Source organism: Gordionus sp. m RMFG-2023, chromosome 2 (genome assembly GCF_954871325.1).
Source record: "Gordionus sp. m RMFG-2023 chromosome 2, tfGorSpeb1-WG-v2, whole genome shotgun sequence".
NCBI lineage: Eukaryota > Metazoa > Nematomorpha > Gordioida > Chordodea > Parachordodidae > Gordionus > Gordionus sp. m RMFG-2023.
This window is the reverse complement of record NC_088776.1, coordinates 52,843,433-52,906,322: the sequence shown is the minus strand read 5'-3', so window position 1 is coordinate 52,906,322 and position 62,890 is coordinate 52,843,433. Positions and strand designations below refer to the sequence as shown.

At 28.2% G+C, this 62,890-nt stretch overlaps 3 protein-coding genes across 6 annotated transcripts; 1 reads left to right on the top strand and 2 right to left on the bottom strand.

Annotated features, from left to right (window-relative positions):
* Window positions 1-672: 672 nt before the first annotated feature.
* Window positions 673-10,610, bottom strand: LOC135923245 (uncharacterized). 3 transcript variants are annotated; one of them, XM_065457894.1, is made up of 13 exons: window positions 10,558-10,610; window positions 10,306-10,520; window positions 10,158-10,266; window positions 9,877-10,074; window positions 9,313-9,428; window positions 6,197-6,641; window positions 5,448-5,587; window positions 4,597-4,705; window positions 4,068-4,174; window positions 3,315-3,527; window positions 1,554-2,265; window positions 1,190-1,442; window positions 673-933 (listed from the first exon to the last, which is right to left on the bottom strand). In XM_065457894.1, exons 2-13 carry the CDS (start codon window positions 10,399-10,401, stop codon window positions 729-731), a joined length of 2,703 nt encoding a protein of 900 aa, XP_065313966.1. In that variant the 5' UTR covers window positions 10,402-10,520; window positions 10,558-10,610; the 3' UTR covers window positions 673-728. The 3 variants fall into 3 exon arrangements, with proteins under 3 accessions (XP_065313966.1, XP_065313964.1, XP_065313965.1); XM_065457892.1 differs by lacking the exons at window positions 9,877-10,074; window positions 10,558-10,610 and adding an exon at window positions 10,076-10,104 and having other exon boundaries at window positions 10,158-10,253; window positions 10,306-10,419; XM_065457893.1 differs by lacking the exons at window positions 10,158-10,266; window positions 10,306-10,520; window positions 10,558-10,610 and having other exon boundaries at window positions 9,327-9,428; window positions 9,877-10,013.
* Window positions 10,611-21,084: 10,474 nt separating this feature from the next.
* LOC135923932 (phosphatidylinositol-3-phosphatase SAC1-like) lies at window positions 21,085-54,608 on the top strand. 2 transcript variants are annotated; one of them, XM_065458955.1, is made up of 18 exons: window positions 21,085-21,162; window positions 21,206-21,303; window positions 28,112-28,189; window positions 28,508-28,590; window positions 30,406-30,561; window positions 33,901-33,960; window positions 35,775-35,914; window positions 36,168-36,315; window positions 36,889-36,975; window positions 37,233-37,301; window positions 38,302-38,381; window positions 49,651-49,749; window positions 50,514-50,652; window positions 50,979-51,048; window positions 52,450-52,522; window positions 52,919-53,012; window positions 53,399-53,564; window positions 54,092-54,608. In XM_065458955.1, the coding sequence occupies exons 1-18, from the start codon at window positions 21,128-21,130 to the stop codon at window positions 54,226-54,228; spliced, it is 1,812 nt and encodes a 603-aa protein (XP_065315027.1). In that variant the 5' UTR covers window positions 21,085-21,127; the 3' UTR covers window positions 54,229-54,608. The 2 variants fall into 2 exon arrangements, with proteins under 2 accessions (XP_065315027.1, XP_065315026.1); XM_065458954.1 differs by having other exon boundaries at window positions 28,508-28,635; window positions 54,092-54,606.
* Window positions 54,609-55,827: 1,219 nt separating this feature from the next.
* Window positions 55,828-61,939, bottom strand: LOC135923931 (uncharacterized). The gene is made up of 5 exons (XM_065458953.1): window positions 60,846-61,939; window positions 57,909-58,323; window positions 57,233-57,382; window positions 57,007-57,124; window positions 55,828-56,909 (listed from the first exon to the last, which is right to left on the bottom strand). Exons 1-5 carry the CDS (start codon window positions 61,675-61,677, stop codon window positions 55,947-55,949), a joined length of 2,478 nt encoding a protein of 825 aa, XP_065315025.1. The 5' UTR covers window positions 61,678-61,939; the 3' UTR covers window positions 55,828-55,946.
* Window positions 61,940-62,890: the final 951 nt, after the last annotated feature.

The window sequence follows — 62,890 nt, the reverse complement described above, 5'->3', positions numbered from 1 at the left end:
CGATTAATTTAGTGGCTAAAGTATTTAGTAGAATTTTTCGACTATATTATTTAGTAGACAGTTAGTCGAATAACAACACTAGTAAGGAGCATGAGATATCTATTCCGTCAAATGTCATTTAAAATAATTATTCATACTTGCATCCGTTCCTATTTATATTATTTTAATGAGATAAATGTTTTACGGAACTGAGATACGAGGCTACTATAAATCAAGCCTAACGACTGATCCCGTTCTTAATAAGATTATGGGTAAAATACCGATTATAGGGAATTAAATATACAAAAAACAGACTATTCTATATTTTTTTTAATTTATTGATCTAACTATCACCAAATCAAAAATAAATAAAAATTCAGTATTTAAAAAAATCGATACATACATTAGAGATCTGCAAATCATGGTCCGGCCTGAAAATTTTTCTAAGTTAATTTCGGTTCGGGCATAATATTTTTTAAAGATTTCGAGCAGGGCCGGATTTAAATATTAGGCCCGATGCAGATCACTAACATTCACACATTACCAATATCTTTAAGTGTTGAGATGGTATTATGTTTAAAAAATATCAATTATGTTTTTTTAAAATACAAATTGTATAAAATTAATAGCTTATATTGAAAAATAATAAGTATTTTTGTCAAAAGAATTTATTTAAACTTTTCAGATGGGTTAATCAAATTTAAACGGCAAACATTGATAAATTTTATACATTTCAAAAACTCAACTATTCATTCGACGCGAATTTTAGTATTTGATACAAAAATATAAAATATGATGCTTCCAACAAAGTTCATAATTAGGTTCGCAGTTTGGAAGATCAATCTTGGAGCGAAAACACTCCATACGAAAATGTGATGACGTTGAATCGTGGCGGAAAGACAGGTGATGAATACAGAATTTTGCACATAACTGGTATGGAGGATAAGAGAAGTTCTATAAAGAAATAATTAAGTATAACTAGGGTTTTTTTATTGTGAATATTCATTTTTTTTTAAATAATTGCAAAAATAGCAAATAGGAGAAATATGTCAATCAATTAGAATTTTTTTTTAAATATATATATCAAGCATTATTTGAATGATTAATTGACAAATTTCTTTTATCGATTGAGTAGTTTCCTCTAATCGTTTGTAAATTACTTATTGTTTTTAAAAATTTTAATTTGAAATTCACTAAAAAAAAAATTTACACTAATTTTGATTTATTTCCGTCATGTCCAAATATTTTGATCAGCAAGGATAAAAACCAGAATATGGGCCCGTAATACACAGAGAATATTAAGGTTAGAGCATCACAAAGAATGGAGAGATGACGTTTTAAGAAAGGACCGAACAAATATCCACTTTTGGCGATAGGACTCAGATCTAACGAACTTAATTTATTAGAATTTCCCCAGTAATTGAATGAAGTTCGGCCGCATACAATAAAATAGAAAAACGCACCTGTCAAATAAATCGGACATTTTTTTACAATATTTATAACTCAATCGGTGTTAATTTAATTATCTATTTTACAGAAATATATCAAAAAATTGGCATACATTTAAGACTCACCATAGACGCCTCGATTAAAGTGGACATCAATCGTAGAAGGAAAAAAAGGTTCTAAAAGAGCCTCGTGAAGGGAAAACATAGCGATGAGAGGAATTTGTGACGGCTTGGTGACAAAAATGGCTAGAGCGACACTCAACTGCCGCACACAGCACCCCAATTCGTAAATCAAAGGCCCTGTCCAAAGTTGTTTCTTACCACAATTGCAGGACTCTTTTCGCGATTGATTCCTCATCCCTATCGATATATTTAGGACAAAATTTGTGAATAAGAGCAAAATGACAATGGCCCCTGCCCGGTATTTATCTATGAGAGGATAATCATTAACGTTATCTATAAATCTATTCTCCTCGCCGTCAGTCATGTCAAACGCGATCTTGAAAACTATCAAACCTGTGAAAGCAAGACAAAATATCAAATAACAGATTGATTTTTCCCATTTCCGGTTATAGTAACCATATACGCTTTGATCCGAGCAACTGGCTGGGGCAATTAAATACGCGCTTAAGATTACGCTTGAAATAACCAAAATACGTCTCATAGCGAGTGATGGGATGAAAGAATATACATTGATCTGGTTAAATAGGGTATCTGATAATGATTCGATATGATACCACTTGTCCCCGGCTCTATTCCATCTCCTTTGAAGTAGAGTAAGAGATAAGAGTCCTATACTAGTGTACAAGTTATTTCTTCTTGAGTTTGCTAAGTATGACTAATTTATGTATTTTTCCCCAAAAAAGGGAATTAAGTTATTAAATAGTTAATTGACTTAACATATATATATAATATACTCAAATTAAGATATAAAGAAATCTTAATTTAAATCTACTCATTGAATTTTGATGCAATTTCATTCATATTTTTTAATTTGTAAAATTAGCGCTTTATATTGCCACGATTTCTATAATTTATAAATAAATTCGGCTATTTTTATGATACCAAACAAGTAGTGTGTTGTTAAAATCCTTAATTTAAGATTTTAACAAATAAAAGCACCTAAGCCTTAAGATTTCGCTAAAAGATGGCAGAAAGGTAGGAAAAAATGTTACGAAAAATAGGTGCCATATTGATTTGATTTGATTTTTATTAGGGACCTAGAAGAAGAGTATTTTTGCGTTTCTGTTCCGTTCATGTTCCAGCAAAAATATACTCCGTTTCATTACATGTTTCAAATATTGTTGTTCTACGGATTATTTTGAGCCGATTTTTTATAACGGCTAACTCAAGATTTTTCCCGTCGGTGGCACAAACATCTATTCGCTAAATCATAAGGCTTATGGGCAATATTTTTCTGGCGAAAACATTGAGTCATTTTTAAAAAATCAGCGGATCGTTTAACAACACTATTCAAGGCTTTCCTAAAAAAACTTATTTCTTTTTACTATATTTATATAGTAGTGAACCAAATTTTTACAATATATAGTATTAATTAAGACGTTTTCTATAAAAAAAAATTGTCATTATTAGTGTGTTAGGGTTTGTAAATTTAGTGTCAAAAAAAAGCTTCTCAAATCTAATTTGGTGACTATATTATCCATAATATTATTTTCATAATAAAACACATATAAAATAAGTGTATGCGTAATGCATGGTTTTTAAATGGAAGATCAAAGATAATAAATGGTGTCGAAAAATCGTTATAACCATAACCAATCCACTCCTTATTTCATGTCTTAAATTAACTAATTACACTAATTGTATAACTAACTCTTATACCCCACACTTTTCTATCATTCAACATAAAAAAAATGTAAAAAAAACTTGAGATATTAACAAAACGTGGCAAGTTACACTTAATAAATAAAAGATTTGGTGTTCCTCTTCGATAAAACTGCTGGCAAAATCGGATAACGGCACCAGGTAACATATCCAGATGACTAACAACTCAAAATTGAAAGCGCGAACAATAGGGAATGCGTGTATTAAAGACAACGCGCCGATATTGCAAGTTGATTTTTGTGTTTTGAGGTGCCTCTATAAGAAATATTTTTAAAATCGTTATTTACAAAAAAACGTAAGTATCCATCCTTATATCCCCGCGAGCCTTATTAAGAAACAAAAGTAATATTTCATCGTGGCGTGAAAAAGAAGAAAGTGAAAAATTCAATAAAATAAAAAGATAGAAAGAAAGGAAAAGAAATTGTTTCAAAATTAGGCTGGATTAGTAGTGGGACACAACTTAACAGCTGATCGATTTTAAAGATATATAAGATCATCTTTCTGTATTAATATTAATTTTATTCCTGATAATAATCCAAGAATTATTGATTTTAAATAAAAGAAAAATTGATAGCATTAAAAAATTTTAAAATCGCACGACTGTTAAATTGTGTCCGATACGATCCCACTATGAATGCTGCCTTGATATTACAATACAATATCAAAATAGGCCGATAACAAAAGAAACAACTGCAAATTCAGCTATTTCGCTTTAGGTTTGATGGTGGAATTCGATTTTTAAAAATAACTTGAAAAATGTTTTTTTTAAATATAGGAATAGGTCTAGGGCCGTACTTTGGTCCCCTTCATGTTTGAGCGAGGTTTAAAAATTTTTGTCCCGGTTTCAAGTAAAACGAAGATGAATAGAGATGAAAACGCAACCAATTTGTGATCATAACTTTCTAAACTCAAAATTTAAATTGGTAAATATATCAAGTGTATTTAAACATTTTAAACAGAATTTCTGTGTTGTTAAACGACTCATTAGATTTTAAAAAACGGCTAACTCAATATTTTATTAGGAAAAATATTATGCAAGCCTTAAGATTTTGCTCATAGGTGGCACAACTATTAACGAAATCTTGAGGCCTAAGGAATATTTTTCTGGCTAAAATCTTGAGTTAGCCGTTTTTAAAAATAGGCTCAAACTGAGCCTTTTAACAATCCTAGTGGTCTCTGGTGTCCTTAAAACTCATAATATCTTTGAGACATAAATTTTCCTTCTTTCTTTATTTATTTTATATAAATAATGTAATTCCCTTTTCATTTTCTTTTCTTTTTTTAAAAAAAATAGGAAAGAGATTAATTTCACAATGATAGAAACCCATCGATAAGGCGTAGAAAAAGGCCAAAATTGCCATCACATAACGCGCAAACTGGAAATAGCCACTTATATTTTCCGGGAAAAATGTGATATTGGTTGCAAAAACGATCTAAAAATGTTTATTTTGTTAATTATATTTTCATATAAAAAAAATTCAAACAAATAAGTGACATAAATGATAATTAAAAATTTGAGTCACGTGATTTTTTTTTGTTCCATTTGAAAATCGCGTAAAACATTTTCAATTTTATTTTTGCAACTTTAAAAATAATAGATTTTATATTCTAAAAAAAGTTAAATTAAAATTTTTTGTCAGTTTCTTTTTAAAAAAAAAAATATGAATGGATTTTATAATTATAAGATGCCTCTTACTCCAACTCAATTTGCCCCAAAAAGTGCCTATTTGATTAATAACGACAATATTATGGGAAGGTTTTAATTTAGGCGTGGTGGCGCCAATTATATAGATATACTACTAGATTGACGATTCATTCTTTAAATACATTTTAAAAGTGTCTATACATAGGAGTCAGCTGTATTGCCGCTTCATGGTTTGCACGTCAATTAAATGACATTAATATCAATTCTTATAATGATAAATAAAGAAAATCAATCGAAGGACAAACCACAAAATACCGCTATAGATTCCTATGTATGGACATTTTTAATTAATTGTGGTACGCTTTTGCCCCTGACTAAGGATGTTCCCACTTTTATACTTGATATTTATCTGTTTTAAACAAGTTAAAATCTGCTAGATAAGGATGGTAAAAGACCAAGAGAATGACAGGGATTACTGATTATGTTATTAAAAAAACCACTAATTTGATCAAAATAGACGTTATATTTACTCGTAACATTATCAAGAGACCACAGGTCATGTAAACTAAATCGTAATGAATCGAACGCATTCTTTCGCCCACTAAATTTTCCATATCGGTTAGCCGAGCCTTAACTTGTTCTAACGTTAACGCAGTTAATTCCTTTTCGTCTGAATATCGTTTGTTTTATGATTATAATTTCATATAAACGTGATAAACTCTTGAAAAAAAAATTATTTCGAGCCTTCCATTTTTATCTAGAGTGTGTATTTAAATAATTAATTTTTTATAAATCAATAAAATTTTTAAAGGTTAAATTGTACGTGTCTAACTATTATAATAGGAGATTATCTTAGAATTAGTGGTTATTAATAAAAAAAATTCATACCATTTAATATTATATTTATGGTTTAATATTTGATTTTTTTTACTTTTATAAAAAATTTCGCATTCTGAGTTTACTTGATTAATTTTATAATAGATTCACTTCAGAAAAAAATAAGAAATAGGACGATGATATTAAAATAATTATCATTTTGCGAAATGGTGGCCATTTTGCCTAGTTTGAGCCAGGCCTTATGGAAACTGTATATCCATAGTACCACTCCCACCATTATTGTTGAAGCTTTAAAATCACATAAATTATACTAAAAACTAAAAGCATACCAAATATATATATAATAAAAAGTTAATCAAGAAACAAAGCATAAAATATTCATATTCAACGATTTTCTCTTAAGCCACCTTAATTACAAAAACTTATATTATAATATTCTAACCGTATACGAATTCCGTCAACGAGCCCAATTGCAACAAATTCTTGATGGCGAACATCTTCAAGACATTGTTTTTAACTCCAGCGACTCCTCCACTATTTTCGTCATTATGGAACAAAAACTTTTCGATGACCTCGAGCTTAATGACTCCAAGACTCTTCGATGGAATTCCACACCCAAATAAGGCTGCTAACGTGGGAACTAAGTCGATTTGCCGCATGGACCGTTGTTTATAAGCGTGCGATGAATCATTCTTACTATCGTGTTTATTTTGTGAAGATGGAGAGCTATTTTTGTACAAGGAATTCCGATTTGATAGAAGTTCGTGGTTGTAAAAAGGTGAGAAAATGAGGGGTGTCCATATTTCTTCCTGACTAGCACCACCGTGATTACCCGAATCAGTCATCCCATGATCTCCGCACACTACCAAAAGGGTTTTAGACGTATTCTTCGATATTTTAGTTTGTGTAAAGAAGAATAAAAAAATTTAAAAACTCTGCCCGACCGATCCTATAATTTTTTTCTATCAAAGATTCGAACCTAATAAGAAATTTTATCATAGAAATCAAAATCAGGCAGAGGCTACATTTATAGTGGGATCCGATCCGACAAGATTTAACAGCTAATCGATTTTAAAAATCTTTTATGGGGGCCTAATATCATATTTTCTAGAGGGTCTGGGCCGGGCCTGGGTTTAAAAATTTTTTAAATTATTATATACTTATATCATATTTTGTATATTTCGCCACGAACGCACTAGCTATGAATGCTGGGTTACAAGATTTTAAAATGGCTCAGCTATTAAATCGTGTGGGAAGGGATCCTCAATATGACAGCTTGAGTCCAAGAAAATGTCTATCCGAGTCCGAACGTGCGGTGTTCGAACTATCGGATTTCGGATGGATCAAACTCGGCTGGTTGGGATTCAGGTGGGTCCCCAGGGCTCTAAAAAATTTACAATCTTTTCGTTAATCATATATTGAAAACATGTATATTAGTTTTTATTTGTAATTTATTAAACTGAAACTCAATCGATTCCCTAAAAATTGAGAAAATATAAAACACAAATAATTAAATAATAATAAAAAAATTTGAGTATAATTATTTTTATCCAGGCTTTTAAAAATCAAAAAAAAGTCCCAAAGTAAAAATTCTAAATTAAATTTAATAGATAAAGGTTTGTAGTTTAAAATATAATAGTAAATATTGCTTATTTTATTAAGGTTATAGCACTAAAAGAATATTTATTACATATAGTTACATATTATTACTCTTTAATGATGTTCAGAATTTTCACTTATCTATTTTGCTCTAATATTAATTTGTGTTGTTAAACGGCCCGATTTTTAAATAATGGTCCAATTAAGATTCTAGACAAAATAATATTATGTGAGCTTGGATATTTTTCTCATAGAAGGCAGTTGGACCTTTATTTGCCAAATCTCGATTCTAATATAATAATATTCTAAAATCCTAATAAATCCGTTTTTATTACTTTAGTATAAATAAATATAAATTTATAGCAAGTCAGTGACGAAGCGTCTATAAAAGCAAGGGAAGTAAATTTTTTTTAAAATTTTTTAAATAAAATTAATAAAATCTTTATTCAAGAAGATCATATTAAAGCATTTCCTATCATAAATATATAGAATATATATTTTGTTATACATTTTTATATTTTAAATTTGAAAAATAAATATTTTAAATAAAAAGTTATTAATTGTATGATCAGATATATGTAATAAGAAATAATTATAAGTAATTATATAAGTGACTATTGAGAAAGATTTAAAGGTATCTAAATTAAAGGTCTGCATTGGGCGAGTTTCGACCGCCCGCCCACTGGTAAATTTTTTTAATAACAGGCAGACGGGCGGATTAATAAAAATTTAAGCTATGGGCGGGTGGGTGGGTTAAGAAATTTAAACAATGGGCGGGCAGGTTAAAAAAATTTAAAATCATCTAAGTAAATATTATTAAAAAAATTGTTCCTATGAACTTTTTTGGATATTAAAAATTAAAATGCCTTTTTTGGTATCATAAAAACCTTTTTTCTTAAAATAAATAAACTTTATGTATATTTAAAACTTTGGTGGAAACGACAAGATAGAGATTTGCTAACGCTATCAAGATTAGCAAGAAAAATATTAGCAATTCCTGCAACTAGTACTTCTTCTAAACGAGGATTTAGCATTGCTGGTTTTTAGAACAAAGAAAAACGTGTTTATACAGAAAATGTCGAATCATTATTATTTTTTCATTATTAATTACATATAATATCAATTTAATATTTATATTATTTTCATAAATATTTTATTTGATCAAATAAATTACCCATAATTTAAATTGAATATTTTTTATGCTTAATATAGTAATTTCCTAAAAAAATTTACAGATGTCTAATGCTGAATTTTTTTTTATTAGATGCTTAAAAAATTGAAAGAATGGCCAAAATTAAATTTTACAATAGCGGGCTTGGGTTAAAAATTTTTTATAAATAATAGGTGGGTGGGTAAAAAATTTTAGACTAATGGGCTGCAGGTAAGGAATTTTAGATTAATGGGTGGGCAGGTGGGCAGGTGGGCGGGTAAGGAATTTTAGATTAATGGGTGGGTAAGGAATTTTAGACTAATGGGCAGGCAGGCGGGATTGTTTTTGAAAACTATGGGCAAGCAGGTTAAATTTTTTAAAACATTGAGTGGGTGGGCTTATAGTCCAAAAACCTGCCCAATGCTGACCTCTAATCTAAATTATAAATCTGCATGGCATCTTTATAATCCATAAAGATTTTTAACCCAATTTGCCCTTTCCTTTATTTAAATTTTATCCTATCCATCTCATTTATATTTACCTCTTTACAAAAAATAGCAAAATAATTTTCTATAATAAAAATCAGACTTGCAAGCCCAGCCCTAAGCCCGGCCTGGATACATGGGCTGGGCGTATATTCATTATTTTATATATACCCAGTTTAAATATACCCAGGCCAGGCCAGGCCTGATATTTTTTTTAATAAAAATACCTTCCGATATTTTTTTAAAAGTCCAATATATGTGCCTATCCAAGCCCAATATTTAATATTAGTACAGCCTTAAATTTTAATACTATATTGTCATTACTAGGACTTCCTTACCCAGGAAAAGATACACTTTTTTAAGCATTTCATCCATTTCCATTAATTTAAGTTCTGTAGTAGGGTGATGTGGACCATAAAGGTGGCCAGCATGGTCTAGACCTAATAAATATTTGTAAACATATGTTGTATTAAATTTAATCTATCAATTTTAAATTATTAAATTATCTACTGAAAACAATTTAAAAATATAAAAAAATCTGATTTTGATTAGAAATGCATTCCAGAATTGTGTAGAATACCTGGCCTGTTAATTTTAGATAACTATAACTTCAATATGAATGTTTATACAATTTTTAATTTTAAGAATCTATAAAAATATTAATATTAATTATAAATATTTCAAAAGATGATAGCAAAGTTGTATGACATTTATAGTATGTGATGTGGGTACACTATACAGGCTGGAATTTTTCCATTAAATCACATTTATCAAATTTAGAAACCATCTTTGGTAAATGATTTAAAATTAAGATTTAGAATCCATTGATATCAAATACCAATACGTAATATATAATGTATTTAATTTTTAAAATAACAAAATATTAACCTAAAAAATGAGTAATTAAAACATCCCAATTTCTTTTGTGTATATGTGATTGATTTAGGATTTTGAACAAAAAATATTCTGGATCCTTATCAATTTTAATGTAATCACTTACATCAAATGAGGGTAGAGGATGTGAGATATTATAATCAAATATATATGGGTATAATTTTATCCAAGTATCATCCCCAAATAATATTACTTTGATTTTCTGTTTATTGCCTTTTTTATCTATTGTTTTTTAAATGAATATAATGTGGTTTTAACAATTAATATCAACATACTTGACAAAGAGTCTTTAATCTCCTTTAAGATATTATCTTCTGGATATGTTCTAGCTTTAAAATTATACAAGATATCTATAAAATCAGGGATTCGACCTGTTGTTAAAGCCTTTAGAAAATATAATTTTTAACTATTTTAAATAATAACTTTTATTCTGGGCATAGTAACTGTAGGTGTTTGAGATTCTGCATGATAATACATAATATCAGGGTCAAGATTAACTTGCTTATATAAAAAAGGCATTGTAATGTTATTTAAAAAATTTATTCTAAATGCATCAATAACAATCCAAATTAGCTGATCAAAGTAAGTCAAATTCAATATTGATTCATCATTAAACTGAATATTTTTTTTAATCTGATCTTAAATAAAATAGTATATTAAGTTTTTATTAAATACCTGGATGTTTGAAAGTTTTAATATTAGGAAAGAATCCAATAAAAAATATGAAAAATCCAATAATGTATATCAGCCATAATAGAAAAAAATTTAAATGCTCAAATTTTTTATTCATTCCATTATTGAATCAAGATACTAGGTCTTGACAAAAAAAAATAAAAGGTTATTTAGAATTGCTATGAAGGACATCATATTAGATGAGATATAATTTTATTTCTTATAAGTTTTTATGAATATTTAGTATTATTTCCTAAAATTGTACTGAATCCTAAAATAGTAATATTGACCCTAGATATTTGTAAAATCAAAGGATCGACATTATGTCAAATGCCACTGTCTAAAAGATGTTGAAATTTTGAAATGTACGAATGCCAACCCTTATATTTTTAGATGACAATTTTCAGTATTGTAAAAATGTTTAAATGCAAGTATCCAGTTACAAAAATTTGGTATCAGTTTAGATACACTTTTATAGAAATATCTTTATCGCTACCTAGATACTATTTTCCAGGAATTTTTATCTATTATTAGATACATCTGATATAATTTTATTGTTTTCTTATTAATAATATTATTCAGTTAATAATATGTTTGAGTTTATTTCATTACAAAAACTGCAACAATAATTTAAATTTTTGGATATAGGCTTGGGCAAAATTTTTGAAAATTATGATGGGCTTGGGTTTGAATATTTTATTAAATGTGGACTGGGTCTGCAAATTATTTTTACTGCTAACCTGAGCTGGAGGCTGATGAATAAATCAAGGCCAGTGAAGGTCTCTAAGAATTATTTTATTTTCCATCTGACTTTATTTGAACCTAAAGAAATAATCAAACCACAGATATGGCTTATTTAAATCATTTGCAAAAAATTTCTGATAATTGCTGGTATCAAGAAATTGCCGTACACAAGGAAATAAAGAAAGGCATTGTGAAGTGTGTATATGGAGATAATATTAATCCATTTTTATTTTAGCATAAATAACAAAAAATAATAATTCCTGTTACAGGGGCGGACTGGCCATAAGACCAGGCGGGCATTTTGCCCGCGAGGCCTCGATAAAATGTCGATTTTTGAGGCCGATCAGAGGGAAATAAAAAAAGAATCGATTAGAAAAAAAAAGATATTATTATGTTTACATTATTTTCTCTTATCATTTATTTATTTTTAATGATATCTATATTATTTGAATATCACTTTCCTTGAGAATTATGTCGTTTACTATATTTTAATGCATAATATATCAATAACGTTGTTTGACTTTGCTATAGGCGACTCTACATACCAAAGAGATTATTTTAATTCATACCAAATTAATTAACAATATAACACTTCCAGTATTGAGTCTCAGAAGTTGAGCTGATAGCCAAGTTATTGATTGATTTATATATATTGATAGCAGTTCAGCGCTAATGATCCTTGGTTGCATAATGGCACCATGATGATTAAAGACTATATCCGCTAGTACAACAATTACAGATCATCGGAAACGGACTATTTGAATAACCTGAGCAGAATAACTTTTAAAGCGATGAAAGATGCTCTAATAGTAGAGATATAGTCAGGAGATATCATTTGATATGTGCTGCAAACGTGTGAGATTTGTTGGGCTTCATAGACTAGAGGCTGCTGGAAGCTTTTATAATTGGTGCTAGAGTCATACATTAAATCTCTATATATGTGATTCATGTTATAATATTGAAGGCATAAATTTATTAGGATTATTAAACAGACTAGCAACTATCTTTGGTAAATACTATATAAGGATAGTTGCTTGGGTTATACAAAATAATTCATCTACCTACAATAAGCTGATAATGCTGCAAAAAATAAGTGAGACAAAGTAGTTGTTTCATAAAGTACTTAGATGGATATATGGTAAAGAGAGCTAGCTCCAAATAATGATAAGTGCACTTCAACCTACTATTTGATAATAAATAGCAGTTGATAGCAGGCTACTTTTTTTGACAATTAGCTGATAGCGGTAGTGCGCTACATTTTTTGAAAAATAGCGGTCTGCAAATAACCGCTACTTAATCAGTTTTAAAAATATAATGAAGGTAAGTATAAACATGGAAAATATATAATATCATAATTTAAGTTTTAATTTTTATACATTATATTATTTAATTTTATATAATTTATTATTTAATTACTGAAAATTGAAATATATTTATCAATTTGTAATCATGATACTATTTCATTTGTATTATAAACCTAAATCACGTGTTCATAATTAAAATGTCATCACCTATGGATATCCAAATCGTTGAAAGTGATCCAGACATTATCATATTAATGAGCTCCCATAGAGTATCTGAGTACAAAATGCTCTGTAATTGCTATAAGATACGAATTGCCGATGCGCTAGATTTGAGAATATTTTAAAATAGATGACGAAGGCCAAGATTGAACGTCCTCAAGAATCGATTGACCTTTATAGGGTACGAAGTATTTTGTCCTCATATTTGATCAATAGTTATAACCTCAAGAAACATCTGTCGGTAAACTGTCATTTTTGCATTCTAATAGTAGCTTATTTTGAATGTGCACTATTTACATGCCAATGGCATTTTGATGAAATAGGTAGTATAGGTATTTCTGAAAAGCAGCGTCTACATGAGCGGGAGGGGTAGGAACAGTTTGCATCCTATATTTTGAGGGGGTAGAAGATAGGCTGCTTTAATGGGGGTATGATAAATTTTTTGGGGGGTTATCTATTAAATTTTGAGATCAAATAGGACAAAATTTATTGCTGTAAAAATTAATACTTTTATTATAGAATTATTATAATACAATTCATCGACCAAATCTATATATTGCAAACAATCATACACATTGTTTTCCAAATAAAACTTTCTGCTATCCTTTGTAAATGTAATTTAAAAGGTTTAGATATTTCAGCACGCTCATAATGCCATAATAATTAATTCATTGTAAATAATGGAGGTTTTAATTGAATTTATTATGTAAAAAATAAATTCTTTATATTCACAAAATATCGATAGTTGGTAGTAGAGATAGCTTAATTTGAGTTGTCCTTTATTAATTCTCTGCAAAGTGTATCAATAAATTAATAAGGTGAAAATAATAGAGAGACACCGCCGCCGAAGGCGGCGGGAATTTTTAGGGGGTAACAGGTTTTTGAAGGGGCTTTGCATCCAGTGAAAATCCTGTCATGTAGACGCTGCATCTAAATAATTTTGGTATAGGCGACTCTAAATCCAAAAAGATTAATTTAATTCAAACCAAATTAATTAACAATATAAATTCCAATATTTCTCAGAAATTGGCTGATAAAGTTTTTGTTGATTTTATAATTGATACAGTTCAGCCAATCCACCATGATGATTAAAACTATATCCCCTAGTACAACAATTTTAGTCACCAAACAACACTAATGAATAAAATAGCAGATAACTTTAAAGTGATGAAAGATGCTCTAATAGTAGAGTTATCAGAGATATCATATATATGTACCACGGCAGATAGTTGGACACATAACAGAAGGTAAAAACTTATAAAATGCAACAACTTACCATAAATATTTATTTTTATTACATAAATTTTTTATAATCAAAACTAACTATATTTTAATACTTATAAATGTTGCTTTTTATACATTTACTATACAATAACATAAGCAAAAAATAAAACAAATTTGTTTCTAAATTTTTTTTATAAAAAGTAGCTTAAAGGTATCTAAACCTACTAATAAAAAATAGTAGCTAATAGCAGGCTACTTTTTTTGACAAATAGCGATAGCGGTAGTGCGCTACATTTTTTGAAAAATAGCGGTCTGCAAAAACCTCATCAGAAATGCAGTCTTTGATCGATAATTTATGTAAATTTAAGACTCTTAGTACAGCTATAATATTTTTGGAAGGTTTTGATGTCATTATATCTTCAAACTAAAAATTTAATTATTTTATCACATGGAAAATGATAGAAGATGCTAAGTCTTTTGTATCATCGATAACTATTTCATCGATTCAAAATAAAGCAATTAAAATGGCTTCTAATTTAAATGAGACATTTTCATATTTATAGCTCCCATAGAGTATCTGAGTACAAAATGCTCTGTAAAAAGATCGAATAGGATGAGCAAAGAGAATATATAGTGACGAAGGCCAAGATGAACGTCCTCAAGAATCGATTGACCTTTATAGGGTCGAAGTATTTTGTCCTATATTTGATCAAATTATAAATAGCTTGTCGGAACTGTATTTTGCAAATAGTAGCTTATTTTGAATGTGCAATATTTACATCCAAGGCATTTTGATGAAATAAATAGTAAAGGTATTTCTGAAAAGCAGCGTCTACATGAGCGGGAGGGGTAGGAACAGTTTGCATCCTATATTTTGAGGGGGGTAGAAGATAGGCTGCTTTAATGGGGTAGGATAAATTTTTTGGGGGGTTATCTATTAAATTTTGAGATGAAATAGGACAAAATTTATTGCTGTAAAAATTAATACTTTTATTATAGAATTAATATAATACAATTCATCGACCAAATCTATATATTGCAAACAATCATACACATTGTTTTCCAAATAAAACTTTCTGCTATCCTTTTAAAAATTATTTAAAAGGTTTAGATATTTCAGCACGCTCATAATGCCATAATAATTAATTCATTGTAAATAATGGAGGTTTTAATGAAATTAATATCTAAAAATAAATTCTGTATATTCACAAAATATCGATAGTTGGTAGTAGAGATAGATTAATTTAAGTTATCCTAGATAAATTCTCTGAAAAGAGTATCAATAAATTAAAAAGGTGAAAACAATAATAGACAGACACCGCCGACGAAGGCGGCGGAATTTTTTAAGGGGTAGGCAAAGGTTTTTGAAGGGGGTTTGCATCCAGTGAAAATCCTGTCATGTAGACGCTGCGAAAAGCCTTGGAAAAACTGGCACAATTGGCAATATATGTGTTAAATCACGTGACAAATTGTGTTCATTTGGCAGTGTATTCAAAAATTTAAATTAAATGAAACAGATGATGATATCGTATGTACAAATGAGGAGTCATATGAAGAAGATGGAATATTAAAAAATGTTAAAAATTCAGAGTGTGATAATAGATGTAACAAGTATTTAATATGCGTGTATGTAATTCTTAAAAGATATAAGTGCATACACTAATTTATTTTGGAATATGAATACATTTTAACTTTGTCATTTTCGCATGGTAATTGCGAGAAAACATTTAGTAAATTAAAAATTATAAAATGTTGAGAGCTAATATAGGCCAAGAAAAATTAGAACCATTTTTAATGTTGTCAGCTGAACGAGAGCTATTAGCGCAGATTGAACTAGAAGATATAGGTTGTTTATTTGCGCAAAGGTTCAAAGTTAATGAGAAATTTACTAAAAAAATTATATATTATCTTAATTATTGTATTTAAATATTTATATCTATTTACAATATAGTTGGTGCCTGATTTTATAAGTTCAGAAATTTTATTCTCTATGCAAAATTGTATAATTGCAATAATTTTATATGTGCAATTAATTGATTTTATATATTGAACCATATATAACACGTAATATATGATTTCATTTTATGGTGTAATATCGTTGTAAATCTAATATAAAATATATATGTACAATGAATATTTTTTAGATGTGCAATGAATAATTTTAGATGTGGATTTTTTTTAAATATATGATTATCATGTCATACTATTATATTTTTATTAAAAATGTAAATCGCTTGAACTTATTTTCAAAAATAAAAGGTAATAAAAATTATGTAATCCGAAGAAACCATAAGGGATATGGGGGCGAAGCCCCAATTAAAACGAGGCCGTATAAAAACATGCCCACGAGACCATAGCGTCACCAGTATGCCACTGGTCTGTTATGACCTTGCCTTTTACATATATTTTAGGGATTTTTCAAGAACTCGTTATCTAAAATATAAGTTATTAGCTGAGAGAGAGTCAAGAATGACTGGGAATCAGATTTTATTCTTTATTCAATGATGGATGAATAATAAATTTTATCTTTATTTGATGATGAATGAATCGGAAATTTTCCTATCTTATGAGATGTGATTCAGAAATTTATATTTATTTATATGAGGAGTTATTCTAAAATTTTCTATTATTTTTTATAAAATATGTTATGCCATGCCTCCCCCCATCAGCGGGAGACTCCCGCAATTTTTTAGTTTACAAGCAGACATCTCTCTCCCGCAAAACTACCGCAATCGGAAAAATCAACCTCAATTTTTTAATTTCTCCCGTAATTTTTTTTTATAGTATTTTAATGTTTTTAATATATATATAATAATTTTGAGAGACATTAATTGATTATTTTTGATTTTCTAAATAAATTTTAATATTTATTCGAAAAACATGTTTAGTTTGTAAATTTATTTCTATCCTGTTTTATTTTTATACAAGAATAAATCTTTCATTCATATAAGTCAGTACAGGGGAGGGGAGTATATCAACATCGATTGTAATACAAAATAATTCTCAAAAATAGTAAATAATACAGATGCAACTACATTTGCGGAAATCGAATAGATGTACCCTATAGTTCAACATTCACAGAGCTATATCATCACAATGAGGGTCGAATCTTTTCCTCATGATATTTAACGACGCCAATATAAGTGCATTACTTGTGGCAGAACAAAAATGAGCAAGGCTATCACAAGTGTTACCTGAATCTTAGAGGTCAATTATAGACGATTTGAAAGGCATCCATATGCAATTCTAACAGATGTATTTAATAAGGGAAATATTAAAACATTTCTATCGATCCTTCGCTATTTCAACAAGAATAAGAACATTTCAATAAAACTGTTAAAAAATTTTCCTCGGATAGTAAAAAAATCAACAAAATAGCTACCACATAATGGTAAATATAGCTAATTCAGGGTTAGCAATTATTTGCATATCAGCTTTCTACGTAATGCCTCTGTAAATTTTGACAAAATCTAAAGTTACCTTATTGAGGCAGCACTAATAAATTAATATCAATTGGCTGTATATGCCATATACTACATAATTCTTATAAGAAGGCAATGAATGTACTATCTTTGGATGTCGAAATAATTGTGATGAAATGTTTTAACGAATTTACTTCATCAACTAATAGAGTTATTGAATTAAAAGATTTTGTGAAGAGGTCTGACTTGGAATGGTGTGAGTTGTTGCGATATATGCCTATCAGGTGGTTGTCATTAATACCAGCCATCGATAGAATTTTTAAATTTTACAAACCCTTAAAAAAATACTTCTTAATTAGAGATTTTAAAAGCTGTACTAAAATTTTGAAAAATCAGAAGCATATTTGGGATTCGTTTCACATGTAGGAAATCTACTTCATGCAGTTAATATTCAGTTGCACAAAATATTCTAAAAAAGATTCACAAAATCACGCTACAGCTCTGTTCATCTCTACAGTTAAAAATTGATAATAAATTTTATGGCGCTATTGTTAAAAATATTATATTAAAATGTTCAAATTATACTCTAATTAATACATTTTTAAATGAAGCAGATATTTTTATTAAGACAATTTTAGAATATTTACAGTCAAAATTTGATTTTAATAACTCTATTTACAAATGTATAAATATTATGACCTTGAAACAGAAACCATCAATTCATGGTTTTTATAATTTAATAAATATATTAAAAATACCGAAAGACATTGATGTCTTGTCTGAGGAGATTGTAATTCTCTCTATTTTTTATTATTCGCCCAAATACTTAAAGTTAGATGGTCTAAAAGCAGATGAGAAATAGGTAGAATTTTTTCGTAATAACGATAAATCCGTATGCTTGGAAAAAATATGCGAGTATGTCTTCTCCTTACCTCGTTCTAATGCCTCATCCGAGCGCATTTTTAGACTGACGAGGACTACCTGGAAAAAGGAGAGAAATCGGATTGCTTTAACAACATTAGAGGCCGAGCTAATGATTAAACAAATATATAATATGTCATGCCAGGAATTTTATAAATATCTCAATAACGACGGTAAACATTTAGTTCTATTATTTAAATCTCAAATAAAATATAATTAAGATTTAGCAATGGCTCTATAAAATTTATTGTTAATTATTAATTGTAAAGATGAGCACATCTTCAGCATAATTTTGTGAATCTTTATTAAGATTCTTCTGATTGCAAATTAACAGCATGTAGTAGATTTCCTACATGTGAAATCATTCCTAAATATACCTCCGCCATTCATTATTGAAAAAAATTTTCAAAATGTTAGGACAGCATTTATAATCTTTATTTAAGAAATATTTTTTTAAAGGTTTATAAAATTTTAAAATTCTATCGATGGCGGGTAATAGGAACATATCGCAACCAACATTGTGCTGACTCAATTCTGTAAATACACTCTGGTTTTACCAAATTCACTGAGGCATTATCAGATCAGAAAACTGACATGCAATTTATTGATAATCTCGAATCTGCTATATTTACCATTATATGGTTAGCTATGTCTTTAGATTTTTCACTATTTGAGGGAAAAAAATTTAATAGTTTTATTGAAACGACCTTAATTTTATTGAAATAGCGGAGGATCTAGGGAGATATTTTAATATTTCTCTTATTAGATGCATCTGTTAGAATTGCATATGTATGACCATCTTTCAAGTCGTCATTGACTTCCTGGATTTAGGTCTTAAAACATTGATGATAGCCTTGCTCATTTTTGTTCTACAAGTATAGTTGTCATTTATATTAAAGTTCGTTAAATATTATGGGAAAAAGATTCTACCAACATTGTGGTGATAAGTATCTCTGTGATTGTACTACAAGATAAGTGATTACAATTGCCGCAACTGTAGTTGCATCTGTAATATTTCTTATTTTTAGAGTACCTTATTATGTATTTAAACGTGATACATGATAATTAAGCGCATATCCCTATAATGTTATACACACACCCGGTAGATTTCCAATTGCGGTCGTTTTGCGGGAAATTCGCATAAAATATATTTTTAATTGTAAAATTAAAATCGTTTTATTTTTATAAAATTTTATCTTGTTTACATTCTTTTTTATTTATAAAAGATCATTGTTTTTTTTTTAATTAATAAATTTTAATTAATCAAGATGTTATTTTATTTTGAAAAATAGTTACCGACTTTGTATTTATATAAACTAATTATAAAAAATAATAGGCGGATAATTAAGTCAATTCAAAATCCCGGGCCCGTAAAAAAAATTATTTTAGCAATTTTTATATTTCTCCCGCAATTTTCATATTTCTCTCGCATAATACCAAATTTTACCCGCAATTTGAAATTTTGACCTGACAACCCTGAAGTACATGTTATTAATTTTAAGTTATGTGCCTCATAAAAAATCTTTTCAACTAAATTTTTTTTCATTTGTATTTGTATTTATAATATAAAAATTATATTTTTGCAAGATGAGTTTTGTGTAAAAATATATAAATTTATAAATCACAGCTCATAAGATAGGAAAATATCTGATTCATTTATCATCAAATAAAGGTAAAGTTTATTATTCATCTATCATTGAATAATTAAGAAAATAGTTTTTATTATAAATCTATTATAATTAATTATAGTTTCATATTAATTATTAATCTGATCAAGATCTCAACTTATGATTTTCAATATTATCTTAAATTAATTTTTATAAAATTATTTGCGAAAAAAGAATATTTTGCAATTTTTAAAAATCTCTAATGACTAACCCTATAGTTTATAAAATTTTCCTTAGTTGCAAGATAATAGTAATATATATTCAAATATTTTCTTTTACTCTTTTATTTGCTAAATTTTAAACTAATTGAAAATTAATCTTCTTCTAGGTGTTGTTAAAATTTGATATGAACATCGATTGTTTTTATCAATTTCTCGGAATTTTTATATTTAAAGAAATTTTTATTTTTAGGAAGAAGAAATTATTTATTTTAGGAATATAAAATTTTATTATAACAATCATCTTTTGATCATAAATGATTATTATTAGAATTTGGATGATGAAAATAAAATTTTAATTTTTTTAAATGAATTATATATAATTTGATTAAGATACTAGCTAAAATAATAATGTAAGCTTCGAGATTTGGTAATCTGAGGTCCAAATCTTTTTGCCATCTTTGAGAAAATCTTCAGTCTTATTTAATATTAATTTTGCTGAAATCCTGAATCATGTTTTTTAACACTAGGTGATTGAATAAAATTCTATCAATATTATATAGGGAATTAGTTACTCTCCTCAATTATTCATATAATATGAATAAATAAATTTTTATAAAAAATTAATTAATGGAAATCAAAAATATTTTTTTTATATCAAGTGTTATTTTTAAAAAAAGTCTATATCAAAAGGTAAAAATAATAATTAAAAATCAACAATATATAGCTAGGGGATCACTAAATTAAAATATAAATATTTAAATAACATTTATTTATGGATAATTTCTAGGGATACTAATATCTGAATGATAATTCACTTCTGTAAGACATCTGATGTATGATTGGCATACGTGTACATGTTTATCATATTATTTTATATAAAATTCTTAATCTATTGACTAATTACAGAAAACATGCCTTCTCATAATGTTTATCAGGAATACATATTGTACCATTAAATTTTTATTTATAAAATAATCTTAATTTATTAGATACATTACTAATAAAGAATTTTTTATTGATCCCTTGGAAAATGATTCAGAATTACTCATAATTGACAGAATATCAAATGAAATAAATGTGAAACCAGGTTAATTATTTATCTCTTATTAATCAGCTTATTTTTAATAATGATAATATTTTTTTGATAGATAAATTCTTTAAATATTAAGATTTGAAGTTTTGCACTAAAAAATATATAATTAAAATGATATTATAATTTTTAAATTTTAAAAATTGTTAAGACCTGCCATATTTTAGAAATCAATTTGTGTGATTTTTAAAGATTATAATTATTATTATAAAGGGGGATGCCCATTATCACATTTTATTAAAACCATTGATGTGATGCTACTCAAAAAAAATATTTGACAAGATTAAATTGAGTTATTAATCGCAAAGGATATTTGCCCCGTACACGCCAAAAATTCATTAATTTAAATCGTAGCCATTTTAACCATTTAACAAGTAAAATAATGTTTTAATTTAATCTTATATATTTTTAAACAATTATTTTTAGACAATGACACCAAGTCTTAATGCGAAATTCAATTCTATACACGATTTAAACATTGCTATATCTATATATGAAAGAGGAATTTTTTTTAACATAGTTATACACAAATCAGATTTATTAAAAGATACATATAGCAGTGATTTTATTGCTAAATATAATATAGCCGAGTTTATTATTTATGTAAATATGGACTGAAAAAAAAATCCCAGTCTAGAGGTATAAGAACTTCATCTAGTCTTCGCAAAGAATGTATTTTTATGTTCTCAGTCTTTCTTCAGTGTGATATACTTAATGAATATTCTTTAGATATAGTCACATTTGTAAAAGATCATAAAAACCATGATCTAGGTTAGAAATATATATTTAAATTTTAACTAACATATAATTTTAAGATGCTTCCCAAACAAAGAAGGTTGTCTCCAGTTAAAAAACAAATTGTTGAGCAGGCTTTCACTTTTAAAGCCAATAAGGTCAAAATCCAAGAATATATAATTAATTCTGATCAATGAATATCACCTCAGGATAATATTTAAGATAATGTAGCATGCTAGCATCTTGAAAGTATATGCCCATTAATTCATTATCTTTTTCAAGTATTTCAACCACAGCACCATTATCTTCCCTGAGTTGATTTACTACATCAGGTAATATATTATTTGAAGGCTAATCTAAAGAATATTCATTAAGTATATCACACTGAAGAAAGACTGAGAACATAAAAGTACATTCTTTGCGAAGACTAGATGAAGTTCTTATACCTCTAGACTGGGATTTTTTTTCAGTCCATATTTACATAAATAATAAACTAGGCTATATTTATATTTAGCAATAAAATCACTGCTATATGTGTCTTTTAATAAATCTGATTTATGTATAACTATGTTAAAAAATTTTCTTTTTCATATATAGATATAGCAACGTTTAAATCGTGTATAGAATTGAATTTCGCATTAAGACTTAGTGTCATTGTCTAAAAATATATAAGATTAAATTAAAACATTATTTTACTTGTTAAATGGTCAAAATGGCTATGATTTAAATTAATGAATTTTTGGCGCGTACAGGGCAAATATCCTTTCCGCATGTTTAGGCAGAGGATAATAATTTTATCATTAATAAAATACTATTTACCCCGTCGGGGGCAAATATCTTCTGCCGTTATTAATACTCTTTAAGATATTTGTATTGATTGATTTTATAAACTTGTTTTTTTTATACCCAGTATTGTAAAATTAATATATATAAATAGAAAATTTTGTTCAAGATTTGTTTTTAACCTTTCTTTTGAGTGAAATAATAAAAATTATAATGATTTTGTTTCATAAAATTAAATGCAATTTGAAAATTTAAATTAACCATAATATTTAATAATTGTTGGCTAACAGGTGTTAAACAGAAAAACCTAGATTTACTTAATATCAAATAACTAGTGTAAATATGATCCTATTCAACAGTACCAATGTGATTAACTCCCTAAAACAATTTGACTCCCTCTTAATTCTTCAAGGTCTTAAGGGGGAAGAGTCAATACAAGCTGCTTTGATATCACCCATGAACAGAGATATTAAGCAAACTTTTTGAACCAGTAGCCCCACTGAATCTTGTTAAATTTTTGTTGAGAGAATTAAAAGAGATCTGGATTAAAATATTTACTTCAAAGATGCTATCCCTAGCTGAACGATTCACTTTTGATAATATAAAAAGATTAAAAGAGAAGCCATATGCAGAATTTGTAAGAAGATTACGAACAGCAGCCCTTAATTGCAGATAGCTTATGACTGATTCTGCCAATATTAGTTCAACTTATTTTGATGTACACAAGACCTTTGAGTAAATGCCTAAAAAAAATTTAAAGTTTATTTTAAAATAAAAGATAAAATAGGTAGGAATATATATTGCTTATTGAAATTCCTTCGTTCAGTATTAAATGGATGATATCTGGAATTCATATGCTCTACAATTAGAAAGTGTATTCACCCTTAGGAAATCATGTTAGAAAAGACAAGGAAAGTGCTTGTAGTCATAGCATTATTTAAAGAAGCCACATACATGGTATTTTCTTTAATCTCTCCATCTAACATCATGAGGATTTGAATTTTTGCTTAATCATACTTTGCCAAGGATTTGAACCCAGGACCTTTGAGGTTTATCAATACCTTAACATATCACTCAATCTAGAGCTTTGGGTTATCATGTCTTTGAATCTCCTTCCTCTCTTATGAGTTCCCTTGAGTGTCCTTGCTCCTTAAATCTGTTTTTAGATTCCATTTTTCCCACTGTTTACATTGACAACTCACTTGCTTGGTTATTACTGAATCCAACTTGCCCTTATCTTTTTCACATCTTTGCTGGAGGATTTCAATTCGTCATGATCATTGTCTTCTTTCTGGTTGCTCCATTTCCACTTTGTTCTTAAAGATGGTCAAATATCCTTTAGCTTGTTTTAATTTGATGTCTCCTCTTGTTTAATTTACTTAGCTTTTGTACTGGTCCATTTTTCCTTCCACATAGTCGCCATACGTTTATCATCCAAAGAGGAGAGGGTTTAGGGCGAATCTATTCCCATCTTGAGAAGAGGAGGCTCCTTCTAATCCTTGAGCCGAGATGTTACTTTAGGAAGTTGTGTGATTTTTTCAACGTAATTTGCAATTTCTTCCTCTAAACGATTTAATCTTTTATTCAAGTGTGCCAGACTATTTAATCTTTTCAGCACTTAGGACCCTATTTGATTTTCTATATATGTTAGAATTCATGTCGTCGATGTCAGTCGAATACTGCAACAGTTGTCACAATTGTTTGAGCGTCGACGAGCTGTTCCTGCATCACCTCCTTCGGTATTTCTTTCACCCCCTCAGGTAGCACAGCTAGGCTTACAATGTTCGCTTCATATTGCTATTCTCTACTAGCATCGCGGGGAATGATTCTGGATCATTTTCCTATCTTTGCCCTTGGTTGACCATAAATTTGTCGTGAAGATCATCCACTACCTTATTTACATATGCCGGCCCATTATTATTTTTTAAAAATAATTTGCCACTGCGACATTAAAAACAATGAGAGATTACCATCATTTTTTTTTATCTCATATACTTATGTTATTTAATTTAACGTTGCATATATGGTACACCAAAAATTATGTTTTATAAATCTGAGACCAGATATTTGTTGGACCAAAATAGAATAGAATAGGTTATGGCATCTACAAGGAATATACTTATATTGATTGCATGAAAAAATTAATAAATTCTCTAGCAATGGGGGAGCCTGGAATATGTAACATTCTAAACGTCAAATTTGGAAATCTAACACACTCAAAAAATATTTTTTTCCCCTCTAAGTTATAATAGTAGAATCTATGAGCCATAAAAAGTATTTTAGGGGTGTAACGATACCACTTTTTAGAGGCCTATCCCTTATTATATTGGCCGATTACAAATGCGATCCAATATCATATTTGATTTTATATTCTGTAAACATGCTGCTAATCCTTTTAATTAATACATCTATTGCATATGAGTCATTTAAATATATTATAATGATCAGTAGTTATAGTTTATATTCACAAATCTAAAAGTATATTAAATATTTTTATTGATAAATCACTTATTTATATAATAACATAATAAAAATTTTTAAGAATTAAGACGCCATTTATCGGATCGGGAAATTTAATAATATTGGCAGATAACCGATATTTTTAAAAAGATAAAATATATCAGTACATCTCTAATTATCTTAAATTATTTCAACTCAAAAAAAAATCCTAGTTCAACATATTTTATATATGCACGTTGACCATTAACGGGTTAATTATATATATATTTAACCCATAAATAAAATATCAAACTGAATTTATAAATGAAAAATTTATAAATAAAGTTTGTAAATTTGAAAAGAAAAAAAATTCGTCCCACGAACGTTTATAAAATGTGATAATATTTTGTCCAGCGTAATTCCGCTTCTATCAAAATTTTTTATCTTCAAAAATCCCCACAAACTGACAATTAGATATACTGACAGGTCTAGTAAAGAAAAATAACTGACTCAATCTTTTGATGTCACTCAAAAAAATATAATAGGGTAGGGTTAGTTTTATATTTAAAAATTAGGGATGTACGATATTTTTTATCGGATCTGGCCGATATTTTACCCATTTTAAAATATCGGTTATCGGCCAAAATTTTTCGGTCCGATAAAAAATGGCGTTGTTTACAAAAATAAAATGTTATAAAATTAAAAAAATAGGTTATATCTAAAATCATTTATTTTTATAAATAAAATCGAAATCCATTTTTATGTTTATTTTTTTAACAATAATAATTAATTAATAAACATTCTGCCATATTGTTATTTAGATTTTTCCTCACAGGAAGAATCAACTTATTCTCAAAATATTTCACATTCAGCTTTATTTGACATAACAAATATTTCTTTACCTAATGAAATAATTGGTTCTACAACAAACTCTGATACCTATCATAAACCACAAAAGAAATATGGCAATTGGAGTCAAGAAAAAATAGTCATGGCCAAAAAAATGGCTTAGTAAACCTAAATTTGAACAGGCAAGCGCAAAGACAATGGCCCAAGATCTTAATTTATCCATTGCTTCGGTATACCGTTTCAAAAGGATAACATTCCCCGAATACTACGATGACCCCTTGTCCGATTACATAATCCATCAAAGAGGAAGGAACAAAAAGGATGATTCAGAATTAAAATCTAAAATTATATAGCAACTAGAACATAATAATGGATTGACGATAAAAAATATAGTGAAAAATTTACCACATCATCTCAAAATGAGTGATTCGGGAATATCTAGATGCATTAAATCAATGGGGTGGAGCAAGAAAAGGGTTGGAAAAGAACTCGATAGACAGAATTCCCCAGATGTTATAAATATTCGTAAAGAATATTGCCTAAAACTGATGAACGTGCCTTTCAAAATATATTCTATTTAGATGAAACAGGCTTCAATTCCCACGTCATTTCCCACTATGGATGGGCACCTCTGGGTAAGAGGCCATCCGTCAAACTCCCTCCTTCAAAGGGGAATTAACGTATCGGTTTTGTGTACCATAGGAATTAATGGTCTCAAAAAATACATGATTATAGACGAGGCATTTACATAAATAAAATTCAAAACTTACCTGGATGAATTATCATCCATTTTACAGTTGAATTCGCTAATAATAATGGATAATGCGCCCATTCACCGAGCTCATATAATAACAGAAAATTATCAAAGTATAGTAAATCTTCCACCCTATTCATTCAATTAAGCCCCATTGAGAATTTTTTTGGCGTTTTGAAAAATCAGTATCGCTTTATATATCCCAAACCCAATAACAAAATTCATATAATTGAGGCAATTACTAGCCTATTGCTTAATTTCATTATTTCAATTTCATAGCCTTCTACTCACATACGATACGATGTATCGAAGAGGGAATCCGATCTATTCCTTTGAACAATCAATTTAATAAATTATTACACTAGATTATTTATAATATAGATATAATTATACGTTATATTATGTGCAATACAAATAGAAAAATAAATATTTTTTGATCTTTTATTATGTAAATAAAATATACATTAAATAAAGATTTCACAAGTCATTTTCGAAACTTTAATATAAGAAAGGTAAATTTGATAGAAAATAAAATAAACAATGAATAAATAAGTTAAAAATTAACATAATCTGATCTTAAGTTTTACCCAAAAGAAATTGTATATTTTTTAACTCATTCAGAAAGTCTTTCAGTTTATAGATAAAAATTAATTTTAAAGAAAAGAAACATTTTAATTTTTTTTTATAAATTTTAAATGTGTTTAATGATTTTTGCAAAGATTATAATTTTATATGAATGGGTTTTAATTTAATCGTCAATATGTTTCATTAAATCATCACAGCACTGTATATACTTTTAGAATTGCAATTGAATTGAATATAAACTACAACTGATCATTATAATATATTTAAATGACATATGTTATGGTATGCTAAAATTATAGATGTTATACTAATAAAAAGTATATTAAAAATTAAAACCATTGGTATCTACAGAATATAAAATTAGATATGATATCGGATCGATAATCTGCCGATATCAATTTAATACCAATTTAATATCGGATCGGCCTCCAAAAAGTGGTATCGGTACACCCCTACTAAAAATATTTGGGCGTATTTTATATGCTGGCCATTTATTTTAATCAAATTTTTTTAAAGTAGTGTGGGTATTTTTTTGAACATTTACCAAATAAAAGGAGTATTTTGGCAGACAAAATAGGTTATAATTGCAAAGTATCTCATAAGAAAACGATGAATTAGAAAAATAATAATCTTTAAAAAAATTATTAATTTTTTTTACAGGTACGAAGCATCTTCCTCCTTCCTGCGAAAGATCCCTAAAAATCTTCGGAATTCTCGGAACGATTCAATTATTAGCAGGTCAGGCACATCTTTTTGATTCATTTTATTTTGATTATATTGTATATTCCTTTTTTTTGTTCCCTCAATTTTTTTCATAAATTAAAGTTTTATCGATTTATGCTAAATTATTTATTTAAAAAAAATATATAGGTTAAATAATAGCTGTACATCATATTTTTTTTTAGTTTTAGAGAAGATTAAAATTTCTTATGTTGTTACATTATACAATTTATTGTTAGATGATAATCTTTCCTCGTTTTTTTCTTTTTCGCTTTCTTTCCACCAATATTTTTAATCATATTTTATAAATTTATTTTTATTATATTACTAAATCAGGCAATTATCTTATAGTCATAACGTCTCGCGTATATATGGGCCAATTAAACGGGCACATGGTGTGGAAGGCGAATACCTTCGAGGTTATACCCTACTGCAAAAGCTATTTTCATTTAACGGAACAAAAAGTTTAAATTTTCATTTTTTTTAAAAAAAAGAAGATATTTGATCTATTTTTTTCCGGCGAAGATATTCATTACCCCCCTAACACACTCAAGGCTTATTATTATTTTTACTTTTCATTTCATTAGCTTCTATTCGATTTATATTTAAATCTTACCTTGCATTTATAATAAACGCGTTTTCTTTAAGCTTTGCTTTTAACGCAACGTTATTACAGCTGATACCATTTTACTAATTTTAAGCTTAACCTAAAATATAGACAATTATTTTACATAATATTTAAGCAAAATCATATAATTTTTTCTTAATATCTAATTGCTATTATTTTTATAATCGTATCGCATATTTTTTATCAACCCAACACAAAATAAATTTTATCATAGCCTTATCATCATAACACTCCATATTTATAAATTTTTACCTATTTATTGTCTTTATTTTGTAATAACGATGCTAAATAATGCAACGCTTGAACAACGCTTGAATAAAACGCGTTTACTATAAATGCGGCCTTAAACTAAAATTTTTTATAAAGGATGGTTTCATAAAAGTTTTATATAGCTAACAGAAAAAAACAGTTTTGAACATGTACCAGGATGTAGAAATCGTTTTGATTTATATTAAGAAATTAAAATCAGCTGATTTGATCAATTAAAAGCCCATTAAATAAGAAATGAGAAATTCTGTATAAACGCTCTGGAATTAAACTAGATTTTTATTTTATCTTAAGGAATAATTGATTTTAAATATTCTTCAAGCCCATTTCCTTTAACCCAAACCGAACATGTTCTTAAAAAAAGAACTATAGCTTGAACACCAAGTCTCTCCTTTGATTTTTAAGGCTGCGGTATGTGCACGTGAATTAAACAAATTCCGGTTCATTTCGGCAAAAAAAATGGTCAAAACAGATATGGGCTAGGGTTAGACTCGAAGGAAAGGGAACCGCATCTAAATTTATTTTAGCAAAAATATAAAAGAATTTTGATGCTCCCATCCTTTGTTGTGTAAACCAAATTCTGCTTTTAAAAAGCGCTACGATTTAACTAGTGTTGTTAAACGGCTACATTTTTTTTAAACGTCTAACACACGAATATTTTCTAACGGCGTTACCTTTTTTGAAGAAAAGAAACATCATTCGTTACCTTCTTCTAGATGTAACGGTAAAGCGTAATAAATATTACGCAAGCCTCAATATTTTATTAATAGATGCCTAAACCTTTCTGCCAAATATTTTTGGGTTAATATTTTAAATCGAGCCGTTTAACAGCACTAGATTTAACTTAAGTATATTATAAGTGCCTAAGTGATCAAAGGCATCGTGGCTTCATTCAAACCATAGAGATTAGAGTAGGGTTGTTAAAAAGAGCGATTCGAATCATTTTAGCCATATTATGTAAGCCTGGAAATTTTGCTCATAGGTGGCAGAAAGACTTTGACTTCTATTTGCCAAATGTCGAGGCATATTTATAACATTATTTGACTAAAATCTTAATTTGTTCTATTTTTAAAAAAAAAATCGACACGAACCATTTTTAGAAGGGAAAATGAAATTATAGTTATTAATTAATATTGTAATTATTGAGAGAATGTTATTATTGATGAAAAAGTAAAAGTGTTTTCTTTTTATTTGGACATTTGAAAAAAAAATTATTATTTAGGTTCGTTAAAAGAGTATAAGATACATTTAAAAAGATAGATGTGAATACTATAAAACATTACAATATAAAAAAGATCCATAATAGCATATTTTTTTCTATTTGGATTTCGAAATATAGGTACAAGACAACAAAATATACGTATCCATGTTGAATCATGTGTTGGCTCTTGGCTACTATTACTACTCCACTTCCCACGACCTTTCTCATAACGCCCAATTTTTGCATCAGCATTCATCCGTGCCTGATTTTCAAAATAAATGCCTTTTTGACAGGGTATATGCCTTAAAAAAGCAATATAATACTTTTTAAATTTATTGGAGTTTCCTAACCTAAATTTTAACGCCAAGAGGGGGTGAGGTGAATAAAAAAATATTTAAAAGGTCATTTGCGAAAGCATATAAATTCCTTCCATTAAAATAGAGTAGATATTATTTTAGGGAAGAAAAATTATATATTATTTTTTTCAAACTCCCTTATGAAAAACCAATTTTTGACTATTATATAAACTTTAAAAAAAAATATAATATTTATTTTAAACCTTGTTCTTTATATTTATATTAAAGATCTGCAGAGGTACCATGTGCTCGGCTCGGATTTTTTTTCGACCCGGCATGGGTTATATATATTTAGGCCCAGCCCGGATTTTTTTAAAAATTTTTATAACTAATGGCTATTTAAAAAAATTTGGTTTTAAAATATGAGGCCTGACCCGGGCATTTAAATTTTTTAAGCCCGATCCGGGCATATTTAAAAAAATTAAAATATGGCCCGGTTTGTGTACCCGGGCCGAGCTTAATTCGGGCCTGCAGGTCTCTGATTTATATATAAAATATAGAATGGACTTGGTCTGGCTCCATCATCAACATTATTTAAAATTTGATAATTAATAAAAAAAAATTATTACACGATCCCCAAAATCGAGAATTTTTATCTAAGGCCTCTTCTGGAATTGAGATTTACCACTTGATATTCATTTTAAAATTTTAAGAAAAAAATATTATTTAAATCGAAATATTTTATTTATAGGTAAATTAAGTAGGTGATTCATTCTTACAAGAATATTAAATATTTCAACTTGATATCTGCAAAGTCCGGCTCGGCCCGAACGGTCTTCGAGCTTGGTCGGTTAATATTTTAAAACAACTTGGATCAGGCTGGGTTTTAACCTTTTAAATATAATATTCAATTTTGTGAAAAAAGACGATCGCCAGGCCGGACACATTTAAAAAATAAAAAATTGAACCAGGTCGAGCTTGAAAAATAGTGCCCAATGCAGATATTTCAACTAATCTGGAAAAGAATAATATTGCGAATCGATAAATTTTTTTTGGAAATATATTAAAATTGGGAGTGAAAAGATGGTATAAAATCTTTAGCGATTGAATATGTCAGTAAAAAAAAATGCTAACGTGCCAACTTGCGGATTAAAATTTATTTAATTTTTAAAAATAATTTCTTATCAATTTTGATGATGATCACCAGGTTAAACCGATACCGTTTTTTCTATATAAATGTAAATGGCAAGGTTTTAAATAAGCATATGTATTTTCTCTTTTTTTAAAAAAAACAACAATATATTCTAAAATCAGATAAAAAATTATAAGTGGAAATCTTATTTGTAAATAATTAGCAGATGAAATATACATTAGATGATGAAATTATATTGGGACTAATTAGTTACATACGAATAAATTATAAAGAGATATCTTGTTTTTGTCAAGAAGGGACAAAGTTTTACTATACTGTGTCTTAATTACTTTGTCATAACAAAAAATTAATCAAAAATTTTAATTAAAAGCGTATATTTCTCGTTCAATTTAAAATTAATGATTTTTTAAAATTTAATATTTGAAATGTAAAATAATAATTAAAAAATCGTCTGCTTTATTTTTAAAATTCAAATGCCTCGTTTATATATATTTTAATATGTATTTATTTGGCAATGTAATATCTAAATGATCTCTTCATTCAGGAGAATCTAAAGGAAAAACATTTTAGTAATAATAATAAGATATGAAACACGTAGTCATCATTTGGATAATTTTTGTTTGGAGCAAATCAGTGATTTTTTTCTCATAAAGTAAAAGTTTGGAATGAGTAATTAATCGGAACCTCTCTACATTAGAACACTCATTTGAAACGATGAATTACTATTCCAAATGTGTGTTGTATAATTAGTAATTATAAAGATATGTGATAGCCATTTATGTGCCTTAATTATAACATAATTATTTTCGAATATTTTGCCTGTCTACCAAAAATTGGCATACAGAAGAAACGGCTAAAAGTTGACCTAGAAATTTTATAAATATTGTTTTAAAATGATTACTTCCTAGAACACACGTTTAATAATGTGCCAGCGGATTATTTAAAAAAATTTATTTTTCGGTCCGGCACGGGTTTTATATACGTCGACCCACCCGATTTTTTTTAAAAATAAATTTCACGGCCGGAGTTTTAAAAAATACTAATTCGGTATTTTACGGTTCGTTTTTCATATGATATGAAAATATTTAATATCTAATAAGTTTTAAAATTTTCTTCTTTATTCTAAAATAAGAAATAAAGATTTTTGCTTGAAAATGCATTTTATTGTGTACTATATATATGATGGTTGATTGGCCGAATATAAAAATTTTAATAATTAGTCTAAATTAATAACTATTTTATTTACCTCGTATACAGTAAAGTAAATAAGGACAAATTAAAATGATATGGGTTTTATATTGTAAATTATAATTTATATAACATTTAATAATCCCTATAAAAAAATTATCTGTAATCTCACCCCTCATTTATAAATGCGCGAGTTCGCGCGAAGTATACAAAATAAGCTATATTTTTATATACCTCACCACGAATTCGCGCCAACTGCAGCTAGATTTGTTTATTACATTATAATTGTTTAAATAACTAGTAACCATTTCTTTTTTATAGTTTATGTAAATTTTAATTAATAATAAGTACTGTAAATTAGTTCCTCAAATTAATAATTATTTTATTCAGCAAGTATAGTAGAGTTTATTAGGACAAATTAAAATTGTGTGATTTGACTAAAAAATAATAACTTTTCTTTTATAAACTTATTTAAAAATCTAACGAGAGGTATAAATGGTCATGAAATGAAAATATAAGAAGTGAATGAATGTGATATATCATGATATGTTGCAATTTTTAAATATACTATCCGAGTTTTATAATTTTTAATCCTTTCCGGGTTAATAATTTTTAAACCGTTCGGGTTTATATATAATTTTTTTTATACTAGGCTTTGGTCTAGACTTGCAGGGTCTCTGCTTTATAACATAAATTTAAAATAGACATTAAAAATTTAGGGTAAAATAATAGTTGAGGATTGTTAAAACATTATCTCATCCATGCTCACAGAAGTAATTTGTCGAAATAGAGACATTAGTAGGAATTTAAGTTGGGTGATAAACAGATTATAGTTCGAGTAGCATAGTTGACAAATTAATGTCGACCTAGCAAACTAATGAACTGTTCTGACCAATTAATTTGAAAACTGGTAGTATATTCTCTGATTTTATACCTTTTTTTTAAAAAAATGAAGAAAAATCTGATTTATTATTTAATATTAAAATTTGCATATAGTCGGAATTAAGATTCGTGTGGAACCTTTACCTGATGCTGGATTTCGCCAATAAACCTCAGGTATTATATTTATAAAATGACAAATTTTTGTTAGATGATTTGATATATCACCTATTATTTTTTGTTCGTCATTACATAATCAATTTTATCAATTTTTTTTTTATTAGCATTCATTTTTCAATATTTAATTATTCTCATTTATAGGGGGCATTCCATCACAAATCAACACTATTCTATAATTGCTCCACGCAAAAAAATTATTTACCCAATTTTGCTTAAAATTTGAAATATCGAGGAGCCTCAGCTCTCGAAATTTTAGGGCCAACATAATTATATATTTTTAATTTTCTGGTTCAGATTATTAATCATTTACTTAATATTTAAATGTCAGCTATTGGTAGCGCTCAAAATTTTAGACCCAGCCATGCTCAGAAATGATCTCTTTTTTATTATTTTCTGGTCTAGCCTCGCTAGTAAATAATATATTTTTTTATTTTCTAGTCCAACTTTGCCCTATATGTTTTTAGTTTTTCTATACTCGGCTCAGGTAATTTATTGAATTCAGCCAGCGATGTGATCAATTTTTATAAAAACATTCACGAATAAAAATTTTTTTTTAACTGGCTAAGAATTTAAATTTATTTTCAGACAGGATACAGGTCTAAATTTTTGTTTTCTTATCATTTGTGTCTTTTTTCCTTTCCATTTATTTTTATCCTTTTAACACGAGCAATGTCAATTCACCTAGCCAAACTATCAATAATTCAACACTACGGGTCTTTGCTGTCTTGCGATTTCATCCTACGGTAGAACTTTACGATCCTTTATCCTCCAAAGATCACTCTTCCTAGTCAGGTGATAATTAACTTGACATCAATGTGGCCCACCTTTATATGTTATCAAGTGTTTCATCCTTTTTTAGAAAAAGGTGTTGATCACTTCCATGTCATACGCCTGGGCTAGTTACATTAGTTTTTCTTTTTCCTTAGTGACCCCGTAGCCATCTCTATCATGATTTCGTTCAAACTGCCCATGATATCAGCCCCCAGTAACAACTTATCCATCTTCGGAATCTTTTGCACAACAGCCTTCAGGTCTATTATGAAAATTTCCATCTCCTGGCATCCAATCTGCGGAGCGCTGCTGCGTATGATGTAAAGCGGACCTCCCTCAGCGGAGTGCTTGGCCCAGATTAGACGATCCAAGTAACTCTTGACTTTGAACAGTTTGTCTTTCAGCCTTTTCATTCAAGATAATACCTACTCCATTCCTTTTTACCACTGTTCCATTGTATTACAGCTTATACTCTTCATTAAGCTCCTTCGCCTTAGTTCCAGACCATTTCGTTTCCTTTGAACATACCACATCAAACCATCTCTTCTTTATTGTGACTAAACTCGATACGCTTACCCTTCAACATTCCAACTAACCCCACAATTTTTTATATTTTCCCACTGTATACTTCCCTCCTTTTGTGAGTCAGGTGGTAGCCCTAAAAATGTATCGGATGAATGCACTGCGAGTCGCCGGGGCGCCCTAGCTTTCTTATTTGAAAATATGTCATTTTGGCAATGAGGATTTTTACTGTCGCTACCAGCCTGACGCAAACCTTTTTCAACCGCGCTTAGGAACTACCATTTTTATAAAAATATATAAATCATTTTGATATATTAGATCAGCCAATTTAGGAATATCGACCGATATTGATAATTTTTTTTAAAAATGGTATATCTGGCTAATCCGATCTAATATTTTTTTTAAAATCGTACATCCTTACCCTGCATTCACAGTTAATCTGTGAAAGCAGGGTCAAGTTCCTTTCTAAATCAAATATTTTATAAGATGTGTTTGTTATATACTCGTCACTCTCCTAGTTAAACAGATACAAATTGCCCGTAATACGAGGCTTCGTTTCGTTAACAGAGACCACTGTCGCTTTTTCGGTGCATTCCGTTAAATGCAACATTACCTTCGGGTTGATATCTAGGAGGAGCGCTCATCGAGCTGGAGTCAGGTATTTCTGTTTTAACCAACAACAACAAAAAATTAAAGGGAAAGAAATATTCATTTCTATTGAATATTGGTATTTTGGGTCGGGCCATACTTAAATAATTTGGAAATTATATCAGTTGTAAATACTTGGCCTCGGCATCAGTATCGTTTGAAGTTGAATCCACACACCTCTTTTAAAAAAAGGCTCACTTTATTCCTTCGATATTTAAGAATTTGACCATTCATTTTTTTTTGGCAAACATAATTTAAACTAGGTTTTATACGAGAGGTCTCGATGAGGAAGGGCACCCAGCCAATTTTATCGAAACTGAACAAATCGTGACTGCCAAATTGCCACCTATTAGCGACGGAAATGAAGACCCTGTTTCGCATTTGATCGAAAATATAGCTTCTTACATACAGGTTCGAATGAATACAAATCACGTGATTATTAGTATCGTTATGCATGTTACGCGCATGATAATGGAGGTTGTGTTGGATGGAAGTTGAAAACTCTTGTCTTAAACTAAAAATATGAAATGTTAAGATATTATTTTGAGACTCGTCCACTAACCAAATAAGTTTGATGCCCTTATTCCCATAAATGAAATCTAACTCAATAGTCTATATAAAACATTTTCACGTGATTATTATTCCTAAGACATGATTACATTTTTGGTACAAATAAAATAGGGCCCAAATAATATCAATAAAAAAATTCAAGAATATTTTTGATTTTTGCCTTAATCACCCTGCATTCACAGTTACCGCAAATTCGCGGCTAAGAGTAGAAAAATACAGTATATTTTATATACTTGTGCCGCAAATTAGCGCTAACTGTGAATGCAGGGTTAATCCGTAAATCAAAATATTATTACATTAATTATTACAAAACAACAAACGAACCGTCTTATAAGCTAAGAAAGAAAAGAAAGAAAAAATGTAATATAAAACGAATTCATGTATACATATATTCTTTTCTATTTATTTTTTTAGACCAGGGGATCTGTTCCCGTATTTTGGAGCCAAACTCCTAATTTGAAGTACAAGCCGCAGACCGTTATTAGTGAGAGCCATGACCAGGTTTCATTTTGATTGATATAATTGAATAAATTATGGCATTTAAGTTTTTTTTAGTAACAGTGACTTTTTAAAAAATATTTTCATATTCTTTTGATAACACGTGACCAAAAAATTCTATATAATAATTATAAATACTATATACTTAGTAACAGTGACTTTTTAAAAAATATTTTCATATTCTTTTGATAACACGTGACCAAAAAATTCTTTATAATAATTATAAATACTATATACTTATTCAATTTTGTATGCAATAGTTATCCGGGTTCACCAAACATATGTCTCGTCAAATCAGTCATTACGGCAAACAAGTCATTATAAATTTGGTAATTTTTATTATTTTTCTTTTTTTGTCGTGCTGAGGCGAAATACCATGTAACGGTTACATTTGTTCCTAGCGATTTACCATATTTAAGGAATTGTTACGTTGGTGAATTAATCATAATTTAAATATCTCGAATTTTAAAATCCATCCAGTCATCCGTTTATTTTTAGAAAAGTGTTAGGAAGAACCTCACGTCCTTTGAGTCAATTCCAAAAACTAACATTACATTTTAAAAAAATTAATAACGTTAGGCTCGCAATAGTCAAAAATGGTTAAGAATAATAGCTAAAATGGAGGAAAAACAACTAGACACATTCTTCATATTTTAAAACTTACATTTTATTTTATCGTTGAGGAATCGTCGCATTTTCTATTATTAGGTCCACCAATCCTAAACATTTTATAAAAAGGCTTATTTAGAAAATGAGGTACATAATACCTAAACATTTTATAAAAATATTATTTTTATTTTCAAATCATAAAATTTATAAGAGCTTATTAATGAAAAGGCAAGAGGCTTTTCTCATACACTTAATATATTTGGAACCAACTTGTTATAAGTGATATATTTTTTTCCAAATTACAAATTTTTAAGAGTTTCTTATTGAAAAAGGCAAAATAATAAGGCTTTTCTCATATGCTGAATATATTTATCATTTTTTTTATTTCAAATTTAAAATTTTTGAAAGCTTCTTATATAAAAAAAGCAAGGTGTTTATAATGTGTCCCTGTTCTGTTACTTCCCGGTCTTCAATATACTTTTTTAGTTAAACGTAACAGATGATTTAAACGAATTTTAAAATGATGATATTAAGAATTTTTTTTTAGTTTTAGAGAAAACCCCTAATCACATCAGATTGGTGTACAAATACCTCAGTCCTAGGCTTAAATGTAAAATTCTTTATATTTTATCTAAATATTTTCAGTATTAGGTTAGCACGAATCTAATTTCATAGAGTTTTAAAAAAAAATATACTATTTTGAAAAACAATAAATTATAGCTAGACGACACCGGATCGGAGGGAGATTTATCCAAAGCGTTCCGCAAAGCGGTCGAAGACGGATCCTCACAATTAATCAAGTTAGTTTTATAAAAAAAATATTTTTGTTAATATTTACTTACTTAAATATTGTTTTTATATTTATTTACATTTTTGCCCTAGGATTATTTTTTATCTTTATCGTGTGTACATTTTTTTAAACTCCCTCTTTTTATTAAAATACACTGGAAAAGGCAATTTACGACCCAATTTTGTGGTCATGCCTGCTCTGAGCACGAACCCTGAGCACAGACCCGAGGTTCAGACCCGGTACAAAAACCCATTATTTTTAAAATAAATAATAAAGAATTTTATTTAAAGAATATTATTATTTTATAAAAAGTAAATCTATATTATATATATCAATTTTGTGTAAATTTGTGAAATCATTATTTAGGCTCTGCATACATAGGAGAACACAAATCATGTCAAAATTTTGTTCTACCATTAGGGGAAATGTGCCATAAATGGCCATGTTTGAAGACTGGCCTCCACCCTTTAACTTTTTATCTATTGGACCGATTTCTCTCAAAATTGGTCAAAATGTGTATATGTTAATAATACTAATTAAATTAGTGTATAATTAATTTTTATATACCTAAAAATTGAAGAAATATATAAGATTGGTCTTTTGCAAGTATTTCATATTTATAATATAATTCTTAAATAATATGTTATAGCCAGTAAATACATTTCAGCGAAACTTTTATCGCGGAACACTTTTTCGCGAATGGATTTTATGGCGAAACTTTTATCGCGAATCCATAATAGCAAATACTATTCCGCGAATACAATATAGCGAAACAAATATCGCGAATTTTTTATAGCGAAACCTTTAAAGCGAATACATTACCGCGAATACAATATCGCGAAACAACTATCGCGAAGATATTATAGCGATAATTGCTAATAATGACTAATTTATTTCGAAACATTTTTTTATAATTATATTAATTGAATAATATTTTTTAAAAAATAGGATTGTGACGATTTTGCACTCAATTTTGAATTATCTCATATGATATTTATGCCTATATAGAACTCTTATGCTGAAAGATAGGCCTTCCCCCTTATAACACTTAACTCATTTTGCCCCGGTTTCACATGTATTTTAATTTCATTTTATTTGAAAATAATGAGTAAAATTGCTTACAAATTGAGTAGAAGCGTTTAGCGGTGTTTTCATAAAAACATTGTTATTTAAATGAACTGGCATAATTTTTTAAAAATGGTGAAAACTATTTTACGTTTTTTAATTTTTTTATATTGTTTAGTTATACTTGTGAAATAAGCAAAAATATAAAACTAAAATAACTTATTATCAAATGATTTATTTCCATAATAATTTTTTGGAAAAAAACAGATGGAAGGGGGAATGAAAATATAGTTTTTATTTTTTAATAAGGATAAATATTTATAAATAAAAAAACGGATGTAAAATAAAGTTATTTATAGTATAAATATTATAAATATATTATTATTTTTTGAATTCCATCTGGGAAAATAATTTTTTATAGCTTAACATTTTATTTTTTAGTGATTTTTAAAAAATATCAAAAAGTAAATCAATTTTTAACTAAAAAATAAAGAATATACATTATTATATTCTAATTCTAAATAGATTTTTTTTTCATTTTTATTTTATAAAATAAATTTAAAATTTTTATATTTAATATGTTTTCTGAGGATCATTTTCTATTGGTCAGATAATGATGACCAATCTATGCCATCTTCTCCAATTAATGAATCCTCATTTTTGTCTCAATCAACTATAGGACAAGAATTGGTAGATTCTTTTTCTGAAGAAGCCTCATCGTCATCATCCATAGCAATAGACATTAGGAATTCATTTACGATGACTCCTAATAAGACACGCAAAAAATGTAATTTATGCCCAAGTGTATACAAATTTTTAACTTCCCAAAGTAACAATAATTTTAAATTTTTGTTTTAAATATTTCTTGAACCGGCCTGAACCAACGGCTTAAACCTATCCTGAGCCGGCTTGAGAAAGAAAAAATTTAGCTTTTTAACTAATTAGTGCTCAGGCTAGTTCTGAGCATGGTTTGACAGATATTTTTTAAAAATTCCTGTACTAATTTATGAATTATATTTTATATATTTAGTGAATTAGAAAAAACATCTCAAATCGGTGCATCCTAACATATTTAAACAGATGTCACACTCACAGGGTTCCATTTATGACTCGATGCCGGGGATGAGAAAGCTTTTATCGCATGAAAATTTGATGATAAATAAACTCATCTTAATTTTCTTAATAAAAACTAATAGTTCCTTTAACATATAACCCAGCCTTTAAGAGGATATTCTATTATACAAATAAGAATATCAAGCTCTGGTGTAGGCAAACAAAAAATAACCCAAGTAATGTCTATAATTTTGCAAAAAATTATTTAATTGATAAATTAAAAAATAAAAGTAATATGATATCCTTAAGTAGAGATTTATGGACTGCTAATAATAGCACAACCTACTGTACTATTACTTTCCATTATATTGATAACAATTGGGATATTGTAAATAGGATTTTAGATATTATTTTGTTTCCTCACCCACACACTAGAGATAATATCTGCAAAATTGTTTTAGGAAAACGATCAGCAATTCCTCTCCACCAATCTAATATATTTGTGATTTCGGGCGCGAGTGGTTCATTGAGGTATGTCGTTAATTGATTATTATCATTAGTGCCATTTGATGCTCCTTTTCTAAATATGGATAAATTTAAAATATCAAAGATTATGGATTTATAATAGAACATTTAACAAATATACCTTTTTTTCAATCCCTGCAATATTGAAATAGTTTTAGAATTCGAGATATTGTTATTAATATCAAAATTATACGCATCTGGCTCTGACGTATATTTTGCAAAGTTTATTTTAAATATATCTAAATATTTATCTGCAACGTCATCCTTTAGATTTGTAATCAGGGTATTTTTGATCCTTGGATCAAGTAACGACGCTGCGTAATTATATGGAGTGAATATATTATGACTATATTCTTCAGCTTTCTTTAACATAATAGTGGCTGCTTCTTTTATTGACAAATTTGAATATGCCACGGTATGATTTTTTAAATTCTCCAATATATCATTGAAGAATAATAGGGTCATCCCGATTGTGGGAGAATGAGTGGATATTTCTACTGTTATTTGATAAAAGGGTAGAAAAAATTATTCCAACTCTAGGAAGAACGAGTATTCATCAGAAGTTGGGGTAATATCCTCCCCTATTATACCTTGATCGCTCAGTTCATGAATTGAATCAATATTCTAGATAGATAAATATTAAGAAAAAGAATAAAATATACAATAATTATTTTATATACTTAGCAAATTAGAAAAACATCTCAAATCAATGCATCCTAACCTATTTAAACAGATGTCACACTCACAGGGTTCCATTTATGACTCGATGCCGGGGATGAGAAAGCTTTTATCGCATGAAAATTTGATGATAAATAAACTCATCTTAATTTTCTTAATAAAAACTAATAGTTCCTTTAACATAATAGATAACCCAGCTTTTAAGAGGATATTCTATTATACAAATAAGAATATCAAGCTGTGGTGTAGGCAAACAATAAAAAAAAACCTAGGTGATGTCTATAATTTTGCAAAAAATAATTTAATAAAAGTAATATGATATCCTTAAGTACAGATTTATGGACTGCTAATAATAGCACGTCCTACTGTGCTATTACTTTCCATTATATTGATAACAATTGGGATATTGTAAATAGGATTTTAGATATTATTTTGTTTCCTCATCCACACACTGGAGATAATATCTGCAAAATTGTTTTATCATCATTAGAAGATTTTAAATTAAGTGATAAAATAATATCAATAACACACGATAACGGATCAAATGAGATCAAGGCAGTACAACTCTGCAAGAGTATTATCAAACCCATTACTCGAAAATTTTATATGGGCATTGCTGCATGGCCCACATCATTAATTTAGGAAAAATAGAAAATATAGTTAATAAATTACATAGCTCACTCAAATTTATGCAATCTTATAAAGCCATATGTGGGGCTACATTAATACCTTTAGCTGTTAAAACCAGATAAAACAGCAAGTACCTCATGATATCCGCCATTAATAAGGTAATAATTATTATTGTATATTTTATTCTTTTTCTTAATATTTATCTATCTAGAATATTGATTCAATTCATGAACTGAGCGATCAAGGTATAATAGGGGAGGATATTACCCCAACTCCTGATGAATACTCGTTCTTCCTAGAGTTGGAAGAATTTCTTCTACCCTTTTATCAAATAACAGTAGAAATATCCAATCATTCTCCCACAATCGGGATGACCCTTTATTCTTCAATGATATATTGGAGAATTTAAAAAATCATACCGTGGCATATTCAAATTTGTCAATAAAAGAAACAGCCACTATTATGTTAAAGAAAGCTGAAGAATATAGTCATAATATATTCACTCCATATAATTACGCAGCGTCGTTACTTGATCCTAGGATCAAAAATACCCTGATTACAAATCTAAAGGATGACGTTGCAGATAAATATTTAGATATATTTAAAATAAACTTTGCAAAATATACGTCAGAGCCAGATGCGTATAATTTTGATATTAATAACAATATCTCGAATTCTAAAACTTTCAATATTGCAGGGATTGAAAAAAAGGTATATTTGTTAAATGTTATATTATAAATCCATAATCTTTGATATTTTAAATTTATCCATATTGAGAAAAGGAGCATCAAATTGCACTAATGATAATAATCAATTAACGACATACCTCAATGAACCACTCGCGCCCGAAATCACAAATATATTAGATTGGTGGAGAGGAAATGCTGATTGCTTTCCTAAAACAATTTTGCAGATATTATCTCCAGTGTGTGGGTGAGGAAACAAAATAATATCTAAAATCCTATTTACAATATCCCAATTGTTATCAATATAATAGAAAGTAATAGCACAGTAGGACGTGCTATTATTAGCAGTCCATAAATCTGTACTTAAGGATATCATATTACTTTTATTTTTTAATTTATCAATTAAATTATTTTTTGCAAAATTATAGACATTACCTAGGTTTTTTTTATTGTTTGCCTACACCACAGCTTGATATTCTTATTTGTATAATAGAATATCCTCTTAAAAGCTGGGTTATCTATTATGTTAAAGGAACTATTAGTTTTTATTAAGAAAATTAAGATGAGTTTATTTATCATCAAATTTTCATGCGATAAAAGCTTTCTCATGCCCGGCATCGAGTCATAAATGGAACCCTGTGAGTGTGGCATCTCTTTAAATATGTTAGGATGCACCGATTTGAGATGTTTTTTCAAATTCGCTAAATATATAAAATATAATTCATAAATTAGTACAGGAAGTTTTTAATAAATAATATTTTTCGGTCTAAACCGTGCTCAGAACTAGCCTGATCACTAATTATGTTAAAAAGCTAAATTTTTTCTTTCTCAAGCCGGCTCAGGATAGGTTTAAGCCGTTGGTTCAGGCCGGCTCAAGAAATATTTAAAACAAAAATTTAAAATTATTGTTACTTTGGGAAGTTGAAAATTTGTATACACTTGGGCATAAATTACATTTTTTGCGTGTCTTATTAGGAGTCATCGTAAATGAATTCTTAATGTCTATTGCTATGGATGATGACTATGAGGCTTCTTCAGAAAAAGAATCTACCAATTCTTGTCCTATAGTTGATTGAGACAAAAATGAGGATTCATTAATTGTAGAAGATGGCATAGATTGGTCATCATTATCTGACCAATGAAAATGATCCTCAGAAAACATATTAAATATAAAAATTTTAAATTTATTTTATAAAATATGAAAATGAAAAAAAAATCTATCTAAAATTAGAATATAATAATGTATATTCTTTATTTTTTAGTTAAAAATTGATTTACTTTTTGATATTTTTTAAAAATCACTAAAAAATAAAATGTTAAGCTTTAAAAAATTTTTTCCCAGATGGAATTCAAAAAATAATAATATATTTATAATATTTATACTATAAATAACTTTATTTTACATCCGTTTTTTTATTTATAAATATTTATCCTTATTAAAAAATAAAAACTATATTTTCATTCCCCCTTCCATCTGTTTTTTTCCAAAAAATTATTATGGAAATAAATCATTTGATAATAAGTTATTTTAGTTTTATATTTTTGCTTATTTCACAAGTATAACTAAACAATATAAAAAAATTAAAAAACGTAAAATAGTTTTCACCATTTTTAAAAAATTATACCGGTTCATTTAAATAACAGTGTTTTTATGAAAACACCGCTAAACGCTTCTACTCAATTTGTAAGCAATTTTACTCATTATTTTCAAATAAAATGAAATTAAAATACATGTGAAACCGGGGCAAAATGAGTTAAGTGTTTATTTATTTACTCTTACATATCTTACACTTTTTTTTGGATAAGGGGGAAGGCCTATCTTTCAGCATAAGAGTTCTATATAAGGGCCATTCCACGTCAAATCGATCACGATTCGACCGACCCCTTTTAAAATTGTTAAAAATTTCTGGAATTATTTAGAAGGGTAAATAAATGAGAAAGCCGTTTATTTTAGCTCTCTAGCACACATGGTTCTCGAGATATAGGGGCTCATAGGTACAAAAAAGAGCCACTTTGGAATCTGTAAAATTTTTAAAAAGCTTATATCTCAAGAACTATTTATAGTAAAAAGATATATAATATATCATATTGTAGGTAAAAATAATCTCTAAAAGGCTATCAAAAAATAATAAAAATTGGCGCCAATTTGAATCTTTAACTTCCGGTTTATCTATAATGCTTTACCTGTATTTTTAAGCAAAAAAGGGAGTTTGTTTTCGAAATTTTTTTATTGCTTTTTATTTAGACACCTTTTATAAATATATATACGATGTCAAAACTTTGGCGACGCTATCGACTCCAAAAATTTAAAAAAATAATAGATGGCGCTTTATGAAATTACGGATTTTGGTTAAAATTTTGCTGCAAACTTATCAATAAACGGATATTTTCACTTTTTATACTAAAAATATTTTAAATTTCTATTAAATATACTAAATAAATTGAGGGGCAGTGTGGGTAAATGCCCATTAGACACTTAATAATGTAATATATTTCCAATAATAAAATCTTTTGTATAATTTTTTTATTATTCATTCATATTAATAATATAGAAATATAGAAATAGAGATAGACAATCATATTCATTCCATAATTTAAAATTTGTGAAATGTTATATTTAATATTTGCGATTCTGTTGAATTAGAATAAAATTTTGTTTCAATTTTATCCTGAGAAATTGGATAAAAAGCATGAAATTTTTGCGTCCCTGGTATAGTACGGGCTTTGTCGAATCTCTCTTTTAAAATTATTTGTTCTTTCTCATATTCATCTTCCATAATATAGGAGAACTCTATTCCTTAATAAAAAAATTATAATATATATATTAATAAATTATAAATCATATACCTTTTATATTTTCCTTAAAATAGGCAAAAAACTCTTTAGGAGAAGTTATTTGTTCTGAAGTAGGTCTTTGTAAACTTGCTCTAGCCACTAAACGCTTGACGGTACCTCCGACCCCGTCACAAGCTGATTTGCCATGAGATGTAGCCCAGAAATGCCACTCAGCTTTTATCTCGAAATCATATTCATGGTGGCAAAGATTGATTAAATTTTTCCGATTTTTATATTGAGCTGCTGCTCCATCTGAAAAATAGAAGAATTTTTTTGGCAGGCATTGAAATTTCTTTGTTAAGTATTGAACTAAATATTTTTGGAATATATGAACCGCAATTGTATTATGAACGAGAGATTCAGATATTATTACGAAACTTAAATGATTTAAATTATTAAGTGACTTGTAATAAATGACAAAAGGATGAATGGTAACTTGAGATTTATTCCAGTGAAACCCCTGTACTTCATCTTGAACCACAAAGGCATAATTTTCAGCAAAATCTGCCTGCACGATATATTCTCCTTCCTTTAAATTAATTTTAAGAGAATTCATGAATATTGTTTGCTGCTTTGTTATGAATGAGTGTAATAGTAAAATATTTAGCTTTTCGAAAAGCGTTTCTAAAAAATTAAAGGTTGATGAAGTGATAGTTAAAAGATCTGTACGATCTGTTGTTACCCATTGCTTGTAGGTAATATATTCGATATCAATTGAATATAATATTTCACTTATCATGGCCTTTAAATAAGAAGATCCAGGGCATTGAGCACAATCACCAAAAAAACATTTTGGTAATGCTGGATTACAAATTATTTTTGGTAATATATCCTTATATGTAATCTTAATTAAATCTTCTTTTAAAGTAATTTTGGGCAAACTCAACAGCATTAATTTTGTGTTTTGATGAATGGAGCAAACACATATTGAATGGGTACCACTACTGCCAACAAATACACAATTCTCGGGACGAAGATCACAAAATTTAGAGAATCCAATTTTAATATTTGAATGAATATCTTTAAATTTAAGATATAGCTCTCGTAAATTAATTAAAATTAATCTTTTTTGGACTTGAATCTTTTCACTGTTCTTTATTATGGTTACAAAATCCCTTTTCCCAGGCATCGATCTACTATATTGATCATTGTTATAAAAAGATTTGACAATATCAACGGTGGCGGCATCTATTGTTTTGCCGGGTTTAGGATTAGGTGTTGAAAAAAACCCCTTTTCTTTTATTAAATTTTTAGATTTTATCGCCATATGATATGAAATATTGAATTCTTCTATAATTCTTCTTACTGTCCAATTTGATGGTAATAATGTTAATAATCTATATTTGTTTGTTATCGAAAGCTGTGGGAAATTGATTTTTAAGGTATCGAGAATTTCATCGAATTTTTCATCATTTGATGAAGATAATGGTATAATTTTAGTCGCTAAAACTTTTTTCACGCTAGATATTTTTTTCTTTGGATATTTCTTTTCACGTAAGCGTTTTATTTTAATGGGAGATTCCCCAATTGATTGTAGGGATATATTAATGTTTTCAATTGCCTCTTGATTAACTATATGAGGAGGAGAATCAATATCATTGTCATTATAAGGAAGCTTTGCTAATTTTTGTCGGCATGAAGAGCATATTAGCATATTTAAATTGATTGGTAAATTTTTTTTGGTCATCCAAGGTTGAATCTTTCTTAGATTTTTGCGATAATATGCATGTTTTTGTAAATTAAATGGGTTACAACATCTTGATATTTTAATATTTGGTATATCCATCTTTTATATAGAATAAAATTTTATTTAATTTGAACCTAGAATATGGCTTGTTTAAAATTAATCTGATCGGAAAAAAAATTATATTAAACAGAAAGAGAGATTGTTTTAAACTTTTAATTTTTTAAAATATTATTATCGTAAAATATAATCGATAATATGTCTAATATAAATTCTTTTTTAATGCAGCTGTTATACAATATCGTTCCAAAAAGTCATTCGCTGTTATAGTAGTAAAGCAGAGATCTAAAATATGTAAAAAAATTTAAGGATGGTGGGGGGGGGAGCAGAACTGGAAAATTTTATCGCATTTCTTATAAATTTATAAATATTTTCATTTTTAGAAATAATATTTTTTTAAACATTAGCGCCATCTATTTTTTTTATTTACGATTTTTGATAAAAATGTATATTTTAGAAGAGTCAGCGTCGCCAAGGTTTTGACATCATACATATATTTATAAAAGGTGTCTAAATAAAAAGCAATAAAAAAATTTCGAAAACAAACTCCCTTTTTTGCTTAAAAATACAGGTAAAGCATTATAGGTAAACCGGAAGTTTAAGACTCAAATTGGCTTCAATTTTTATTTTATTTTGATAGTCCTTTAGAGATTTTATTTACCTACAATATGATATATTATATTATATTTTACTATAAATAGTTCTTGAGATATAAGCATTTTAAAAATTTTACAGATTCCAAATTGGCTCTTTTTTGTACCTATAAGCCCCTATATCTCAAGAACCAGGTGTGCTAGCGAGCTAAAATAAACGGCTTTCTCTTTTATTTCCCCTTCTAAATAATTCCAGAAATTTTTAACAATTTTAAAAGGGGTCGGTCGAAAATGGGCCTTTTTTGATCGATTTGACATTGAATGGCCCATAAGCATAAATATCATATGAGATAATTCAAAATTGAGTGCAAAATCGTCACAATCCTATTTTTTTAAAAAATATTATTCAATTAATATAATTATAAAAAAATGTTTCGAAATAAATTAGTCATTATTAGCAATTATCGCTATAATATCTTCTCGATAGTTGTTACGCGATATTGTATTCGCGGTAATGTATTCGCTTTAAAGGTTTCGCTATATATGTTTCGCTATATTGTATTCGCGGAATAGTATTTGCTATTATGGATTCGCGATAAAAGTTTCGCCATAAAATCCATTCGCGAAAAAGTGTTCCGCGATAAAAGTTTCGCTGAAATGTATTTACTGGCTATAACATATTATTTAAGAATTATATTATAAATATGAAATACTTGCAAAAGACCAATCTTATATATTTCTTCAATTTTTAGGTATATAAAAATTAATTATACACTAATTTAATTAGTATTATTAACATATACACATTTTGACCAATTTTGAGAGAAATCGGTCCAATAGATAAAAAGTTAAAGGGTGGTGGCCAGCTCAACATGGCCATTTATAGCACATTTCCGCTAATGGTAGAACAAAATTTTAACATGATTTGTGTTCTCCTATGTATGCAGAGCCTAAATAATGATTTCACAAATTTACACAAAATTGATATATATAATATAGATTTAGTTTTTATAAAATAATAATATTCTTTAAATAAAATTCTTTATTATTTTTTTAAAAATAATGGGTTTTTGCGCCGGGTCGGAACCCCGGGTCTGGGCTCTACACAACCAACCAATTAACAACACAACACTATATATGGCTTTCCGTGTTTTCTTTTAATCGCGAATTTTTTATACTTTTGGATTCTTTACTAAGGGTTTCATTAATTAAAAACTATATGGTTAGATTCCTAAGATCTTTCTGAATTCGAGGGTATAATTAGATTCCCGAGAAGTATGGGAGAGGGGTTGGGTTTTTCCCCCAAACAAATCAATTTTGGAAAAATGATTTTTTTTATGATTGCCCCAAAACCTATATTTACTATTGCGTTTTTTTAAATATTTTCCTTATAAAAGGAACCCAATTTTATGTTTACAGGATCCTATGTTGTCAACAAAATTATATTAATAACCTTAAAAATAATTCTAGGTATTTTCAATTCGATTTTCACCGAGAATGTGCGCACATGCAGTACCATAGGCTGGATAAGTTAATGGAGTCCATCGACGAGGAACAAGATGCTATTGGGTTATTTTTTATATTTCTTTTCTTTCATTTATTATCAATCTACCCCTCCCTCAGATAATGTATATTTTATTCGTTATTTTTTCCCCTTATAAGTTTTTTTGACGAATGTTTAATCTTTCCCATTTAAATGCCTCTCGATTAATTATGTTGATTAAATTTTAAAATGCTTTGGTTTTACCCCGAAGAAATAAATTAAATATATTGTTTTAATCATGGATTATATGAGTGTTAAATAAATATATATAATATATGTTAGTTTTCGCGAGAGATGTTTTATGGTGATTTATGTTAGCGAGTACTTGTATTGATATTAAAGTTCTTTTGTTATTATGGGTTTAATGAAAAATTGTAAAAAAGAAGAAAAAGAATTATTATTATAATTATAAAAGTTTTTATATAAATTTATATGAAATAAAAAGAAAGACTTTGGTTTAAAATTCTTTATATAAAATAAATTCTGCAAGGGGAACCATATATTCCACAATTCTAAAAAAAACTAATAGCTCTCCCAAATTCTAATATTATCTATTCCAAACCAGATTTACTACATACATCATCCTAAATGAACTCTGTAATTAATTAAGAACACTCATCTTATACAAATTTTTACAGCAACCCTTCCTCTCCGCTTTTTTAACTTTTTTCTTTTCTTGTTTCTATTTTTTTCTTCATGTTTCTGTTTACAGTAACCATATTTTTGTCGATTTTTAAAATAATTCGATATGAATTTACATAAAATTATTATTTTAATCCATAAAATTCAGATATTTCGCTCACATTCCTTCCAAAAATATTCTAAAACTACAAAATGGTGTATTCAGGACGAATTGCGCTGATTGCTTAGATAGAACAAATGTTGTTCAAAGCCTTTTGGGTAGAAGAGTTTTGGATAAACAATTGAAAGTAATAGTATATTACACTCAGAAAACTATTCTAAGTGTTCATTGCTAGCTGTTTTGAGTGTGTTCTTATATTTTTAAAATTTTTTACAGGTTTTCATTAAATTATTATTTTGCATATTTTTTTTTTACTTTAAAGAAATTGTCAATAAGATTAATGAGTGTTTTAGGCAACCGTTACCCTTCCAAGTTTCACTCGGTTCATTCATATAACTCCATTTGATAAGAGATAGAGGCTCGAGGGTAATTTGTAAGGCCAAAATATTTTAAATGGCTACTATAATCTAATAAATGAATTTTTTTAATTTATTTTGTATTTTTCGACGAAAGCTTTTGGGAATCATTGGAGAAAATAGCGATATAACTCAGCACACAGATCTCAATACTTTGTTTCAAAATGGTTTAATAATTAAATAATATCGTGATTTTTCTTTTTCTTCCCTACTTCATAATTTCAAATTTATGACATTATTAATGGGGAAGGGGGATAATTAAACATTGATAAGTTTTTTTTTACTTTGGAGTTTAATTTATGTCGTATAAAATTGATAAAGAAAATCGCAGCTGACACGCCAATCAAGTCGAAAGGAAAAAGTTAGAGCGAAATCCTGACTGGTTTGAAATTCGCCTTTTTTTTAACATTGACGATCATATTTTGATTATAATTTTCGAATATATGTCGATCCAATCTTAACCGTTAAACCCGTATTAACTGTTATTATTTGAGAATCGAACTTGAACCGTTAAAATTTTGCTGCCCGAACTTGAGTCGACCTTCTAAAAAGGTCTGAACCTATTTGAACCATGATATCCTAACTTCTTAACCATTATTAATTATCAGTTACCAAATTTTAGATATTTTTTTGTATATTGCTATATGGCTGTGTTAGCTTACCCAAGTAGGGCGCTCAGAAATGGCAGAATCTTATTCCAGAATGTATAGAGTGCCTATACTGAATTTCAACAATTTATATTGTATAAATTTTAAAAAAATACACAAAAACGTGTGCCTATTATTCTCCTAATAAATAAATCCACATAATTTGAATATTTTTTTAAAAAAAATTTATTTTCTATGAAAGAAGAAAAAAAATGTCTGAAGCATGATATGCAATTATATAATAATAATAAAAAGAGAAAAACAACATGTGGATTCTTAAAATATTTTTATAGGTTATTCATGATTGTATTTGGGGTAATTTGTAATGATAACCATTCAATTTAATTATTTTTCACAATCAGAGACCTGCAGAGGTATTATTTGCACGGCCCAGCCCAGATATTTTTAAAATATATTGAATTTATTTTTAATTTTTATAGCTATATTTAAAAAAATGAAAATACGGCCTGGCCCATGTACCCGGGTTGGGCTTAGGGCCGGGCCTTCAGATCTCTGATCAAAATATTTATTAGAGTTATGCGTCTGCCAAATTTGATTCACATTTCCCCGTCGTATAATTAGACATTAAGAGCCCAGATTAAAACATTGATCCTATCTGGATAATCATCCAACAGAGCCTGACTTAATAATCTTCGGGGTTTTAACTTCCGGTTTTATTTGTCAGGAAATGCATAACTATAGAAGTTTACTATTTTTTAAAACTATGAATAGCTACATGATGTGTATTGTATAAAAACGTTATTAAAAGAGATTTCTTCCAAATTAAACTATATTACCACTATTTTTTTAACATTTTGGTACTACTATATTCAGACCATTCGGGATTTAGCACTAGCTTATGAAAAATACATATAAAGACACTGATCTTAAAAAGAATATTTATTTATTATCTTATTTAAGAATGGACCGAAAACGCCAATATCTGCTCATGGCAATATGCTGGCTCCGGGGCTTTAAAAACGGATTTCACTAGGTAAAAAATTTTTTTTTAGCCACGGTTAAGCCAGGGTTGCGAGAGATTTAGAAATTTTGAGACCAGATATCAATATATGGGCGACACATCAAAATATGAACCCAGGGCTCGAACCTCTTTCAGAATATTGGTTTCGATTAAGTTCCTTTCGAAATTTCTGCTAAATCGAGTTTCGAATTTCTGAACCCTAATTGGGTTCACAACCTTGGGTTAAACTGAGAGACTAGCTATCTTTAAAGTTTAATTCTCTTACCACATTATGCCTTATGAAAATTGTAATAGTTATCATGTGTTCCTTCATTTAGCCATTTTTTTAAAAAAATGGATAATTACTAAACATTTTTAAGTTAAAAAATCGCATATATTATAATGATTTTTTTATTTCAAATAAACAAGAACGGGTGAAAGAACTAAGTTAGGGTTGGCACGAGATGGTCTTAATTCAGCCATACGCTATTACAAAAATAATTTCGTTGACGGATTTTCTCAAGTTAAATATATTGTTTTATTCTTTTTAAAGAGATATTGTTATATACAAGATCACGTTTAATTTAAAACTCATCATATCAAACTAGGGGATCTAATTAAAGGGTAATAATTAAAATGCTTTTTAAGATAAATGCACAATCAGACAATAGGTCAAAATTTTATCTTTTATATCCTATGATATTTTTTAAGGCAAAACAATTTTTTTTGGTATCTTTTAGCATTGACACCAATCAATTTGTGTAATTCTTTGTTAATCAACAAATCACCCTAGTTTTTCCTTTAAAAAGAATCTTATTTATATTTAGAGGTATTATAAATATTACTCATCAAGACATATAGATTATATTTTTATGGCAAAATTTTAACAAAACTTTAAAAAAAACACAGGACGCCACTCACTTGTTGCTGGGAAATTTCGTGGTAGATAATTCTAACGAGTTCCCTTACATAAGCCCATTCAAAACAACCGATAAAGATTGGAAATACCTCGGTCTGCCCGTCATATTCATCGTATCCTTCACCATGGTTATTTTCACATTCCTTTTACCTTCCGGTTCGCTAAAAGATTATTATAATATTTATTGTACCGATTTAACTTTAAATTAGAGTACTCTTTTTCACCCTGAGCAAATTTAGAAAATTTTAATGAATTTTAGTCACATGGAAGAGGGGAGGAACATGTTTCCCAAAATGGAATTATGTTATTTTTTTTAACTTGAACTTGATCTCCCTAATAGTTGGATAATGGGTAAAAATAGGCCCTAATTAAATTCGCTAGGCATTGCGGAACAAGTTAATTTGCGCTATATTCTAAAAAAAAATCTCGATGCTGAGATAATTATTTTCGCATAAAAACTAGGTTCTCCGGCTAAAAATGGATCAATACAATGCTCCCTAAAGCCTTCCCTTTTTTCTCCTATACTGTTCCCAAATTAATATAAATCATTTTCCACCGAGTTAATTCTTCCTTGCCCAAATCTAAGAGATTGATAATAATGGTTAGTCAGAGGCAAATAGGTTTTTTTTTCATTTATAAATTTCGCCATAAATTCATTTTTTATAAAAAAAAAATTATGTTAGCAAATTACGCCGACCAAATGATATATTACTCCTTTTGGATCATGATCTGTATGCTATCCTTATTCTTCATTTATTCCAATGGGCTTATATACGTGGACAGACCAAGATTAAATATACCTAAAGTCAAGAATGAATGAATGAAGAACTTAATGCGTGGAATTATTGCAAATGTGACACTGAATTTTAAAAACTAAATTTTTTTTTAACAATTGTACGTAAACCGAGTGCTACTTATTAACGTTATTAACAACATATTTTTTATTTATTACTATACTTACTTATTCAAGATTTATTCCCCCTGATTGTACCATTTTTTAATAAAACTTTCTATTCTTCTTTTCTTTAATGATTAATTTTTCTGTAAAAAATTATAGTAAAATTTACCTAATTCAAATCAAAATGTTTTATAACATATAAAGTTTTTTTTATCACAATTTTGATAGATTTTTTCATATAAATTATGGAATAAGGTAAATTTTTAAAAAAATTTTCATTTTTTTCCCAGAAATGTTACCCTCTTTTACAGGGTATATTTTTTTTTGTAGTTAGTTTGAAAGTGAATGTGAATATTATTTATATAAGAATTTATTATTTAAAATTTTATATTTATGAATTTTTACAATTTAACCAAAAATATTGTCAATAATTGTATATTAAATAAAGTCTAATCTATATTATTAAAAATAAGCATGTGATTAATTTTATAAATAATTATTGTTTTAGGAATAACGAATAACATTAATATATCAGAGTTTAATAAAAATGATTTTACGACATTCTATGTCAGCAAAAGAAACTTTTCATATAACCATATATCAATAAAATGAATTCCTTGAGCGGTCATCTTATAGAAGTATTTACTGATGTAAAATGAGTAATGTTAAATAACCAAACAAATCGCCTTTGGCTCCGATTCAAAATACCATTCGTATTCATATTTTTTTTTAATATATCACTTGACAAAATATTTATGAGATTTAAATATAATTTTTTTTAAAAAAAAATGCTTCAAGGATATTATTATTTTTTCATTAAAATTAAATAATATTTTTTTCACGAACAAATATGTAAAAAGAAATAAAAATTACCATCATTTCTGAAATAATTCATTTTTTCTTCGTTGATAAAAATATTAGAAAAAAGTTAAACCAAATATCGATTAAATTTGTTTGGTTTTTGCAACCTAATGTTGTTAACGGCTTGATTTGAGCTGATTTTTAAATAAAGATTTTGCTCATAGATGGCATAAATGTTTGGATTTCTATTAATGAAATAGAGGCTTAAGGAGCTATTTTTTTGACTAAAATATTGAGTAAAAAATCGAGCCGTTTAACAACACTATTGCAACCGATACTGCACCGAATTAAGTTCTAACAAATTGGATAAAACTTCTATATTAATATAAAAAATAAATAGTGGGGAAAAAAATATATAAGCAATCGTAAAATCGGTTTGAACCAACTGCAAAACGACTCATCTAAAGAATTTTTAAGCCTAATGATTGGCTCAACTTAATGAACGCTGGGAATGACTTGTGTTACCAGTCTTAACGGATTATTTCAGGCGCATTCTTTAAGACTAGCTGATTTAGCCACAATACCATAACGATTGCAATTTTTTTTTATAAAATCATTTTTGTATATAATCGGATAAATTAATATTAGTTTGGAAATATGGGTAAAACTGATTTTATTCATTTTTAAAAAAAAATCTATATAAAATATGTTATAAATAAATATTCTATTCTGTTATTTTAATAAAATATATTATACTTATAGATAGAATTGCACTCTGTTTTTTTTAATATAAAAAATCTATAATAAAAAATGACTAATAAAAACCCAAACTATGAACTTCACGGGGTTTTCTTCAACTTCGACAATCTCTTATAGGGTATAAAAGTCAGGCACAAACTCTTGTATTCCTGATTTTTGCAGTTTTTACGTTTGGCCGCCATTTTCTCCATATTATAAGTAATCCTTTGAGGAAAAGGAGAATGGTGATAAATAATTTTATCATTACGTGAGGTAGGAATACTCGTATTCGTATTACCGTTATTTTTGGTATTAGGTTCTTCATCGTCTTTGAGTTTACGAGGAATGGAAGTTATACTAATCTTGTCTCCGCTTTCTTCGTCGTTGCCGCTTAAGGAAGCAGAATGATCTAACGCTCGCTTCTTGTCATGAGTTATGACAACGTCTCTACACTTTCCCATAGAATCATTTCCAACTAAGTTAGGCTTAACCGAATGAGGACGATTCCTTGGGGTTTGCACCAATTTTGGGGTGGGTAGTGTCATTTTAGGTTTGGCCAGATTAATTTTGTGCGGTTTATAAATATTTTGGGTATCGAAATTTTCAATTTTGATCATATGTGAAGGAGTGTTATGATGTTGAATTTCCCTTAGATTAAGATCGAACTCCCCGTATTTGAATTGAGGCTTGATATTATCTTTATTGTCCTCTCCCGAATCCCAATCGCTTTCGCTACGCGTATTAATAACGTTACTACCTCTATTATCTTGCGAAAAGTTGTTATCATCAACACCTTTCCTGCTCGTCGATTTAAATGGGCATAGAGAGCCTGATTCGAAAGCGTAAGCTATAGTATTTTGTAAGGGAGTGTCCAGGATGCGATTTTTAGGGGGCCTTCCTCTCTTACGCTTGCCACCAGCATGAAATATATTTGTAGTTTGAAAGTTAGACGTAGTGTGTATAGGGTCATCCGAAATCATGGACCACGTATCGATTTGGTGCTTCTTATAGTGATTTATCCTATCGGGCGTGGAATTAAAAGCGAAGGCCTTCAAGCAACCGGCCTTTGAACAAATAAAATATGATTATAATAATACAAAAATAGTCAAGTCACAATAAAATTGATAATGGATCCGATTTTTAAACTATTTTATTTTATACCCATACGCAATGGAAGTGTTTTGATTGGAGGAAAGAACAGCTGGAAAAATTGCAAACGGTTAAATCGTCGTATATTTTATAAGAGCTTTCAAAAATGGCGTCCTCATGTTCGTGGGTTCTGTTCAAAGGATGGAAAGAGGGGGAAGGAAAATAAAAATTTAACTTAAACATTTTTATTTTCGATTTATTTAAAAAAGAAATGAAGAATCTTATTCATTTTTTTTACTTGAAATGCTCCTTGAAGATATCTTTCGTCAAAAAAGGTTCATTGCAAGATGAGAAATCACCTTTGCAGTGGAAATGTTCTAGCGAGGAGTGAGAACAGTCGTGGCTTTCTCCTTCTGGATAAAAGTCGCAAATTTTTCCTTGTTCATACCTATTTTTATATAAAACATGTATGTAGTTTTTTTTTAGTCGCATAGTTTTCCTTTTTCAAATACATAAGCATCTCTAACGGAATCTATAATATCACAAAAATGACAATATCGGTTTGAAATAGGACTATAAAAAAACGATATTATAAGAGTAGGCTAATCAATATCTTATATAGGTGAATTAAAAAGTAGAGTATTGGAGTATGAACTAAACAGGGGACAATTTTTAGGCAATAACTCAAATTCGGGGTAATATGGGATCAGGGATGGTTTAAACTCATTTTGGAATAAAAATTGGTGACTAAAAATATTTTGGCAAAATTCCCAAAACAAAAAAGAATTTTCCGAACCCGCTACAAGAACTCTTTCTAAAAATCAATTTTCTTAATTTAAATGTGTGCTTTAAAGAAGTAATATTTTATAATGTTCTACGCGATTTTGTTTCTTGCCCATCTCCAGCGAACGCCAATGTTAACTAATTATCCATTTTTAAATTAATAAGTATTTAATAGATTTTTAATATATTACATCGAATACTGGGCCACTAATTGCCCAGTATAAATTTTATTGGTAGGTTTGCTTATATGGGTCTGTGAGAAATGGGAAGCGGTACGTTTTTTCTGCCCCTGGATATGAAAGGTGTGCTTATCTCTTTCAGTTTTCGTGATTCTATCTATAAGATAATTGTCAGCGAGTTGATTGGACGATTTAAAAGACGTAAACTGATTAGGTGCCGCGTGGAACGGTTTAAAAAAATGTTTTTCATTGGAGTGTGAGTTTATTTGTTCGCCTGTATGTGTCTGCTGATATTGAATGGATCCACCATGAAGTAAATATCTTTTGGTAGAAAAAGATTTGATCCCATTAGGATCTCTAAATGGGTAATTTAACAATGACTCCTTCCATCTCGATACCTTTGAGCATTTTGAAATTGATTCTTTATCTATAATTTGACATAAAAAGAAAGATATTTATGAATCAATAATTTTGAAATGTAGAAGATCATAAGATTTTTTATATGGAAATGAATTGGAATTTGGAACATTAAATTTTTTTTAAAAAACGTAGGTTTTGTTAAAGTTAAGTTGTTTTTTTTATTAGGCTGTGTCCAAAACATCAAAAAATTAAATTTACAAACTTTCGAAATTTTAATAAAAATAAATAGATATAATTTTAAATATATAAATAAAAATAAAATGCTCAAATCAATACATAATTCTATAAAAATTTTTACAGATTTCATCAAAATTTATAATTTGCTAAAGTTTTGAAACTTTTCGAATTTTTATTAAAAAGTTTTGGACACATCCTTAGGAACTAATTCTCTTATTTTAAAAGTGCCATTTTTTTATTTAAAATTATTTTGTTTCTTAAATGCTCTTATAATTATTCTTGAGAATAGCCCTAATTTTTTTTTTATATTTCCTTCTAAGGCTTTATAGCATTTCCTGGAAATATCTAAATCAAATACTTTGTTTTTTTTACGAATAGGAGGGCTTCTGATTTTTTTTAAAAGGTGGAAATGGGATTTTGGATAGGATTTAAATCTTTGTGGAATTGTCGGATTGACCGAATAAAAAATATACTAGTCTGGCGGGACTAAGAGAAGGGGGTCTGTTTCAGGGTTCTAATAATCCTTAAAATTTTGGGATTGCATGATCTAACCGTGCTTCAAAAGTGCAAGTGTTTCATTAAAATAAAACATATCGAATTTCCCTTGGGTGTCAGTTTACAAATAAATTATTTTTGACCAAAAAATAAAGATCATCCCAAGTAAATTGTTGGCCTCTAACCTAAAACTCCGGAAAAACATCGACCACAAAAAAATACTCTTGGCCACCCACCCTGAAACACCTGGCTACGAGCCTGTTATATGTATGCGCGCACTTTTAAATTTAAAGTCATCCATCGGCCTTGTCATCATAAGATATTTTGTTAAGATAAAGGATACAAGATTTAGATAAATTTTTAATCCCTATGAATCTTTATGCTCCAAAGTAAAAGAAAATTATGCATGGTATAGAAAAAAGAGAATATTTCGCTTAAACACGCACACAATTCAATTTGATGACTATCGTTCGGAGATCTGCCCATCGTTATATCCGGTGTTGATCTGGATCGGCTGTATCACTTAGTGTTATTAAACAGGCCCTATTTGAGTCGATTTTTAAAAGCGAATCGTTTAAGATTTTAGCCAAAATAATATGAAGCAAGCCTCGAGATGTGCCAAATAGAGATCCAAACTAGAGGTTTGCAATAAGCGGGGCCCGCCCGCCCACGCTCGCCAAAACATTTTCAACATTTGCGGGTGGCGGGCAGGTTAAAAATTTTTTTTAAAGTAATGGGCGGGTTAATTTTTAATTCATGCCACATGATCAGAACAGACTCCAATTTATATAAAAACAATATTTTATTTCTCATAATATTGCATATTATATATGTTTAATTAAAAACACATTATAGAATAAATAAATAAAGAGCCAATCCAGTCATTAAAATAACTTTAAACATTATAGTGCGCACAAATTGAGCGTTTCAAAAGCTGCTTTGCAAACGCTAATAATGCATTTCAAATGGCCTCATGCAAATTGGTAAAATTATCGTTTGGGCGTTAGCAACCATTTAAAAAAATGAAAATAGGTTTGCTTTTTCTCATTACATTTTTTTATTCTTCGCTTTGTAATATTATATAAAATGTAACATAAATAACTTACTTATATTCTAAAAAGGAATATTTAAGAAATAAGACGGCAGACGATAATATAATTTTCAAAGGCAAATCCTTTTTTTTTATAACTTATTTAATCGACGATATTAATAAAAAAGCAACCTCAATTTAAACAAAGGATGTTTTTTTAATTAAAAAATTACTGCAAAACGTAAAAGCACAATTTGTGTGCAGGGCCGTTTAAAAAACCAACGTCACTAATTTCTTCAATTCAACTAACTCAAAAATTGATATAATTATAAGGGTCTCCCCATCGGCGAAACCAGGATTTTTTGGGAGGGAGGGGGGGGGGTGAATATAGAATTATTAGCCCCCCCCCCAATTTTATTGGAGAGGTCTTTAGGTAATTATTTTAAGCCTTTGGCTGTTATAATTTTATAAAAATAATAAAATAATTTTGGTTTTCGTTAATTTAAAAAGTTTAAAAATTTTTTTTTTTTTAAATATTCGTTTATAGAGACATATATTTGGGGAGAGAGGGGAATTGGGTTATGTGGGGCAAAAATGTTTTTAATGTTAAAATATTACAATGAAATTTTCGCGGGGTTTTCTTTTGCCCCCGCATTTTTCATGGGTTTGCCTCCACCCATAAAAAAGTGATAAATTTTAGAACGTAAAAGAGTAGAATAGTTTATTAAAGTCATGAACCAAATAAAATAAATCGTATAAAAAAATATAGTTTGACAAATGGGCTTATCTTGATTGATTGATTATCTTGAAATTATTCTTTAAATTACTTTTATGATGGAACGACTCAAGGACTAGTTTATGACTATTAATGATTTTATTATCATTTTTCTTCGGATACACCTCGGGATAGTATTTGTGGGATATGGGAGGGATAGTTCTCTTAGAATTATTATGGGTTGGTTCGCGTCCGTAGGAATAATAATTTGAAAGTCTTTGATGCCAGGTATATCTTTTATCTAGCAGATTATTCGATAAGGGTTTTGCGTCGATGCCCCTTTCTTCCCTCGTTAATCGGCGTTTTGTAAGAGGTGGCCAATGAGAGGAGGAATTTATATGATCGTTGAATGAGACTTTAGAATCATTATCATTATTGCTGGGAAAATAAATTTGCTCGGAATAAGGAATTTCGTCGTTTTGGGGAGAGAAAATTATTTTGTCTCTAGAACTGAGTTTATCACTAAAATCACCTATTTTCTTATTCTTTTTATAACTGAGATCTAAGGGCTGCTCGCAACTTTTGGGGACGTGTTGAGAATTTGGTATATCATAATGGCTCGTGGACGCTACCATGCTGGTTACAGGAGATGAATAATCAAGGAAATCGTCGCATTTTTCGTGATTATCAGCTTCATCACTCCTGAACGTGGGATTAGGAATCGAATTCGATTCCTCCGAGCGACCAAAACTGCGGGGCGTAAAATTTTTTCTCTTATTTTTGGTGGATGCGATAGGGGAACAATGATTTACGCCGGAAGGCACTCGGCTCATGGAATTCATCATCAACATATTATCGGAGCTGCTAGGGAGATTATTTTTGATCTCATTGAGATCATGGAGACTTGGTTTAAAAATGTCGGTCGGAAGCAATAGACTTAGCATATACTTTTTTGAATATTTATGGTGTTAACCGAAGATTGGGATTTATAAAATGGGTTATAATACAAAAAGGATGACATTCAAGAAGTAAAAAACCATTGCGCCAATGCAAACTAGCAGTAAGTAATAATTATGTTTATTTTTAATCATATTTTACTAAAATGACATTATTATAGAAATTATCTATTTTTCTTTATCAAATTGTCATTTATTCATTTTAAAAAAATTTACATTTCAAGTTACAAAAAACATACAATTTTATATAGAATAGGATCAAAACTCCTTAAATGGAAAAAATGAAAATAATATATTTTATTAATATTTGTTTTATATAAAAAAATAAGAATAACACAGATATGAACAAATGTTTTTAAATAAAAAATATCTTTGTTTTAATATTTTTCAAAAATATTTTTAAATATTTTTTTTTAAATGTTAAATTTCATCTCTATATAACTTACACTCTTTTACAGATAAATTTTTGTAAAAAAAAAATATAAATATTCTTTTTAGCATTGAAAAAAATTTATTTTTAATTTAAAAAGAGGAAAAAAAAATACAGACCCATTTTTAAATTAAAATACATTCAAGGACATAAGATTTTTTCCGAACCAAATTTGGGAAAAGAATTTTATTTATATATATTTAAATATTCAAAAAAGATTTTGTTTTTTAAAATAATCTTTTCTAAAATTTAGAATTATTTGGCGAATTTGTAAATAATTGTATTTTTTATATATATAACAGAAGGATATAAATGTCGGGCGAGAGGGGGAGTTAGTTACTGCATAAAAATGTTTCCAAAAATTAATTTTGACAACTATAAAAGGTTTTAGGGAATAAGAAATGAATGAAAGCTTGTACTATTATTGTGTTTAGCGTATAAATATTGACTGATGAAGGACAAGCCTACGATATCTGGCATTTTTAAAAGAATTTTCATTAAACTTTAGTTTTATTAATGTTAAGTTTCATAATTCTAGATTTTTTCGCGGGGTTTAGATTTCAAGTTTTATTTTTTTTTTAAAAAAAATAATTAATTCTATTCAATAAGGTGTAAATTAAATTATATAACAATTGTCATAAATCATAATATCAAGAATCTAAAATCTTTTATATAAAACACTTTCCAAATTAAAATTAAAATTAAACCAACATATTTTTCTAATATAGCTACAAAACCTCTATTTATTTGCATAATAGTTTTTTATAAAAA

What these genes read in the sequence shown, in the direction of transcription:
- LOC135923245 (XM_065457894.1), bottom strand. Translation starts at nt 10,401, where the DNA reads ATGCCTTTTTTATATAAGCAAGTTAATCTTGACCCTGATATTATGTAT. An exon ending in TTACTATGCCCAGAATAAAA is followed by an intron (nt 10,267 to 10,305) that starts GTTATTATTTAA and finishes TATTTTCTAAAG; the next exon opens with GCTTTAACAACAGGTCGAAT. An exon ending in GATTAAAGACTCTTTGTCAA is followed by an intron (nt 10,075 to 10,157) that starts GTATGTTGATAT and finishes AGAAAATCAAAG; the next exon opens with TAATATTATTTGGGGATGAT.
- LOC135923932 (XM_065458954.1), top strand. Translation starts at nt 21,128, where the DNA reads ATGCCTTCTCATAATGTTTATCAGGAATACATATT. An exon ending in TTCATTTAACGGAACAAAAA is followed by an intron (nt 28,636 to 30,405) that starts GTTTAAATTTTC and finishes TTCGAAATATAG; the next exon opens with GTACAAGACAACAAAATATA. An exon ending in ATATAGCTTCTTACATACAG is followed by an intron (nt 36,316 to 36,888) that starts GTTCGAATGAAT and finishes TTATTTTTTTAG; the next exon opens with ACCAGGGGATCTGTTCCCGT.
- LOC135923931 (XM_065458953.1), bottom strand. Translation starts at nt 61,677, where the DNA reads ATGCTAAGTCTATTGCTTCCGACCGACATTTTTAAACCAAGTCTCCAT. An exon ending in TGAGTCGTTCCATCATAAAA is followed by an intron (nt 58,324 to 60,845) that starts GTAATTTAAAGA and finishes GTCAAATTATAG; the next exon opens with ATAAAGAATCAATTTCAAAA. An exon ending in TTAGTGGCCCAGTATTCGAT is followed by an intron (nt 57,383 to 57,908) that starts GTAATATATTAA and finishes ATATAAAAATAG; the next exon opens with GTATGAACAAGGAAAAATTT.